This window comes from Pan troglodytes, chromosome 5, assembly GCF_028858775.2.
Source record: "Pan troglodytes isolate AG18354 chromosome 5, NHGRI_mPanTro3-v2.0_pri, whole genome shotgun sequence".
Classification (NCBI taxonomy): domain Eukaryota; kingdom Metazoa; phylum Chordata; class Mammalia; order Primates; family Hominidae; genus Pan; species Pan troglodytes.
The window spans coordinates 38,268,907-38,340,995 of NC_072403.2; the positions used below are offsets into that span (position 1 = coordinate 38,268,907).

Genomic DNA, 72,089 nt, shown 5'->3' on the forward strand with positions numbered 1-72,089 from the left:
GGTGAGAGGAGCTGTCTACTAGGGTCCCTAGCTTCTACTTGTTACATGTCAGAAGAAACTCCTGGTGTGACAGCCAAAAATGGCTCCAGACATTGCCAAATGTTCCCTAGGGAGTTGGGAGAGGGAAGGGAGGGACAGAGGGGTGGTGAACTATCCCTCGGTGAGACCCACTAGTGTAACCATCTGAAAAATCTATGGTTAAAAAGCCGCTATTAAGTATGGAATATTTGAGATTTACACTGAAAACTCTGCCAATATTCTATCTATTTAAAATCTTGGTCCTACATAAAACTTAGGATTTTTAGGAATCTGGTCCCAGTGCAGAGCTATTTTTCTAGCAAAATTAATTCAGTCAGAACCAAGGTTTACTGATTTATTTGCTTTGCCAGTCGCCAAGTCATATTCTTAATTTCTGTGTCACTGGTCCACTACTCACTGCCTCAGCTAATTCATTTTCTAACTTTCAGTTTCCTACTCCCAACAATACAAGGAGGCATCAAATTACCAACCTTGGACAGAGGCAGAACTCTCATTTCTGTAGTTAAGCGTTCTCAGAAGGGGAGTGCTATGGTTTGGCTGCGTAAGCATTTCAATCTTGTCTTGAATTGTAGCTCCCACAATTCCCACGTGTTGTGGGAGGGACCAGGTGGGAGATAGTTGAGTCATGGGGGCAGGTCTTTCCCCATGCTGTTCTCATGACAGTGAATAAGTCTTATGAGATCTGATGGTTTTATAAAGGGAAAAACCCTTTCGCTTGCTGTCATTCTTCTCTTGTCTGCCATCATGTGAGACATGCCTTTCACCTTCCGCTGTGATTGTGAGATCTCCCCAGCCACGTGGAACTGTGAGTCTATTATAGCCCTTTTTCCTTATAAATTATCCAGTCTTGGGTATGTCTTTATCCGCAGCCTGAAAACAGACTAATACAGGGAGAAACTAAGAAGATGGCATTCTCTCATAGATAGTTTCCAAAAAACGAGCAAGTCCCCAGATTTTGAGTAGAGACTTTCACAAGCTCCCTTCACCCTTCAGAAATGATAGCAGAGAGGAGAGCATAAGGTCTATCTTATTATTCCTAAATTCTCTGAGCACCTTCTTCACAGATAAGAATGTTGAAAAATAAAAATATGTGAAGTTGCCGTCACTGTAGCTTGCATGGTTAGCACTGCAGTCTATGCTCATGTGCCAAGCTTAGATTGCCATATTTAGCAAATAAAAATAGAGGGTGCCTAGTTAAATTTGGATTTCAAATACATTATTGTTGTTTATCTGAAGTTCGGATTTAACTGGGTATCCTGTACTTTATTTGGCAACCTGAGCCCAACTTGCTAATAATGCTCAGAAGGAGTGAATTGAATACTTCTTTGTGTTCTTTAACACATGCCTATGACAGCGTGCACATAGGGAAGTTTTCAAATGATAAATGCAAAATGAATGAAAGTTTCTCCTTTACATTGGGACTAGCAGACCTTGCATCTCTCTCCCACCCTGAGACACACCCTGTACATAAGAAATTCTATCAATAATTCAGACTCAGTCTAGTCACTATTCACTAATGCTGATTGTAAGCTCAGGCTCTAGAATCTGGAAATCTGAATTTAAACATGACCCCTTCTACTAGGGTTAATTTTAACAACCATTAACCTTTAAAAAATATATAAAATGGATCCAACAGTAATATATTCCTCACAGGATTATTGTTGAGGGTAAAACTAAGTAGTGGCTCTTCTTAGTGCTGATAATATAATAATCACTCTAATATATTACCATTTTATTTTTACAATCCCTATAAAGGAAAGCTTCATTATTTTTCTATTCCTTAACTTCTAAAGCAAGTAACATCTACATCATGATTTGGCAATTGTCTTTTATTAATTTATCACTAATTACCATTTTAAAAACATGAGGGCAGAAACACTGGTTTATGTATAATAATTCATATGCCTAAACCTCACACAAAAGGAGAGTGCTGATGTCAAAGAGAGGGAATTTGTATATACTCAGATTAAAATTGCAATCTGATTTCTAGCACTAACTTTGTGACAGTGGGTAAGTTACTTACACCCTTTGAATTTTAGATTCCAAAGATGTATATGCTTTTAAATACCAAAGATATGATAGGATAGGTATTAGATTTCCATACCAAAATTTATAAGCCTGGTAATTAGTCACTGCAAAATATTACAATACTCCACGCTAATACAGACCAGATTTGCTTTATTACTCCATTCTCATCACCCAGAGTAATAACTAGTATATTCTAAGTCACTAATAAATATTGGCTGTATGAACTAATAGCCTTTTGCATAACCCGTCACCACTGTACACAGGGGCCTTCTAGTGCTTCATTGCCAATGACTGAGCATCTGTCTGTGGTTCGCAGGTCATCCTGCTTCTCTTCAGCTTCTTTGTTCATTTTCTTTAGGTCCAGCTGGCTCCCTGATCCCAGAGCACAGTCTTTCCCTGAGGCTCGCTATTCAAAAGAGTCAAACTTCATCCAGCCCTCACTTCTTCCACCCGCTCTTCAAATGGTCCAATCTACTTTCCATCCTGGATACTCCACTGACTGCAAATATCAACTCCTCCAAACCCAGCACTTGCTTCTCTGTCACGTTCTCACTTCACTCACCTGTCAGTGGTTCTCACCACAACTGGCCACTCCCTCACCTCAAAAAAATCATTTGTCTTTGATTCGCATGCATCACATTCTCCTGGGTTTTTTTTTTCCTCCAGCATCTCTGGGGAATCTTCTCAGTCCCTTATGCTGTCCTGTGGCCCTCTAATATTTTTTCTACACAAAAATCTATCTCCCTCTGCAACCTCTTCCACTTCCCTGGAATTTAACACAGAACCTGCATCGACTCCAACATAAATACCTCCAGCCCTGGCCTCACCCTGAACTCCTCTCTGATATTCAGCTGACTTCCTGATTGCTTCATGTGAGTTCAAAAATCATCTCAACTTTAATAAACACAATTGTCATTTCTAATCACCCACTTCAAATCATTTCCTCCCACATTCTTCCCTATTTCAATAAGCAGCACCACCATCCACCTATTTATCAAGGCAAAATACTTAGAAATAAGATACATTTAATCCATTAACAAGTCATGCAAAAAGACATCCCAAGTCTATTCACTTTATCTGGATCTGTCTTTGTCACTACTACACTACATGAAGCCAAAAATTTGTCTTCTCTGGAGAATTCTGCTGTTCTCCACTTGTGAACCCCAACAATCCAATCTCCACATAGTAGCTAGAATTGTTTTTAAAATTGAATATTATCGGGGGACCTGCCCCGATAATCACGTAGGTTCTTTTCTATTTTCCTAAGCATCGGCTGGCTTGAGAAATAAAGGGACAGAGTACAAAAGGGAGAAATTTTAAAGCTGGGCGTCTGGGGGAGACATCACACATTGGTAGGATCCGTGATGCCCCACAAGCCACAAAAACCAGCAAGTTTTATTAGGGATTTTCAAAAGGGGAGGGAGTGTGCGAATAGGTGTGGGTGACAGACATCAATTACTTAACAGGGTAATAGAATATCACAAGGCAAATGGAGGCAGGGCGAGACCACAGGACCACAGGACTGAGGCGAAATTAAAATTGCTAATGAAGTTTCAGGCACCATTGTCATTGATAACATCTTATCAGGAGACAGGGTTTTGAGATCAACCGGTCTGACCAAAATTTATTAGGCGGGAATTTCCTCTTCCTAATAAGCCTGGGAGCGCTATGGGAGACTGGAGTCTATCTCACCTCTGCAACCTCGACCATAAGAGACAGGTATGCCCCGGGGGGGCCAGTTCAGAGACCTACCCCTAGGTGCGCATTCTCTTTCTCAGGGACGTTCCATGCTGAGAAAAAGAATTCAGCGATATTTCTCCCATTTGCTTTTGAAAGAAGAGAAATATGGCTCTGTTCTGCCCAGCTCACCTGAGGTCAGAGTTTAAGGTTATCTCTCTTATTCCCTGAACAATTGCTGTTATCCTGTTCTTTTTTCAGGGTGCCCACATTTCATATTGCTCAAACACACATGCTGTACAATTTGTGCAGTTAATGCAATTATCACATAGTCCTGAGGCGACATACATCCTCCTCGGCTGACAGGATTAAGAGATTAAAGTAAAGGCAGGCATAGGAAATCACAAGGGTATCGATTGGGGAAGTGATAAGTGTCCATGAAATCTTTACAGTTTATGTTTAGAGATTGCAGTAAAGACAGGCATAAGAAATTGCAAAAGTATTAATTTGGGGAACTAATAAATGTGCATAAAATCTTCACAATCCACGTTCTTCTGTCATGGCTTCAGCCGGTCCCTCTGTTTGGGGTCCCTGACTTCCTGCAACATAATATTAATGGACTCTCCTTGTAACCTCCCAGGAGCTTCCAATATGTTTAAATAAAACTTAATTCCTTACTATGGCCACCAAGGCCGAATACGATGCAGCTCCTGACTTTCTCTCTTACCTCATCTTCTGCCACTCCACCCCTTTCTTTCCATCTTTCAGCCCCTCTAACCTTCTTTCTGTCTCTTCAACACAGCACACGTCTTCCCATTCGTTGGACTTCCCCTTTTCTGTCTTTCTGGAACACTTGTCCCTTAGATCTTCACATGGCTGTCTTATTGTTCTTGTCTCAGCTAAATGTGAGCTCTCCTCAGGGAGGGCTCCCAAACTACCTGTGAATCCAATGTGAAGTTGGGTGAATCCAATTCTCTCTGTCCTATCACCCTGATGTCTTTTTTTAAAGGCAATATTGCTCCCTGAATTTTTCTTTTTTGTTAAATATTTATTGGGATATTGTCTGTTTCCTCTGGTATTGAGTTCCGTGAGAGTAGGGATCTTTTTTATCTTATTCAAGTAGAAATCTCTGAGCCTAGAACAGAGACCAGAACAAAACTTTTGCTCAGAAACATACCTGTGGTCTAAATGAATAAACCGAAGTTCTGGGAACTGATCACTCTGGGTATTCTAGAAAGCAGAAAAGGGCTCAAGCTCCTGCACCCTTTCATTCTAATGACATGCTATATCCCTTCTCCTCCCTGTGAGAAATTAAGGCAAACTTCCTTTCTCTCCTCTTTCTAGTTGGAAGAAGGATTCACAGATAAGGAAACAGTGATTGTAAGAAAGAAAAAAATTTTCATTAAGAATTACCTCTTTTCTGCCGGGCGCAGTGGCTCACGCCTGTAATCCTAGCACTTTGGGAGGCTGAGGCAGGCGGATCATGAGGTAAGGAGTTTGAGAACAGCCTGGCCAACATGGTGAAACCCCGTCTCTACTAAAAATACAAAAATTACCCGGGAGGTGGAGGTTGCAGTGAGCTGAGACTGCACCATTGCACTCCAGCCTGGGCAACAGAGCGAGACTCCATCTCAAAAAAAAAAAAAAAAGAATTATCTGTTTTTTTTTTAATAGTTTAAGTTTTAGGGTACATGTGCACAACGTGCAGGTTTGTTACATATGTATACATGTGCCACATGGTGTGCTGCACCCATTAACTCTTCATTTACATTAGGTATATCTCCTAATGCTATCCCTCCCCCCTTCCTCCACCCCACAATGGGCCCCAGTGTGTAAAGTTCCCCTTCCTGTGTCCATGTGTTCTCATTGTTCAATTCCCACCTATGAGTGAGAACATGTGGTGTTTGGTTTCTTGTCCTTGCAATAGTTTGCTGAGAATGATGGTTTCCAGCTTTATCCATGTCCCTGCAAAGGACATGAACTCATCCTTTTTTATGGCTGCATAGTATTCCATGGTGTATATGTGCCACATTTTCTTAATCCAGTCTATCATTGTTGGATATTTGGGTTGGTTCCAAGTCTTTGCTATTGTGAATAGTGCCACAATAAACATACATGTGCATGTGTCTTTAAAGCAGCATGATTTATAATCCTTTGGGTATATATCCAGTAATGGGATGGCTGGGTCAAATGGTATTTCTAGTTCTAGATCATTGAGGAATCGCCACACTGACTTCCACAATGGTTGAACTAGTTTACAGCCCCACCAACAGTGTAAAAGTGTTCCTATTTCTCCACATCCTCTCCAGCACATGTTGTTTCCTGACTTTTTAATGATCTCCATTCTAACAGGTGTGAGATGGTATCTCATTGTGGTTTTGATTTGCATTTCTCTGATGGCCAGTGTTGATGAGCATTTTTTCATGTGTCTTTTGGCTGCATAAATGTCTTCTTTTGAGAAGTGTCTGTTCATATCCTTCGCCCACATGTTGATTGGGTTGTTTTTTTCTTGTAAATGTGTTTGAGTTTTTTGTAGTTTCTGGATATTAGCCCTTTGTCAGATGAGTAGGTTGCAAAAATTTTCTCCCATTCTGTAGGTTGCCTGTTCACTCTGATGGTAGTTTCTTTTGCTGTGCAGAAGCACTTTAGTTTAATTAGATCCCATTTGTCCATTTTGGCTTTCGTTGCCATTGCTTTTGGTGTTTTAGACATGAAGTCCTTGCCCATGCCTATGTCCTGAATAGTATTGCCTAGGTTTTCTTCTAGGGTTTTTATGGTTTTAGGTCTAACATTTAAGTCTTTAATCCATCTTGAATTAATTTTTGTATAAGGTGTAAGGAAGGGATCCAGTTTCAGCTTTCTACATATGGCTAGCCAGTTTTCCCAGCACCATTTATTAAATAGGGAATCCTTTCCCCATTTCTTGTTTTTGTAAGGTTTGTCAAAGATCAGATAGTTTTAGATATGTGGCATTATTTCTGAGGGCTCTGTTCTGTTCCCTTGATCTATATCTCTGTTTTGGTACCAGTACCATGCTGTTTTGGTTACTGTAGCCTTGTAGTATAGTTTGAAGTCAGGTAGCATGATGCCTCCAGCTTTGTTCTTTTGGCTTAGGATTGACTTGGCAATGAGGGCTCTTTTTTGGTTCCATATGAATCTTAAAGTAGTTTTTTCCAATTCTGTGAAGAAAGTCATTGGTAGCTTGATGGGGATGGCATTGAATCTATAAATTACCTTGGGCAGTATGGCCATTTTCATGATATTGATTCTTCCTACCCATGAGCATGGAATATTCTTCCATTTGTTTGTGTCCTCTTATTTCATTGAGCAGCAGTTTGTAGTTCTCCTTGAAGAGATCCTTCACATCCCTTGTAAGTTGGATTCCTACGTATTTTATTCTCTTTGAAGCAATTGTGAATGGGAGTTCACTCATGATTTGGCTCTCTGTTTGTCTGTTATTGGTGTATAAGAATGCTTGTGATTTTTGCACATTGATTTTGTATCCTGAGACTTTGCTGAAGTTGCTCATCAGCTTAAGGAGATTTTGGGCTGAGACGATGGGGTTTTCTAGATATACAATCATGTCATCTGCAAACAGGGACAATTTGACTTCCTCTTTTCCTAATTGAATACCCTTTATTTCCTTCTCCTGCCTGATTGCCCTGGCTAGAACTTCCAACACTATGTTGAATAGGAGTGGTGAGAGAGGGCATCCCTGTCTTGTGCCCGTTTTCAAAGGGAATGCTTTCAGTTTTTGCCCATTCAGTATGATATTGGCTGTGGGTTTGTCATAAATAGCTCTTATTATTTTGAGATACATCCCATCAATACCTAATTTATTGAGAGTTTTTAGCATGAAGGGTTGTTGAATTTTGTCAAAGGCCTTTTCTACATCTATTGAGATAATCATGTGGTTTTTGTCGTTGGTTCTGTTTATGTGCTGGATTACCTTTATTGATTTGCATTTGTTGAACCAGGCTTGCATCCCAGGGATGAAGCCCACTTGATCATGGTGGATAAGCTTTTTGATGTGCTGGTGGATTCGGTTTGCCAGTATTTTATTGAGGATCTTTGCATCGATGTTCATCAGGGATATTGGTCTAAAATTCTCTTTTTTTTGTTGTGTCTCTGCCAGGCTTTGGTATCAGGATGATGCTGGCCTCATAAAATGAGTTAGGGAGGATTCCCTCTTTTTCTATTGATTGGAATAGTTTCAGAAGGAATGGTACCAGCTCCTCCTTGTACCTCTGATAGAATTCGGCTGTGAATCCGTCTGGTCCTGGACTTTTTTGGTTGGTAAGCTATTAATTATTGCCTCAATTTCAGAGCCTGTTATTGGTCTATTCAGAGATTCAACTTCTTCCTGGTTTAGTCTTGGGAGAGTGTATGTGTCGAGGAATTTATCCATTTCTTCTAGATTTTCAAGTTTATTTGCGTAGAGGTGTTTATAGTATTCTCTGATGGTAGTTTGTATTTCTGTGGGATCGGTGGTGATACCCCTTTATCATTTTTTATTGAGTCTATTTGATTCTTCTCTCTTTTCTTCTTTATTAGTCTTATTAGCGGTCTATCAATTTTGTTGATCTTTTCAAAAAACCAGCTCCTGGATTCATTGATTTTTTGAAGGGTTTTTTGTGTCTCTATTTCCTTCAGTTCTGCTCTGATCTTAGTTATTTCTTGCCTTCTGCTAGCTTTTGAATGTGATCGCTCTTGCTTCTCTAGTTATTTTAATTTTTATGTTAGGTTGTCAGTTTTAGATCTTTCCTGCTTTCTCTTGTGGACATTTAGTGCTATAAATTTCCCTCTACTTTAAAGCTAGAATTAGTTTCTAAAACTGAACATGAATTGACTCTCCTTGTAACCATCCAGTAGCGTCTCACATCTATTTAAATAAAATTCAGGCTGGGTATGGAGACTAATGACTGTAATCCCAGCAGTTTGGGAAGCCAAGGCAGGCAGATTACCGGAGGTCAGGAGTTCGAGACCAGCCTGGCCAACATGGTAAAACCCTGTCTCTACTAAAAATACTAAAAAATTAGCCTGGCATGGTGGCAGGCGCCTGTAGTCCCAGCTACTCGGGAGGCTGAGGCAGGAAAATCACGTGAGCCCAGGAGGCAGAGGTTGTAGTGAGCCGAGGCCACGCCATTGCATCCAGCCTGGGCAACAAGAACGAAACTCCATCTTAAAAAATAAATAATGAAATAAAAAAATGAAAATAAATAAAATAAAATTCAAATTTCTTACCATGGACATCAGAGCCTAATATAATGAGGCTCCTGACTTCCTCTCTGCTTCCTACCTCATCCTCTGCCTCTGCATTTCCTTGAATGCTATAGTTCAGTCTCTCTAGCCTTCTTTCTGTCCCTGCACATAATTTCCCACACCAGGGCTTCCCACCCCCTCTGCCGCCACATTCTGTCTCCCTGGAACTTTCGTCCCTTAGATCTTCACCTGGCTCTCTACTTATTTTGTTGTCTCAGCTGAATGTCACTTTCTCAGGCAGAGATTTCTAAACACATGAGCTAAAGTTGGGTGAATCCATTTCTCTCTTTTCCACAAATCTGATGTCTTTTCTTCAGTGCACTATTACTCTCTAACGTTATCTTCTTTGTTAATTGCATATTGGGTTAATGTCTGTCTCCTCTATTGTTGTGTAACTTCCATGAGAGTTGGGACCCTCTCTATCTTAATCAAATACAATGATTTGAACTTGGAATGGAGCTGAGTACACAGTAGCTGCTGAGAAAAATAAATGTGGTTTACATGAATAAACCAGGGATCTGGGAACTGATCACTGTTTGGATCCTGGAAAGCAAGAAGGGGCTGAAACTCCAGCACTCTTTCATTTTGATGTCACACTAGACCCCTTCTCCTCCTGGTGTGAAATACAGGCAACGTTCTTCTTTCTCCTCCTTCTAGTTGTAAGAATTCACAGATAAAGATTAACAGTGATTTAAGAAATAATAAATTTTTAAATTAAGATTCATCTATTTTTTGCCTGGGTATGGTGGCTCAAACCTGTAACCCTAGCATGTTGGGAGGTCAAGGCTGGAGGATTGCTTGAGTCCAGCAGTTTAAGACCAGCCTGGGTAACATAGCAAAGTCTCATCTCTAGCAAAATTACAAAAATCAGCTGGGCGTGGTTTCCTGCCTGTAGTCTCCACTACTCTGGAGGCTGAGGAGGGAGGCTCGCTTGAGCCTGGGAGGCAGAGGTTGCAGTAAGCCTAGATCATAACACGGAACTACAGCATGGGTGACAGAGCCAGGCCTTGTCTCAAAAAAAGGAAAAAATCTCTTTCAATGGATCTCATAGTGCTCTGGGTCTGTGCAAGCTTTAGGAATTTCTGGAAATGATGACAACATAGCTGGGGAAAAATAAAAACTGGAGGAAGAGGTAAGCAGACATGGCTAATTAAGGAAAGCTGAGGGCATGATGGGTGAACCTATGAAATTTAAGACAAGACCCCAGTAAGACAATGAGTTCCCAGGACTCGCTCATTGACTTTCAGCCCTATGGGATGTGAACAATGTCCGCATTGTCTCTGTAACCCCACACAGTATATAGTTTGAACATTATTGAATTTCTGATATTTGACTGTTTTTGACTTACAAAAATAGAATTTCATATAATTTATCCTACGTTAGTTGAATATCTTCTTGTTATGTCTAGTTAGAGCATGTAGGACATGTAGGAGAAATTTCTATAGAAAGGTTAGAAGAGATTCATAATAAACACTAAGCCGGGCCAGGTTTTCCGAGGATGCCTTAAGTTCTTTAGGCACCAAAGAACACCCCAGAGATGCTCTTTATCTGTAGGGTGACTCCAAGTACTAAAGATCTTAGCTTCAGTTCCAGGGATTTTTCCCCATAAGAAAGACAGAGCACTAAGCATAACTTCTGTCAGAGAACCTACATACACTACAGGGATATAGGCTTTATAAACATTGGAGTTAGAAAGAAAAAGAAAGGAGATAATGGGGAGGCCATTGGTACATCCTCACATTTGAAGAAGAGGGGCCAACACCAAAGTTCCTGTGGAGGACATAACCCAGGATCCTCTAGAAGAGACCCTTTGAATTCCCTTGACTCCCACAAAATTTTCAGTGAAAACATCATTTTGTCTGACGTAAGTCAACATAATAAAGGGAAGTGCTGTATGGGGAAATTATTTTAGCATCCTTATTTCCAAATCCTCTAAACACCCTGAGGACATGTGATGCAAAGGTTTTATTGGTGGAGATTTGAAAAGAAATGATCTGTACGAAGGCCCCTTACACAGTCTCATGGACTGTGTCATGAGCAAGTAGTCAAGCTCCTTTCGTGGAGGAGATAATTTGGGATCCAATAACACAGATGCACAATCTCTGACCAAAACGTCACAAAGTCTTAAGGGACATGGCCTGGGCACAATGTTAACAAAACTCCCTATTTTCCCCACCCCATAGTAGCTCAGCACCAACAATGTGCACTTATGTCGGGTGTCCCCAGCCAAAGCCAGTGGGAAGTTCAGCACCATCAGTGTCACTGTCAGCGCTGCCATGCAGGAGCCTCCAGGGAGCTTCAGACACACCATGCTGGAGAACAGGAAAGGACCAGGGGCCAGAGGAGGAGGCAAGTCTTACTCAGGAAGAACTATGAACCCCCTCCACCCACATTCCAAATTATGGGGAGGAAGTTACTGACTTCCTTGCTCCTGGGTTGGGTAATCTCGTGTTGGAGAACCAATCAGCATCTGAGTTCAATAGCATCATCAGTTGCTGGTCAGAGATGCTGTATGAAGGTCCTCTTCTGAAACAGAATTTCCTTCTTTAAAGGATTGTTTTTAAATTAGTGCTTGAAAGATTTGATCCAGTTGCATGTAAAACACTTTAATTGGGTCCGATTGTGAGCCAGCTCTGTGCTGGTCAGTGATGTGTTCATAAGTTTGAGCCTTGTAAGAGCATTCATTTCCCACTTGACAGGACAACTGTTTGCAGAAGTGAGTGTGTGAGTGTGTTTAGGAGTAAAGGAGATGGAAGGAACATGGTTGTAAATCTGGAGACATTTAAACTGGTCCTTATTGCACCATATCTTAATGTTGTAGATTTGGGAAAATTATTTCATGTCTCACAGTTGAAATGAAGGCACTGTGATCTTTCAGGTCTTTCAATACTGGAAAATGCTGTGATTCTGTGGATGCCTGAAGGAGCAGCAGCCCCGGGTATCTGATAACATGACAGAATGACAGCTATTGACTAGAGAGCTTAATCCATACCTGTTTACAGGTAGGGATGTCTTTAATAAGTTAAAGGAAATTGAAAGTTTGTTAATAATTTAATCTGAGTAAAATATCTTTTTCAAGTGTGTCTCCTGATGCTGCCCCCAGGTTTAGTGGCCCCTCCAGAACACACACAGGCAAGGGGCTAACAGGGGCCACCTATGTGCAATGGAGGGTCTGAAGGTGCCTTTGTATGGCATTTACCCTAACAATGTGATAAGGTCAACTGTGCAATCCAAGTATTCATGGGTCTGAGAGATCGATCGAAGACTGTGAAAGTCAGCTGTTCATAGAACAACTCTTTTTTTTTTTTGAGATGGAGTCTGTCTCTGTTGCCCAGGCTGGAGTGCAGTGGAGCGATCTCAGCTCACTGCAACATCTGCCTCCTCGGTTCAAAGATTCTCCTGCCTTAACCTCCCAAGTAACTCTGACTACAGGCACTTGCCACCATGCTTGGCTAATTTTTTGTGTTTTTAGTGGAGATGGGTTTCACTGTGTTAGCCAAGATGGTCTCGATCTCCTGACCTCATGTTCTTCCTGCCTCGGCCTCCCAAACTGCTGGGGTTACAGGCGTGAGCCATCGTGCCTGGCCACATTATGTTTTAAAATAATGAATATTTTATGTGAAGAGTGTTCAATCCCTCATTCTTGGTTCCCATTATGATTTCCTCATTTGATTGAGGCTATAGCACTTTATATTATGTTTCTCTTGTTTTATCATAAGGGAAGATACAAGACGACTTTGCTAACTAATACATTTCACAATATTCAGGAAAGAGAACACTAGGGAAAACTATGAATTACATCAGTTGATGTAACTATGTAATATTAAACATATTATTATACATTTAGATAATTGCTATGCTTTTTATTAATATAAATATAACATCTAAGATTCAGAATGGACTTCAGAATACAACTATGCTTATAAAGTTCTGCATTAATTCACATGCTACCACATAGGCACTCATTTGTCTTTTGTTTGTTTGTTTGTTTGTTTTGAGATGGAGACTCGTTCTGTCGCCCAGGCTGGAGTGCAGTGGTGCGATCTCTGCTCACTGCAAGCTCAGCCCCCCAGGTTCATGCCATTCTCCTGCCTCAGCCTCCTGGGTAGCTGGGACTACAGGTGCCTGCCACAACTCCTGGCTAATTTTTTTGTATTTTTAGTAGAAACAGGGTTTCACCGTGTTCGCCAGGATGGTCTCAATCTCCTGACTTTGTGATCTGCCTGCCTCAGCCTCCGAAAGTGCTGGGATTACAGGCGTGAGCCACCGCGGCCGGCCTAAAGTCTGTAACCTGTCTTTATGGAGAACTACTTTTGAGGCCGTACACTTCTTTCAGTAACAATATTGTCTAAGTAATGGTATGGCGAAGTTGTTTGTACCTTTTCTGGAGCTATATTGACATTCCATTTAGTTAAAGCCTGCTTTGTTTCTTGAAATAACTGATGTAAGATTTGATCTGTAGGAGTGGCCAAAAGAATGTCATCCATAAAATGAATGATGTAAGCAGTAGGAAACATATTTCGAGGCTCCTTTAATGCCTGTCCTACAAAATGCTGACATAACGTAGGACTGTTAAGCATGCCTTGGGGTAAAACTCTCCATTGATAGCAAGAAACAGGTTCTTTTTGATTAATAGAAGGCACAGAGAAGGCAAATCAAGGCTTATCCTTCTTGTGTAATGGTATAGTGAAGAAACAATCCTTAAGATGTATTACTACAAGAAGCCGATCTCTAGGAATGACCACTGGAGTTGGCAAACCTTGCTGTAATGGACCCATTGGTTCAATTTGTGCATTAACTCCAAACATGCAGCAGTCACCACCTTCCGGACTTTTTTGGAATAACAAACACTGGTGAATTCTGGGGGCTTACTGACTCCTTTACATGTCCTGTGTCCTGTTGTTCTTATACTAGCTGCTGAAGTTGTGTCAGCTTCTCCTGAGATAGGGGCCATTGATCCACCCATACGGGTTTGTCACTGGCCATTCTAATGGTAAGGCAGAGGGTGGAGGAGAAATATCAATGACCCTCATCAGAAATCCTGACGTCCTAGCCCTCTTCTATCTGTTTTTTCCAGTTATTGATATTGGGTTAGCTTTTCCTCGTAGGAATTTCCCTAAACCTTTCCCACTCTGATATCCCATGCCCTTCAACATTTTAAATTCTGGGTTATCAAAGTTTTCATTTGTAAGTCTCATATTCCATGGTGTAAGTAAGTCTCGATCCCATAAATTGATTGCCATATTTGCAACATAAGGCTGAAAAGTACATGGCTGTCCATCCGGACCAAGACAAGGTAAAATGTCAGCACTCTGTTGAACACTTTTAGCTGCTCCTACTCCCACTAGGGATGTGGAGGTTAGTCTGAGAGACCATACTGGGGGTCAGTCCTTACTGGATATTACTGACACTTCCACTCCTCTATCCATAAGTCCTATGGGCTATGGGATGGGATAGATAGACTTCCCTTGTAGTTGTGCTCCCAAACCCTTTATTTCCTCGTTTCTCCTTTCATGGAGAAGGATTTAATTTGCAGGGAATAAGCAACGACCGAGCAATACATTCTCCCAGTTCAAAAATGCAAAGATTTTCGACATTAAAACTACTTGAATTTCTCCTTCATAAATGGAATCAACTATTCCAGGGACTACAGTCATGCCTTGCAAGTTAAGGGGGCTTTTGCCTAAAATTAGTCCTATGTATCCTGTTGGTAAATATCCCCAAATGCCAGTGGGAACCTTGGTAGGTTTGTCTCCTCCAACTAATGTAGTTCTTTCTCTGGTGGGGATATCTAATCCTGCACTTCCTGGTGTTCCTGAGGTGAGGAACACCAGGAATCAATGTTTTTCCTGAGACCCATCCCTGAAGTGGGACTGTGGGCTGAACTGGAAATGCCCTCATTGTTTGAGGGGCCCAGGTCCAGGCCCCCTTCTAGTTTCCCGACATGGGGATGCTGTTTCGATGAAATTTTGAGCAGCACTGATTAGCCTAGTGATTTCCTTTGTTACAGTGAGGACAAAGTCCTGGTGTTTTTTCCCGCTGGGTGGGGCACTGCATCGTAATGTCCTTTCTGTCCTGAGATCTGGCGGAATTCCTTTTTAAAAAGTCCAGTTTTGGCTGGACACGGTGGCTCATGCCTGTAATCCAAGCACTTTGGGAGGCCGAGGTGGGCGGATTACAAGGTCAGCAGATCAAGACCATCCTGGCTAACATGGTGAAACCCCATCTCTTAAACAAATACAAAAAATTAGCTGGGCGTAGTGGCAGGTGCCTGTAGTCCCAGCTACTTGGGAGGCTGAGGCAGGAGAATGGCGTGAACCTGGGAGGAGGAGCTTGCAGTGAGCCGAGGTTGCACCACTGCACTCCAGCCTGGACGACAGAGCGAGACTCCATCTCAAAAAAAAAAAAAAAAAAAAAGTACAGTTTTTCCACAGTTATAACATTTTCCCATTTTAGGGTTTGACCCTTGGTTCCTTTTAGATTTGTCAACTGCTAAATTAGCCATTGCCTGCACTAATATTGTAGAGCGATGAAGCTCAGTTCCCACATCTTGACAAGCTCTGAGAAAATTTCCCAAGTTTTTTGTACACTTCACAGGTGCCGATGCACGTTTACAATCTGCATTTGCATTCTCAAAAGCTAGAGTTAAGGTTAGCATCTCTGCAGCAGCGGTGTGATAAATCTGATGCTTCATTGCCTTCTATAGTCATGCAAGAAATTGTGCATAAGGTTCTTGCGACCCTTGCATGATATGTAAAAAGGATTGCACTGGGACTCCCTCTTCTGGAATTGTGGCCCAGTCACATTTAGCAGCCTGTGCACACTGCTGGCATTTGGGAGTGCCATTTGATGTTCCAGGTCTGAATAAGGGCCATTTCCTAAGAGCATGTCCTCTGTAATGTCTCTGTGTCCAGCCACACAATTCCGTCTAGCCTGGTCTGCACACATTTCTTGCCAATTTAAATTCCATGTCAGGTATGCACTAGGAGACAAACAAGTGTGAGCCAAATTCTTTACATCGAAGGGTAGAAGGCGCACAGCACCAAATACAGATACTAGCAATCCTAAAGTGAACAGGCTCTGTACACCATTATTTACCACACTCCTTTTAATTCCTTCAACAACTTAAACTCTAGTGGAGTGTGTTCATGAATAAGCTGCTATGGATTATCTGGATCAGGCCTTACAGAAATAGGAAAAGTGCAAGGTCCTAAGGGCTCTCCAGCTATGGCAGCACAGTGTAAAATTCTCTGTATTGGGGTCTCTATTTCTGCTACTGAAGGAGGCAGTACAGATGTTTCTGCTATTGGAGGAGGTGGTATAGGCCAATTTTTATCCTCCTTCTCCTGTTTTTTATTTTCAATTGGAGCTGTGGGTGGGACAACAGATTTTTTCAGATTTTTAGACTCAGAACATCACTCCTGCTGTCCAGCAGAATAAGAAGGAGATAATGGCAGAAGGACAGTATGGACTAAACTCCAAGTGGAGAAAACGGAAGGATCAACTTTGAGACCTTTTTACTGAGCCTGTTTTAATCCTTCTGCTCTGTCCCAATTTTCCATATCAAGAGTGCCTGTCTGTGGGAACCATGGGTTATGCATAATAACCTCCTGCAGCATTATAGTTAATGTCTGAGATCTAACCTGAGCACCAGATTATTTCAACAAAACTTTAAGCAACTGCACATAATGTTTTTCTTCAATAGACAAATTCTGCCTCACGTTACCCTGATTCAGAAAACTTCCCGTTCCCAATACTTCTTTAGAGCACTGACCTTATATTGCTCCCAGTACCTCTTTAGGGCACTGACCTTATATCAGCTGCCAGCAGACTCATCTCGGGGCCCCCATTCGTCTTGTCAAATTCAGTTCCTCTGCTCCACCAGATCTTCTTTGTTCACATTCTCATGTCCCTGTGTTTAGAAACCACTATGGTGTCGCCCTGTCGCTGTTTGAACATCACTATGCCATGGACCCTGTTGGACTGAACATAGGAGGATGAACGTGGAAATAAAGACAAAAGAGTATATTTGGAAGAAGGGGTCAGGGGCACCTTGCTCTTTGTGAACAAAGGCCCTGAGCCTTGAGCTTCCTTCGTATTTACTGAGAAGAGATAGCAAGAAGGGGGTCGTTGTCGGTCTGCTGCTTGCTCCAGAGCAGCCTTGCAAGACTGCATTCCTTGAACAATAGATTCTAGATGTCCCAGTAGATAACCTGAAGGAGCTCAGCACCAGGGAGTGATTGCCCTCAGCAAACCTTCTGGTGGCCAGCACAGAGGAGAGTTTGCCCCTGCTCTGTATTCATGATAAACAGTTTGCTGTTTGATCATATTGCCTCAGTGGAAATTCTGAGTTGGTCATGATTCTCCAGCCTCCGGCTCTCTACACTGAATGGATTCAACAAGAAAGTGGTTGAATTTATGCAACTGTCTAGTTATTTACAATGAAACAAGCAAAAATTAACCATAAAGAAGTGAATTGGGTGATGATTGTATAAAAGATGTGAGTCTAGGCCAGGCATGGTGGCTCTCGCCTGTAATCCCAGCAATTTGGGAGGCTGAGGCGGGCAGATCATGAGGTCAGAAGATCGAGACCATCCTGGCTAACACGGTGAAAACCAGTCTGTATTAAAAAAATACAAAAAAATTAGCCAGGCGCAGTGTCAGGCACCTGTAGTCCCAGCTACTCGGGAGGCTGAGGCAGGAGAATGGCATGAACCCGGAGGCAGAGCTGGCAGTGAGCCGAGATTGTGCCACTGCACTCCAGCCTGGGTGACAGAGTGAGACTCCATCTCAAAAAAACAAAACAAAACAAAACAAAACAAAAAGATGTGAGTCTAGACTTTTCAGAAAGAGCACAGTGTGAACCAGTGCTCTCAACCTCAGCACTATTGACATTTTGGACCAGGTAATTCTTTGTTGGTGATGGAGGCTGTTGTGTACATTGCAGGTTCTCTAGAAGTGTCCCTGGCTTCTACTCATTAAATATCAGAAGAAATCCCTGTTGTGACAACCAAAAATTCCTCCAAACATTGCCACATGTTCCCCAAGGGTGATGAGAGGGAAGGGAGGGGTGGTGAACTATCCCTGGGTAAGAACCATGGGTGTGAACCATCTGAAAAAATCTGTGTTGAACAAGCCACTATTAGTTATGGAGCAGCTGAGAATTACTTTGAAAAGCATCTGTTGAAAATCTTGGTCCTACAGAAAATGAAAATGTTGTAGAATTCTGGTCCCAGTACAGTGCTATGTTTCCAGAAAATGAACTTGTGGAGAACCAAGATTTACTGATTTCCTTGCCTTTATAATCAGTCATCAAATCATATCATTTATCTTCCATAGCATCTTCTTTCTTAATTTCTGTGCCACTGGTCCACTAATTATCTGTAGTAATGAATCACAACCAGAGCCATTTTATTCCCATTTAATGCCCCAACTAACTCATTTCTCTCAGTCTCCCACTCCCAACAATACTAGCAGGCATCAAATTTCCAGCCTTGGCCAGAGGTAGAACTCTCGGTTTTGTAGTCAATTCCCCTCAGAAAGGGAGAAACCAAGAAAATGACATTCTCATACAGACAGTTTGCGAAAATGAGCAGGTCCCCAGACTTTGAGTACGACCTTTGCAAAGCTCCCTTTGCCCTTTAGAAATGATGCCCTGGATCAAAAACATCTGTCTTTTTATTCTTAAATTATCTAAACACTTTCTTTACAGAGAGAAAGTTAAAAAATAAACATGTGTGAAGTCGCTGTCACTGTGGTTTGCATGAGTAGCACTGTAATCCATGCTCATGTGTCCCAGTTAGGGTCAAAAGGTTTGGCAAATAAAACCAGAGGATACCCACTTAAATTTGGATTTCCAATAAATTATGGTGTGTATCTGAAATTCAGATTTAACTAGGAACCTGTATTTTATTTGGCAACCTCAGGCCAACTTGCTAGTCAAACCTCAGAACAAGGAGTGATTTAATACTTCCTTGTGTTCTTCAACACATGCCCAGGAGAGACATATAGAACTTTTAAAATGATAAATGCAAAATGAATGAAAGTTTCTCCTATACATTGGAACTAGCAGCCCTTGCATCTCGGCTCCCACTTCAAGAAACAACCTGATACATATGAATATCAGGAATTCTGTCAATAATTCAGACACAATCTGGTCACTACTCACTAATAATGGGCAGACTCTCAATCTCTAGAATCAGAGAATCTGAATAGAAACATAATCTCTTCTGCTTGGGTCAATTTTTACTAACCAAAGCCTTTTTGTAATCTATCAAATGCATTTAATAATAGCATCATCTTCACATGATTATTTTTAAGTGTAAAATTAAATAATGACTTCTTAGCACTGACCACATAATAAACACTCAAAAATATTTTCATTTTAATTTTTTATGATCCCTTTGACTGCAGCTCACATTATTTTTCCTATTCCTTGATTCTAAAGCAATTAGTATCTTCATCATGATTTTGCAATTGTTTTCTGTTCTTCTATTAGTTTCATAAAGAATTGTCATTCTGAAAACATAGGGCAGAAACACTAGCTTATGTCTAATAATGCAGTATACCTAAACAAACCTCACACAAAAGGCATCTGCTGACATAGGAGAAAGGGACTTTCTACATGCTCAGATTTAAACTGCAATCTGATTTCTAGCACTACATTTGGGATACTGGGTTTTACTTATACCTTCTCAATTTTAGATTCCAGAGATGTATATGTTTTTAAACACCACAGATAAAATAGGATCATTATTGAAATTGTATACTGAAAATCAAAGGCCTGGTACACAGTCACTGCAAAATGTTATATAGCATGTACTGATGGAGACCAGATTCATTTTATTCATCACTCCATTCTCATGACTTAGAGTAGTAGCTGGCATATTCTAAGTCACTAATAAATATGGGTTGTGTGAAATATTGGCTGTGTGATGTTTTGCATGAACATTCACCACTGCACACAGGGACCCTCTCGTATTTCCTTGCCAATAATGACTGAGCATCTCTGGTTCACAGATCCTCCTGCTTCTCTTCAGCCTTTTTAGCCTTTTCCTTTAGATTCAGCTGGCTTCCTGAACCCAGAGCGCAGTCCTTCCCTGAAGCTCTCTACTCAGAACAGTCAACCTTAACCTCATCCTCACTTCTATTTGCTCTTCAAATGGTCCAATCCATTTTCCATCCTGGATACTCCATTGACTGCAAATACCAACTCCAGCAAACCCAGCACTTGCTTCTCTCTCACATTCTCACTTCACCCACTTTGTGATACTCATTGGCTTCTCCCTTCTTCTTGAAAAAAATCTATTTTCCTTGACTTACATGCATTGTGTTCTCTTGGTTTTTCTCCAACATCCCTGGGGCTCCCTCTCATTCCCCTTTGCTGGCCCGTGCCTTCTTCTTTTTTCTACACACAAGCTATTACCCTATGTATCCTCTTCCGCTCCCTGGAATTTAACAGAGTACACGTATTGATACTGTCAACATAAACACCTCCAGCCCTGAACTCACCGTGAGTCTCTTAAATTCCCTTGACCTTCTGATTGTTCCACATAAATGTCAATAAATCATTTCCAACCACCCACTTCAAATAATTTCCTCCCACAATTTTCCCTATCTCAATAAACAACACCACCATCCGCTTATTTGTCAAGGCAAAATCCTTAGGAATAAGCTTGATTGTTCTATCCCCTCTACAGTAATCCATTAACAGGCTAAGCAAATTACATGCCGAGTCTATCCACTTCATCTTTTTCACTGTCTTTATCACTAATGCACACCAGGAAGCCATGAGCCTATTTTCCCTGAGGATTCCCTGCTGTGCTCCTAAATAGTCTTCCTGACCACTTGTGAACCCCAGCAATCCAATCCCCACAAAGTAACTAGAATTAGTTTTAAAAATTGAATATAAATGGACTCTCCTTGTAACCGTGCAGTAGCTTCCCATATCTGTTTAAATAAAATTAAAATTTCTTACTATGAACATCAGGGCCTAATATGATGAGGCTCCTGACTTCCTCTCTGCGTCCTACCTCATCTTCTGCCTCTCCATTTTCTTGCTTCCTATACGTCAGCCCCTCTAGCCTTCTTTCTGTCCCTGCACATAATTTCCCACACCAGGATTTCCCCCACATTTTGTCTCCCTGGAACTTTTGTCCCTTAGATCCTCATGAGTGTCTACTTATTTTGTTGTCTCAGCTGAATGTCACTTTCTCAGGTAGAGCTGCCTAAGCATATGAACCAAAGTTGGGTGGATCCAATTCTCTCTTTCCACAAACCTGATGTCTTTTCTTCCGTGCACGATAACTCTCTGAAATTTTCTTCTTTGTTAAATGATTATTGGGTTATTGTCTATCTCCTCTATGATTGTGTAACTTCCATGAGTAGGGGCCAATCCACTCTATCTTACTCAAATAGAATGATTTGAACCTAGAAGGGAGCCCAGTACACAGTAGCTGCTGATAAAAATAAGCGTGGTTTACATGAATAAACCAGCATTCTCAGAACTCATCATTGTGTGGATCCTGGAAAGCAAGAAGGGGCTCAAGCTCCAGCACTCTTTCATTTTGATGTCACACTAGACCCCTTCTCTTCCCTGTGAGAAATACAGGCAAACTTCTTCTTTCTCCTCCTTCTAGTTGGATGAATTCACAGATAAGGAAACAGTAATTTTTTTTCTTTTTTTTTTCTTTTTGGGATGGAGTCTAGCTCTGTCGCCAGGCTGGAGTGCAGTGGCATGATCTGGGCTCACTGCAACCTCCGCCTCCCGGGTTCAAGTGATTCTCCTGCCTCAGCCTCCCGAGTAGCTGGGATTACAGGCATGTGCTACCATGCCCAGCTAATTTTTTTATTTTTAGTAAAGACGGGTTTCACCATGTTGGCCAGGATGGTCTCGATTTTGTGGCCTCGTGATCTGCGCACTTCGGCATCCCAAAGTGCTGGGATTACAGGCATGAGCCACTGCGCCTGGCCAAGGAAACAGTAATTTTAAGAAAAAAGAATTTTTTTTTTTTTAATTAAGATTCATCTCTTTCCGGCTGGGCATGTTGGCTCTCATCTGTAATCCTAGCATGTTGGGAGGCAGGAGGATCGCTTGAGCCCAGGAGTATAAGACCAGCCTGGGCAATATAGCAAAATGCAGTCTCTACCAAAATTACAAGAATTAGCTGGGTGTGGTTTCCTGCCTGTAGTCCCAGCTACTCTGGAGGCTGAGGAGGGAGGATCACTTGAGCTTTGGCGGCAGAGGTTGCAGTGAGCCTCTATCGCACCACTGCACTACAGCCTGGGTGACACAGCCAGGCCCTGCCTCAAAAAAAGAAGAAATTATCTCTTGTGATGAACCTCATAGTGCTCTAGGTCTGTGCAAGCTTTAAGGATTTTGGGAAATAATGACAACATAGCTGGGGAAAAATAGAGAGAAACTGGAGGAAGAAGTAAGCGGACATGGCTAATTAAGAAAAGCCGAGGGCATGATGGGTGAACCTATAAAATGTAGGACAAGACCCAAGTAGGACAATGAGTTTCCAAGACTTGCTCATTGACTTTCAGCCTTATGAGACGTGAACAATGTCCACATTGTCTCGGTAACTCCACTCAGAGTATATAGTTTGAACCTTAGCAAATTTCTGATATTTCACTATTTTTGACTTACAAAAATATAATTTCATATAATTTATCCTACATTCATGGAGTCTCTTCTTGTGGAGTCTAGTTAGAGCATATAGGAGATGTAGGAAAAGCTAGTATAGAAAGGTTAAAAGAGATTCATAATAAACACTATCCTGGGCCAGGTTTTCAGAGGATGCCTTAAGTTCTTTAGGCACCAAAGAACACCCCATAGATGTTCTTTGTCTGTAGGGTGATACCAAGTACTAAAGATCTCGGCTTCAGCTCCAGGGATTTTTCCCCACAAGAAAGAAAGAGCACTAAGTATAACTTTTGTCAGAGAACCTACATAAGCTACAGGGATACAGGCTTTATAAAGACTGGACTTCAGAAAGAAAAGAAAGTAGATAATGGGGAGGCCACTGGGTACATCTTCACATATGAGGAAGAGGGGCCAACACCACAGCTCCTGTGGAGGACATAACACAGGATCATCTAGGAGAGACCCTTTGAATTCCCTTGACTCCAACAAAATTTTCAGAAAAAAACCTCCTTTTGTCTGACTTAAGTCAACATAATAAATGGAAGTGCTGTATGGGGAATTTATTTTAGCATCCTTATTTCTAAGTCCTCTAAAGACCCTGAGGACATGTGATGCAAAGTTTTATTGGTAGAGATTTGAGAAGAAATGACCTGTATGGAGGCCCCTTACACAAGTCTCATGGAGAGGGCAAGTAGCCAAGCTCCTTTTGTGGAGGAAGTAATTTGGGATCCATGTGATAAAGATGGGCAATCCCTGTGGAAAACGTCACAAATTCTTAAGGGACATGGCCTGGGCACAGTGACAAATTTAGGTCCCTACTTTACCCCCCTTATAGTAGCTCAGCAACCACAGGGTGCACTTAGGTCGGGTGTCCCCAGCCAAAGCCAGTGGGGAGCTCAGCACCATCAGTGTCACTGTCAGCGCGCCATGCAGGAGCCTCCAGGGAGCCTCAGACACACCATGCTGGAGAACAGGACAGGACCAGGTGCCAGGGTAGCAGGCAAGTCTCACATTCAGGGAAAACTATGACCTCCCTTTACTCATATCCCCAACACAGGGAGTAAGGTACTAATTTCTTTGCTCCTGGGTTGGGTAGTCTCGTGTTGGGGAACCAGTCAGCATCTGAATTCAATAGCATCATCAGTTGCTGCTCAGAGATGCAGTATGAAGGTCCTCTTCTGAAACAATTTCCTTCTTTAAATGATTGTTTTAATTTAGTACTTGAAAGGTTTGATCCAGTTGCATGTAAAACACTTTAGTTGGGTCCTTATTGTGAGCCAGCTCTGTGCTGGTCAGTGATGTGTTCACAAGTTTGAGCCTTGTAAGAACATTCATTTCCCACTTGACAAGATAACTGTTTGCAGAAGTGAGTGTGTGAGTGTGTTTAGGAGTAAAGGAGATGGAGGGAACATGGTTGTAAATCCGGAGACCTGTAATCTAGTCCTTATTGCGCCATATCTTAATGTCATAGATTTGGGAAAATTACTTCATCTGTCACAGTTGATATGAAGGCACTGCGATCTTTCAGGTTTTTCAATACTGGAAAATGCTGTGATTCTGTGGACGCCTCAAGTAGCAACAGCCCCTGTGTATCTGATGATAGGACAGAATGACAGCTGTTAACTGGAGAGGGTATTCTGTACCTATTTCCAGGTAGGGATGTCTTTAATAAGTTAAAGGAAATGGAAAGTTTGTTAATAATTTAATCTGAGTAAAAAGGTTTTTTTTCAAGTGTGTCTCCTGATGCTGCCCCCAAGTTTAGTGGCACCTCCAGAACACACACAGGAAGGGGCTTGCAGGGGCCACCTATGTGCAATGGAGGGTCTGAAGGTGCCTTTGTACAGCACTTACCCTAGTAATGTGATAAGGTCAACTGTGCAATCGAAGTATTCAGGGGTCTGAGACATTGATCAAGGACTCAAAGTCAGCTGTTGACAGAACAACACTGCTGTAAAATAATTAAATTTTATGTGAAGAGTGTTCAATCCCTCATTCCTGGTTCCTATTAGGATTTCCTCATTTGATTGAGGTTATGGCCCTTTACTATTATGCTTCTTTTGATTTCTCATAACGGAAGATATAAGAAGACTGTGCTAACTAATACGTTACAGAATGTTCAGGAAAGAGAACCCTAGGGAAAAACTATGAATTACATCAGCTGATGTAATCTTGTAATTTTAAACATATAATTCTACATTTAGATAATTATTATGCTTTATATTAATATAAATGTGACATCTAAGATTCAGAATGGACTTCAAAGTACAACTATACACATAAAGCTCTGCATTAATTCACACTCTACCACAGTTCTGATAGGCACTCCTTCCTTATGTGCCTTAGTGTTTCCAGGAGCAGGATTCTCACCATGCTGCAATAAAAATCAGCATTTGACTTTGTACTCAGAATTGTACTAAAAGCTTTCTATGCTTCATATTTTTATTTAATTCTCACATCACCTCAGTAAAATAAACACCGTTTTCATGCTTACAGGTGGAGAGACTAAAACGATGGAAATAAAACAAATTTTGCCAAGATACACTAGTAAACAGTACACTATAGATTGAGCCAAATTATATACCTCTCAAGCTCAGCCATTAGATCATACTCCTTCAGAAAGAAGGGGAAAAGCAAAAGAAAAAGAAAAAAGAAACAAAATTGTGAAAAAAGAAACTAATTGTGATAGTAGTAATCCAGGAAATCCAGCTAAGGTTCATGTTAGTATTTCAGGATAAAAGGGTGGTGATGCTGGCAGTGGCGAGCTGTCCAGAGTGGCCGGCTGCAGAGGGAAGTTGCAAGCGGTGGCGGCAGGAGCCACTGAGGGAGCAGTGGCCGTGGTGGGACCCTTGTGCCCCATGTCCCCTGTGCCTCGCGTCACTGAGGCAGCTGACTGCACTGACCCCACTCTTGAGCAGCCAGCAGGACTGCCCCCAGGCCCAGAGCCTTCACTCCTGCGTTGCTGCTCTCACCCTGCAGTTGTGGGAAGGGCATGGAGCTGGGGCCACCCTTCAGTGACCCGGGGTGGGACGTGGGAGTGGCCTCACTTAGAGGACCCGGCCAGCGGCAAGTCCGCTGTCCCGCCCTGCCAAGGGCGCCCAGTTCCTGCGCCTCAGGAAGAGGCTCTGCTTGAGGCCGTCCAGGGTTTTGTCCCCGCGGGTGGCCACCGAGCCTGATGCTCCTGACAGCCAGGCCCGGGCTGTGTTCTGTTCCCCAAGGTGCCTCCCCCATCCCATCCAGGCGAGAAGGAGCCCCGGGCACCCTGAGTGCTAGGAGAATAACTTGCAGAGACATCACCCTTGCCCCACGTGCTGGCCTGCGCCCAGCGAGGGGAGCTGCCCACCCCAGGCTGCCAGAAGGTGTGATGGGAGGTACCTGCAGGCTCCATGGAATGGGTTGGAAACCCCACCCTCCCGGCCCTCCCCGCAGGCAACAGGATCCAGGCCTCTCTACACTCCACTCCCTCAAGGCTGAGAACGCCCTCCTGTCCATGCAGGCTTGGGGGTGTCTGTTCCCACTTTCTGGCCTCTCCCTTGGCCTCACTCGGGTCCCAGGTGCCCACTCTGATCTCAGAGTGGAGTTGGGGCAAAGCCCCAGTGCTGTCACAGACTGGCTGGGTGTGTGCACGCTCAGGGCAGTGTTGACACATCAGCCTTTTGCCACCTCAGTCACAGGGAAGCCAAGGGAAGATGGGCATGTAATATTTGAAGTAAGTTTCTTATAGGGAGCATGTCGAAGAGTCATTGCTTTTCACTCTGGCATTTGTCTTTTTACACACTTTACATGTAATGTGGTTATTAATATGTGAGCTCTTATGACTGCCATCTGCTTTTTGTTTTCTTTTTTGTTTCCTTTGGTTTTTTCTTCTCTGGTTTCTTTTCCTATTTTCCAATGTGTTCCTTAAGCAATTTTTAGAATTCCATTTTTAAATAAATCTTTTTTTGGTTTATCTCATTGTATAGTTTTCGTGATCTATCTGTCTGTTAACATAACTTATCATAGTCTACTGGTGCTGACATTTTACCAATTTGACTAAAGTGTGGAAACTTTACCTCCTTTATATCCCTTTCCACTTCTGCATGTGTAATATATATGTTTTATTTTCTCTACTTGCATCAAAACCACATCTGTCAATGTTGTAATTTTTGCCTCAACCATCAAGTTAATTTACAAAACTGAAGAAGTCTGCTGTATCTAACCATGTTTTTACTCATTTGTTGTTTACTTTTTTCCCAATTGTCCAAGATTTCTTCCATTATCATTTCTATTCCAGTTAAAGCACTTCCTTTAGCCCTTGTTTTAACATAAGTCAGCTAGCATGAAATTCTCTTGATTTTCCTTCCTCTAAGTATGTCATGGCCAGGTGCAGTGGCTCACGCCTGTAATCCCAACACTTTGGAAGGCCAAGGCAGGCGGATCCCATGAGCTCAGGAATTCGAGACAAGCCTGGGCAACATGGCAAAACCCTGTCTCTGCCAAAAATACAAAAAATTAGCCAGGCGTGGTGGTGTGTGTCTGTAACCCCAGCTACTCAGGAGGCTGAGGTGTGAGGATCACATGAGCCTGGGAGGCAAAGGCTGCAGTGAGCCGTGGTCGCGCCACTGCACTCTAGCCTGGGTTTTTTTTTTTTTTAAGATGGATCAAAACTCCATCTAAAAAACAAAAAACAAACAAAAAAAGAAAAGTAAAAGAAAAAAAGTCATGATAGAACATTTTATAATAATGTTTTTACTGGATATACATTCTAGGTTAACATTCCTTTCAGCCGTTAAAATATCTTGTGCCACTTCTGTCTGGTCTGCATGATTTCTACTGAGCAATCCACTGTCATTTAATTTATTTTCTCCTGTGCATGAGATGTCCTTTCTCTCTTGCTGCTTTCGAGATTTTTTTTGGCATAAATTTCTTTGGATTTATTTTCATTTGGGTTTGCACAGATTCTTGAATTTTTACATTTAAGCCTTTGTCCAAATTTGGAAAGTAGTCAGTCTTCCTTCAAGCACTCTTTGGGCATCACCCATTTGTCATTTCCAAGACTCCAGTAACACAAATTTCATACCTTTTATTATAATCTTACAGATTTATCAGCATGAAATCATACTAAATATTATGAAAAACTTTACAAAATAAATATGCATGTAATAAATAATTCAAAATGTACAATGTACTGTGCATGTAATGAATAAACTATTCAAAATGTACAATGTACTGAAGCTGACAAATAACATAAAATAGGAAGAGTTCCACATCTCATAGAGAAAGTAAGTCCATTCTATAAAGATTTCCCAAGACAAAACCCCAGGTTCATCTAGCTTCAGTAACTATTTTAAAATATTTCAGGAACAAACAACACTAACTTTACACAAACTTCAAACATATTTGAAAAAAGGAAAAGCACTTGCAGTTACATTTGATGAGATCTGTGTAAACTTTACATCAAGACCTGAAGGGAACTCTACAACAAATAGGAATTAAGAGACCAATAACTCTTATGAGCCAAGTTCTTAAGAAAATTTAGCCAAGTGAATTCAGTGATATAAAAGATGGCTACTATATCATGACCAAGTGGAGGTTATTCCAGAAATGTAAGGTTGTTTGAGCATTTGAGAATCAATCAGTGTGATTCACTACATTAACTGAAGGAAGGAGAATACACATGCAACCAACTGGATAGAGTCATGAAATACGATTTGACAGAATTCAGCACTTGGCCTTAATTTTTAAAAAACCTGTTTTCAAACTTGTATTAAAAAGATATTTTTCCAATCTGAGAAATGATAGCTACCCAATTGCACACATTAGTCTCAGCAGTGAAATATTTAAAACTGTCTCCTTCATATCTAGAGTACTAGAGGAGTTAGGCAATGATAATGGCAAGAAAAATATATCAAAGAGATAATAATTGCATCCAGGTAAAACGGTCATTATTTACTGTTGACATAATCAGATACTTACAAAATAAAAACAATAGAGAAGCTCATAGATTTAATAAGTAAATTTAAATAATGTTGCTGATTACAAAGTCAGTATACATTAAACCAATTATGTTATTGATATAGTTTGGATGCTTGTTCCCTCCAGATCTCATGTTAAAATGTAACCTCCATTGTTGGAGGTAAGGCCTGGTGAGAGGTATTTTGGTCGAGGGGCAAATCAGAACTGTGAGTCAATTAAACCTTTTTCCTTTATAGATTACCCAGTCCCACGTATTTTCTTATGGCAATGTAAGAATGGACTATTACAGGTGGGAAGGAAAAGTAATTCTTTATGAATAACACACTGAAATAGGGTTAACGGGAGCACTTTCAAAACTTGTTCCCATCATTTTATTATCATCACAAAATGCTTCTGGAATATACCGCATAGGATTCTTTCTGTATTGTAGAATTTTCCAAACATTCTATGGGGACATTCTGCATGTACTTATTGCTTCAAGTTTCTTCAAATAACGATTTTTTCTGAATATACTATACCATTTTGATGGTTCTTTGGTGAATTTTCTGGTGTTTGAGCTGGTTATTTGCAGTGAGGGGAGCAGGAGGTTTTATGTGATCGCTTCATCCTGAATTGTCTGAATCAAATGTATCATATAAGGTCTGTTATCGTTAGAGAAGTCAGATGGTCAGAAATGAGCAGGCAAGGGAGTCCCTGGGAAAAGAAGTCTTGGAGTCACTGCCCTTTGATAATCAGCACTGTGCACTAATAGCAAAAAGGGCAATGGCTACACTGGCTACATCTGGCCTTGTGGTTGGTCCCTCCACCCCTGGAGGGAACTTATCAGGCCCTAGCCTAAAACAGCCATGGCAGGGACTTTCTCCACTGATGAAATTGTGCACTCCTCCAAAAACTTCCTGTAGAATAATCTTTTGCTCATTATAATAACAAAAAACACACCTCTGGGTGGAGATTTTTAAATACTGAGACATGCAACATGTGCAGTAACATGTGCAACCACAGAGCATGTGCACCAAAAGAATCCTCCTGAAATATGTTTGCAAGTGACACCCCCTCAAGCCCCTTCATGAATAATCATGTGAGATTCTCATAGAGTCCTTCAGCACTGGCTGCTGCTGGCTCCTTCTTTTGAGCAGCCCACTCTGTCTCCTCTTTCAGAGTGTACTGTCTCTTTAAATAAACACTGCTACTACTATTTTTCCAGCTGGAACAGCCCAGAACTGTTTTCCACTCCTCCCTAGGAATGTACTTTATTTTCCTTCAATAATCTGTGATACTTAACCCTTGCTATGCATCTCTTGGCTGAATTCTTTCTTCCAGGTTAGACAAGAATGGAAGATTCCTATACTTCTTAGTAACAGAATTAAACAGAAATATCCAGGCTCATTGGGTTGGTCTCTTTCTGATCATGTGCAAGCAATTCTGTTGCTGTGTTCTCATCCTCTGGAGGAAAAAGCTAAAGCAGGGTTTTTTGTTTGTTTGTTTGTTTGTTTGTTTTGTTAAGAGATCTCTACTGGGCAATGGGCTCAGAATCAGTTTTTGGTTCTTGAACCTGCAAGTCAATGACACGCCTGTAGCTTCAGTAGACTAAATCTGAAACCCTAGGGTTTGGCCTCTGAGAATGGGTGAAACAGATGGAGAGGAGGAGACACGGGGTAGACTGGGGAGTAGAATGAGAGGAAGACCCACAAATATTACAAGATTTACATATCAGCATTGCTCATTCCAAACTTAATGAGGACTGAGATCAGACACTGAATATTGACATTGCCTGTTCTTTAAGAAAAAGCCTTGGATGCCTGTTTTAGTATCAGGAGAACAGTCTGACTTATTATTGAAACCATCATATATTTGGACATGTGTATTCGGATGGAAAAACTGAGTAACGAGAGCAGGGGCAGGATACGGCATTATGATGAAAAGAAAATATTAGAAACACAGTGAGCTCTTGCTAATTTGTCTGTAAAAGTATGACAGTATTTATTTCTGAAACGGTTATGAGAACCTACCACAAACCGTAAAGATGAATTATCCGTGACAGTGTGATAGACTACAAATAAATATTGAGTTAGATTTGGATTGCATCTGGGCCGTATAATTTACAAGCTATGTTTTCACTGGTATCTTGCCTACATTACCCTTGGATTCCTCATAAAAATACTGATAGTAGTTTTCACCACATTGAATTATTATCAGAATTAAAGGGAAAATGTAAGCAAAGTAATTAGGTACCACGTTTGGTGATAAAATATTGCAAAAACTGTACATTTTTTTCTCAAAATTTCTACACCCTGATTATAAAAGATAAAAAAGCACACCCCAAGCCAGCATGACTTTGTAAGACTTACTAATAAATAACAAATTTCTGTACCTATGGTTTACAGAATCCAAGCAGAATTTCTAGAATATTACAGAGAGAATAGGCATAAGTGTTTTGTAACATATCTACAATTTTAATATAAAATAAGTAGGCGAGTAACAGAGAATGCCGTCAAATGCAGACAAATATGGAATAAAAAAGCAAAAATAAATCCATATCATTTTATGTAAGGAGAACATTTTTTAAAGCAGTTTTAAGTGTACAGAAAAATTGCAGAGAAAGTTCAGGGAGTTGCCACACCCCTTCTTCCCTAAAACAGCCCTCTGTTCAGTTTCTCCTACTACTAACATCCTTCGTCATTGTGGTACACTTGTTACAACTGATGAACCAATACTGATACTTACTGTTACTGAGGTCCATAGTTAAATTAGGGTTCATTCTTATTATACAGCTCTATGGGTTCCAATAAATACATAATGCCATATATCCACCATTAAAGTGAAATGGTGGATAAAGTGAACCCAAGAGTCCCTTAGACAGTTTTTGTTTAAATAAACATACAAATGGACACTTTGGGTCTTAAAGCTTGAAACTTATATTTGTTTTATCTGAGTTTCTTTCCAAATAAAGATCTCCCAGACCTCTCAAAAAGTATCAAAGAACTGGAACTCACCAGATCATCTCATTCAGACAATGAGACTCCCTGTTCCTCATTCATCATGATTGTTCCCTTACCCCTCCCTAGTTCCTGTTTTCCCATACCTAGCTACGTTTCTTCCCTGATATGTAAACTCCTAATTTTAGTCAGTCACAGAGATGGATTTGACACTGGTCTCCCGTATCCTCAGCTGCAGCACCTGATTAAAGATTAAAGCCTTCTTCTTTGGCAATACTCATTGTCATCTCAGTGATTGGCTTTCTGTGTGGTGAGCAGCAAGACCCAGACTGAAGCCCTTGTGTGCAAGACCTAGACTGAACCTGGTGTTTTAGTAACAAAAGTATCCTATGAAGTAGTTTCACTGACCTAAAATTGTCCCAGACTCCACCTTCTTATCCATTCCTCTTCCTGCTGAGCCCCTGGAAACCACTATTTACTGTCTCTGTATTTTTGCCTTTTCCAGAATGTTATATAGTTGTAATCATATGGGATATAGTTTTTTCAGACTGGCTTCTTTCACATAACAGTATGCATATAGGGGCTGGGCGTGGTGGCTCACACCTGCAATCCTAGCACTTTGGGAGGTCGAGGCAGGCAGATCATGAGGTCAGGAGTTCGAGACCAGCCTGGCGAATATGGTGAAACCCCGTCTCTACTAAAAATGCAAAAATTAGCTGGGCGTGGTGGCACGCACCTGTAATCCCAGCTACTTGGGAGGCTGAGGCAAGAGAATTGTTGGAACCTGGGAGGCTGAAGTTGCAGTGAGCTGAGATCACGCCACTGCACTCCAGCCTGGGCCACAGAGCGATCCTCTGTCTCAAAAAAAAAAAAAAAAAAAAAGAGAGAGAGAAGAAACAGTATGCATATAGGTTTTCTCCATGTCTGTTCATAGCTTGATGGCTTGTTTCTCTTTAATGTAGAATAATAACCCATGGTATGGATATACCAGAATTTGTTTATCCACTCACTTATTGGAAGATTCCATGGTTGCTTTGAATTTTTGGCAGTTATGAATAAAGCGCTATAAACATTCGTGTACACTTGTTTGTGTGGACAGACGTTTTCCACTGATTTGGGTAAATACTTCGAATTGCAATTGCTGAATCTTATGGTAGAGTATGATTAGCATTATAAGAAACAGCCAGAGTGTCTTCCAGATGAGGCAGGAGAATAGGATCTGGAGGCAGGGAACCTAAGGCGGTTTCACACTGACTTCTGAATAGAATTAAATTCAAAAGAAAACCCTAACTTTCTATGCCTAAGTAACGAAATAACCAGAGACTTCTCCCTTTGCAAACCCCCACCTTTTCTTCCTGGCATACGGTAAATGAAAATTACCTCTGATTGCTTGTTTTTTGCAACTAATCAGATGTTTGCATAGGAGTATAATTTTGTAACTTTATTTTGGCCTCTGATTGGTTGCAGAATTGTTTTCCTCAAAATATCTGCAGCCTACTAATAAAAATCTAAGAAAAGCAAGATAAAACAAGCACAAACCAAGGTGGCATAACCTTGCAAGACTTATGAATAAATTACAAGTTTCTTTATCTATAGTTTAGAGAAAGCTGACTCTTGAGAATGTTGCAATTAAGTTTTTGTTAACATATCTACAATTTTAATATAAAATAAATAGATGAACAATAGAGAATACACTCAAACTCAGACAAGTATAGAATGAAAAGCAAAACTAAATCCATATCCTCCCATGTAACAAGACCATTTCTAAAGCAGTTTTAAGTGTAGAAAAATATTTCAGAGAAAGTTTACGGAGTTCCCACATACTTCCTTCCCTAAAACAGCTCTCTGTTCAGTTTCTATTATTAACATCCTGCATTAGTGTGGCACACTTGTTACAATTAATGAACCAATACCGATACTTATTGTTAACTGAGGTTCATAGTTACATTAGGGTTCACTCTATTACACAGTTCTATGGGTTTGGATAAATACATAATGTCATGTGTCTACCACCCAAGTGAAACCAACCCAATAGTCCCATAGATAGTTATTTGGATAAACATAAAAATTGACCCTTCTGCTCTTAAAACTTGAAATTTACATTTTTAAAATCTGAGTTCCTTCCTCAAGAAAGGATCCTGAGGTCTCTCAAAAATTGTCAAAGAGCTGGAACTCAGCAGATCATCACTTCCAGACCATGAGATGCCAGTCCCCATCATTGATTATGATTGTTTCCTTGTTGTCTGGAGTTCTTGTTTTCCCATACATAGTAACATTCCTTCTTTGCTACATAAATCCCTAATTTTAGCCAGTCAGGGAGATGGATTTGAGGCTGATCTCCCATCTACTCAGCTGCAGTGCCTGATTAAAAATTAAAGCCTTCTTCCTTGGCAATACTTGTCATCTCAGTGATGGCTTTGTGTGAGGCCAGGGTAGGAGCTAGACAAATCCAGGGTATTTCAGTAACAAAAGCATCATACAAAGTAGTTTCCCTAACTATGCCTGAGGCTCAACCTACTCACCCATCCTTCCTCCTCCTGAATCCCTGGCTACTTAACTGTCTGTATTTTTGCCTTTTCCACAGTATCATATAGTTGTAATTATACAGTATAGAGCTTTTTCAGACTGGATCCTTCCACTTAGCAATATGTCCATAGGTTTCCTCCATGTGTTTTCATAGCTTGATATCTTATTTCTCTTTACTGTTGGAAAATACTCCATGGTATGGATGTATCACAATTTCTTTATCCACTGACCTTGAGGACACCTTGGGGGCTTCCAATTTTTGGCAATTATAAATAAAACTGCTATAAACATCCATGCACAGGTATGTGTGTACATAAGTTTTCCATTCATTTGGGTAAATACTCAGAGGTGCCATTGCTGGACTGTATTAAAAGTATGGTTAGCTTTGTAAGAAATACCCAGAGGGTCTTGCAAAGTGGCTGTACTGTTTTGCATTCCCACCAGCAATGAATCAGAGTCCCCGTTGTTCTACATCCTTGCCAGCATTTGGTTTTCTGAGAGTTTTGGATTCAGCCCGAAAAAAATTGCTTTTTTTTTTTTGAGACAGAGTCTCGCTCTGTCACCCAGGGTGGAGTGCAGTGGTGCGATCTCAGCTCACTGCAAGCTCTGCCTCCTGGGTTCATGCCATTCTCCTGCCTCAGCCTCCCGAGTAGCTGGGACTACAGGCACCCGCCACCACACCCGGCTAATTTTTTTGTATTTTTTTTAGTAAAGACGGGGTTTCACCATATTAGCCAGGATGGTCTCGATCTCCTGACCTCGTGATCCGCCCGCCTCAGCCTCCCAAAGTGCTGGGATTACAGGCATGAGCCACGGCGCCCGGCCGACAAAAAAATGCTTTTTAAAAACTTTTTACTTGGAAATCATTATAGAGTCGCAGGAAATTGCAAAGACAGTACAGAGAACATATGCTTACCCTTTTGAGAGGTGAAGCCAGCTGTACTTCTGGGTGGAGTGGGGACTTGGAGAACTTTTCTGTCTAGCTAAAGGATTGTAAATGTACCAATCAGTACTCTGTAAAAACGCACCAATCTGTGCTCTCAGTCTAGCTAAAGAATTGTAAATGCACCAATCAACACTCTGTAAAAATGCACCAATCAGCACTCTGTGTCTAAAGGATTGTAAGTGCACAAATCAGCACTCTGTAAAAATGCACCAATCAGCACTCTGTGTCTAGCTAAAGGATTGTAAATGCACCAATCAACATTCTGTAAAATGGACCAATCAGCACTCTGTAAAATGGACCAATCAGTGCTCTGTAAAATGGACCAATCAGCAGGATGTGGGGGGGGGGGGCCAAATCATGGAATAAAAGCTGGCTACCCAGGCCAGCAGCGGCAACCTGTGGGTCCCCTTCCACGCTGTGGAGCTTTGTTCTTTCACTCTTCACAATAAATCTTGCTGCGGCTCACTCTTTGGGTCCGCACTACCTTTATGAGCTGCAACACTCACCACGAGGGTCCGTGGCTTCATTTTTGAAGTCTGTCAGACCAAGAACCCACCAGAAGGAATAAATTCCGGACACATTTTGGCAGCCACGAAGGGACTATCACCTATCACCTATCGCCAAGCAGTGAGCACCATCAGACCCCTTTCACTTGCTATTCTATCCTATTTTTCCTTAGAATTCGGGGGCTAAATACCGGGCACCTGTTAGCCAGTTAAAAGCGACTAGCACAGCCACCGGACTAAAGACATGGATGTCAGGCTTTCTGGGAAAGGGCTCTCTAACAACCTACTGTGTCTGGAATTGGTGGGTTCTTGGTCTCACTGACTTCAAGAATGAAGCTGCAGACCTTCACGGTGAGTGTAACGGTTCTTTTTTTTTTTTTTTTATACGGAGTCTCCCTCTGTCACCCAGGCTGGAGTGCAGTGGTGCCATCTTGGCTCACTGCAAGCTCCACCTCCCAGGTTCGAGCCATTCTCCTGCCTCAGCCTCCCAAGTAGCTGGGATTACAGGTGCCTGCCACCACGCCCGGCTAATTTTTTGTATTTTTAGTAGAGACAGGATGGTCTCGATCTCCTGTCCTCGTGATCCGCCCACCCCGGCCTCCCAAAGTGCTGGGATACAGTTCTTAAAGATGGTGTGTCTGGAGTTTCTTCCTTCTGGTGGGTTTGTGGTCTCGCTGACTTCAGGAGTGAAGCTGCAGACCTTCGCAGTGAGTGTTACAGCTCTTAAAGGCAGCACATCCAGAGTTTTTGTTCCTCCTGGTGGGTTCTTGGTCTCGCTGGCTTCAGGAGTGAAGCTGCAGACCTTCATGGTGAGTGTTACAGCTCATAAAGGTGGCGCACACGCAAAGAGTGAGCAGCAGCAAGACTTACTGCGAAGAGCGAAAGAACAAAGCTTCCACAGCATGGAAAGGGACCCAAGTGGGTTGCCGCTGATGGCTCAGGCAGCCTGCTTTTATTCCCTTATCTGACCCCACCACATACTGCTGATTGGTCCATTTTACAGAGAGCTGATTGGTCTGTTTTGACAGAGTGCTGATTGGTGCATTTACAAACCTTTAGCTAGACACAGAGGGCTGATTGGTGCGTTTACAATCCTTCAGATAGACAGAAAAGTTCTCCAAGTCCCCATCTGTCCCAGAAGCCCAGCCAGCTTCACCTGTCACCAGCATTCGCTGCAGGACTCTGCAGCACCCAGCCCTGGCACTCCAGCAGCCCAGAGGGAGCTCATCCCCCAATCATGCCCAGCAGATGCCGGCTGGCCGCTCTGAGTGCAGGGCCCGCCAAGCCTGCGCCCACCCAGAACACACACCAGCCCACAAGTGCCATATGCAGCCCTGGCTCCCACCCATGCCTCTCCCTCCACACCTCCCCACAAGCAGAGGGAGCCAACTCCGGCCTCGGCCAGCCCCAGAGAGGGGCCCTCACATTGCAGCAGCAGGCTAAAGGGCTTCTCAAGTGTGGCCAGAGCAGACGCCAAGGCCGAGGAGGTGCCGAGAGTGAGCAAGGGCTGCTGGCACATTGTCACCTCTCACCCCGACTCTTCGGAGTTGGAAGTATTGGTTTGCCTAGAACCAGCTTCCACTTTTCCTGTACTTCTGGGTTGAGCTGAGGGTCAACAGAGAAGAAGCCGTTCAGCTCTGGAGTCTTGACAACAAGTTGGTTGACCCAGTGGCCATGAGTGGAACTCTCAAAGTCATGTCACCCAAGTGGGACTCACCCATCTATCCTATCTATCCTGACCCTTGCCTCTTGGGTCCTAATGCCTGTCAGACAAACTTCCTCCCGCCTCACTTCTCTGAGGCTAGTCCCACTTTTAAAAACCACTCCCTGTCTCTGGTGCTTTTCTAGTTTCTCCTATAACAATGATTTCTAGTATAAACCTCAGGACTCTGTTCCCTTCTTTAGGCACTCAGGCTCACCAATCAGAAAGAAATAATTTTTGCCCAAAGCCCCATCTGCTGGGCAGGACTTTCTGGAATTTTAGGATCCCTCCTGAGACTAACAGGCCTAACAAAAGCTATTCCTGAAGCTAGGATATGGGGAGCTTCAGAAATGATATCCTTCCTATTCAAGTGAGGACAAAAGGCGTCACTCTTCCAACCCTGGAGATCCCTTCCCACCCTCAGGGTATAGCCCTCAACTTCATTTTTGGGGCATAACATCTTTATAGGACAGGGGTAAAGTCCCAATACTAACAGGAGAATGCTTAGGACTCTAACGGTTTTTTGAGAATGCATTGGTAAGGGCCACTAAATCTGATTTTTCTTGGTCCTCTTTGTGGTCTAGGAGAACAGGCAAGGGCGCAGGTTTTCGAGAATGTGTCACTAAGGGCCACTAAATCCGACCTTCCTTGGTCCTCCTTGTGGTCTAGGAGGAAAACTAGTGTTTCTGCTGCTGCGTTGGTGAGTGCAACTATTCCTATCAGCAGGGTCCAGGGACCATTGTGGGTTCTTGTGCAAGAGGTGTTTCTGCTGCTGTGTCGGTGAGTGCAACTATTCCAGTCAGCAGGGTCCAGGGATTGTTGTGGGTTCTTGGGTGGGGGAGAAACAAACAAACAAACCAAAACTGCAGGCGGTTTTGTCTTTCAGATGGGAAACACTCAGGCAACAACAGGCTCACTTTGAAATGCATCCTAAGCCATTGGGACCAGTTTGACCCACAAACCCTGAAAAAGTGGCGGCTCATTTTTTTCTACACTATGGCTTGGCTCCAATATTCTCTCTCTGATGGGGAAAAATGGCCGCCTGAGGGAAGTATAAATTACAATATTATCCTGCAGCTTGACATTTTCTGAAAGAGGGAAGGCAAATGGAGCAAAATACCTTATGTCCAAGCTTTCTTTTCATTGAAGGAGAATCCACAACTATGCAAAGCTTGCAATTTACATCCCACAAGAGGACCTCTCAGCTTACCCCAATATCCTAGCCTCCCTGTAGCTCCCTTTCCTATTAATGATAAGCCTTCTCTAATCTCCCCACCCCGAAGGAAACAAGCAAAGAAATCTCCAAGGGACCACAACCCCCCTGGGCTATCGGTTATGTCCCCTTCAAGCTGTAGGGGAAGGGGAATTTGGCCCACCTGGGTATATGTCCCCTTCTCCCTCTCTGATTTAAAGAAGATCAAGGCAGACCTGGGGAAGCTTTCAGATAATCCTGATAGGTATATAGATGTCCTACAGGGTCTAGGGCAAACCTTTGATCTCACTTGGAGAGATGTCATGCTATTGTTAGATCAAACCCTGGCCTTTAATGAAAAAAATGTGGCTTTAGCTGTAGCCCAAGAATTTGGAGATACTTGGTATCTTAGTCAAGTAAATGACAGAATGACAGCTGAAGAAAGGGACAAATTCCTTACTGGTCAGCAAGCAGTCCCCAGTATGGATCCCCACTGCAACCTCAACTCAGATCATTGGGACTGGAGTCGTAAACATCTGTTGACCTGTGTTCTAGAAGGACTAAGGAGAATTAGGGAAAAGCCCATGAATTATTTAATGATGTCCACCATAACTCAGGGAAGGGAAGAAAATCATTCTGCCTTCCTTGAGCTGCTATGGGAGGCCTTAAGAAAATATACTCCCCTGTCTCCCAACTCACTCGAGGGTCAATTAATCCTAAAAGATAAGTTTATTACCCAGTGAGCCACAGGAATCAGGAGAAAGCTCCAGAAGTGAGCCCTGGGCCCTGAACAAAATCTGGAGGCATTATTAAACCTGGCAACCTCGGTGTTCTATAATAGGGACCAAGAGGAAAATGCCGAAAAGGAAAAGTGAGATCAGAGAAAGGCCGCAGCCTTAGTCATGGCCCTCAGACAAACAAACCTTGGTGGTTCAGAGAGGACAGAAAATGGAGCAGGCCAATCACCCAGTAAGGCTTGCTATCAGTGTGGTTTACAAGGACACTTTAAAAAAGATTATCTAATGAGAAACAAGCCACCCCCTTGCCCATGTCCACTATGTCAAGGCAATCACTGGAAGGTGCACTGCCCCAGAGTGCAAAGGTTCTCTAGGCCAGAAGCCCCCAACCAGATGATCCAACCACAGGATTGAGGGTGCCCAGGGCAAGCGCCAGCTCCTGTCATCACCCTCACTGAGCCCTGGGTACATTTAACCATCGAGGGCCAGGAAATTGACTTCCTCCTGGACACTGGTGTGGCCTTCTCAGTGTTAATCTCCTGTCCTGGATGACTGTCCTCAAGGTCCATTATCATCTGACGAATCCTGGGGTCACCTGTAATAACCACCTCCTCAGTTATAATTGGGAGACTTTGCTACAGATACTAAGTATCCTTATCTAATCCTACATGCCCATGCTGCAATATGGAAAGAAAGGGAGTTCCTAACCTCTGGGGGAACCCCCATTAAATATCACAAGGAAACCATGGAGTTATTGCACGCAGTGCAAAAACCCAAGGAGGTGGCAGTCTTACACTGCCGAAGCCACCAGAAGGGAAGGAGAGGGGAGAACCACAGCATAAACAGCTGGCAGAGGAAGGGAAAGACCGGCAGAAAGGAAAGAGAGAAAGAGACAGAAAGTGTGAGAGAGAGAGAGAGGAAGTGACAGAAACAAAGAGGGAGTCAGAAAGAAAAGAGAGAAGAGAGAAAGGGGGGAAAGACAGAAAGAGAGAGACAGAGGAAGAGACAGAGAGACAGAAAGTCAAAGAGAGAAGGAAAGAGAGGAAGAGACAAAGAAGGAGTCAGAGAGAAAGAGATAGAAGTAGTAAAGAAAAAACAGTGTGCCCTATTCCTTTAAAAGCCAGGGTAAATTTAAAACCTATGATTGATAATTGAAGGTCTTCTCCATAACCCTAAAACACTCCAATACCACCCTGTTGTCAGTGTAAACAAGGGCATAGCCCGAAAGCACTGAGGCCACTGACAACCTGTAGCCTTTTTATCAAAAATCCTTAACCCGGCCAGGTGCGGTGGCTCCTGCCTGTAATCCCAGCACTTTGGGAGGCTGAGGCGGGCAGATCATGAGGTCACAAGATTGAGGCCATCCTGGCTAACACAGTGAAAACCCGTCTCTACTAAAAATACAAAAAAATTAGCTGGGTGTGGTGGTGGGTGCCTGTAGTCCCAGCTACTTGGGAGGCTGAGGCAGGAGAATGGTGTGAACCTGGGAGGTGGAGCTTGCAGTGAGCTGAGATAGCGCCACTGCACTCCAGCCTGGGCAACAGAGCAAGACTCCGTCTCAAAAAACAAACAAACAAACAAACAAAATCCTTAACCCAGCAGGTTTCCTAACGGGGATCTAAATCTTAACTAATTAACATACAAAGGTCCAACCAGATCTAGGAGGAACTCCCTTCAGGACGGGATGATAGATGGTTCCTCCCAGGTGATTAAGGATAAAGACACAATGGGTATTCAGTAAGTCATAAGGGAACTCTTGTAGAACCAGAGTTAGGAAAATTGCCTAATAATTGGTCTGCTCAAAAGGAGCCATCTATACCAATTCTAAGTTAATATGGACTCAATGAGGTCTTATTAATAGCAAAGAATAATTGAAATCCCAAACTTACAAAGTTTTCCACAAAAGTAAAGTTTGCTAAAAGTTAACAGTGTAACATATATTATCCTAACTTCTGATCTTGTAGAAATCAGACCCTATCTGTGCCCCTCGAAGCTCAAGTCCATCAGCACAGGGCCATACAGCTAATACCCCTACTTATAGGGTTAGGAATGGCTAGTGCTACAGAAACCGGAATAGCAGGTTTATCTACTTCGTTATCCTACTACCACGACTCTCAAAGGATTTCTCAGACAGCTTGGGAGAAATAGCAAAATCTATGCTTACTCTACAATCCCAAATGGACTCTTTGGCAGCAGTGACTCTCCAAAACCGATGAGGCCTAGCCCTCCTCACTGCTGAGAAAGGAGGACTCTGCACCTTCTTAGGGGAAGAGTGTTGCTTTTATACTAACCAGTCCAAGATAGTACGAGATGCCACCTGGCATTTACAGGAAAAGTCTTCTGAAATCAGACAATGCCTTTCAAATTCTTATACCAATCTCTGGAGTTGGGTGATATGGCCTCTTCCCTTTCCATGTCCTGTGACAGTCATCTAACTATTACTCACCTTTGGGTCCTGTATTTTTAACCTCCTTGTCAAATTTGTTTCCTCTAGGATTGAGGCCATCAAGCTACAGATGGTCTTACAAATGGAACCCCAAATGAGCTCAACTAACAACTTCTACTGAGGACCCCTGGACCGACCCACTGGCCCTTTCACTGGCCTAAAGAGGACACTACAACTGCAGGGCCCCTTCTTCACCCCTATCCATCAGGAAGTAGCTAGAATGGTCATCACCCAATTCCCAGCAGCAGTTGGGGTGTCCTGTTCAGAGGGGGGATTGAGAGGTGAATCCAGCTGGACTTCTGGGTCGAGTGGGGACTTAGAGAACTTTTCTGTCTAGCTAAAGGATTGTAAATTCACCAATCAGCAATCTGTAAAAACGCACCAATCAGCACTCTGTGTCTAGCTCAAGGATTGTAAACACACCAATCAGCACTCTGTAAAATAGACCAGTCAGCACTCTGTAAAATGGACCAATCAGCAGGACATGGGCAGGGCCAAATAAGGGAATAAAAGCTGGCCACCCGAGCCAGCAGTGGCAACCCACTTGGGTCCCCTTCCATGCTGTGGAAGCCTTTGTTCTTTCACTCTTCACAATAAATATTGCTGCTGCTCACTCTTTGGGTCTGCACTACCTTTATGGGCTGTAACACTCACTGCAAGGGTCTGCAGCTTCATTCTTGATGTCAGTGAGACCTAGAACCCACCAGAAGGAATAAATTCTGGACACACTTTCACCCAGTTTTTCCAAATGTTTATATCTTAAGTAGCTCTAGCACACTAGCAAAACCAGGAAACTGACTTTGGTATAATATGTGTCCATAGTTCTATGCCTTGTCTTATCATTTTTTCAGATTTATGTAACCACCACACAATCCAGTGGAGAGCTATTCCATCCCACAGAGATCTCCCCTCATGCTGCCCTTTAGAGTCACACCCTACTCCCTACACATCATCACCCTGACAACTGACAACCACTAATCTCTTCTCCACCAATCTCTATAATAGCGTCATTTTGAAAATGTTACATAAATAGAATCACACAGTATGTGACTTTTGTGACTGGCATTTTCCCCTCAGCATGATGTCCTTGAGATCCATCCAAGATGTTGCACGTATCAACAATTTGCTCTTTTTTATTGCTAAGGAATACTCTATCAGATGGAGGCACTGCAGTTTAACTATTTCCCTGTTGAGGGACATTTTGGCTGTTTCTATTTTGGGGCTATTACAAATAAAGCTGTTGTGAACATTTGTGTAAGATTTTTGTGTGAACATGTATTTTTATTTCTCTGATATAAATGTCCCAGAATGTAATTCCTGGCTCATGTGGCAAATATATGTCTAGTTCTTCAAGACACAGCCAAACTATTTTCTAGGACTGTGTCATTTTACATTCTCACCATCAGTGTATGGAAATCCAGTTTTTCTTCATTATTACCAGCGTTTATCATTGTTAGTTTTTAAAAGAATTTTAGCTGTATTAAAAGGTGTGTAGTGCTGTAATATCAAGTTCTTGATTTGCATTTCCCAGATGGCTAGTGATTTGCATGTCATTTATTGTGCTTATTTGCCATGTATATATATCTTCTGTGATAAAATGTCTCTTCATACCTTTTGCCAATTTTGTAATTAAATGTTATAGTCTTCAATCTACTGTAGATTTTATAGTAGAGTTTTATAGTTGATTATATATTCTAGATAATGTATTCTTGATAATATATGTGGTTTTAAATATTTTCTTCATATCTCTAGCTTACTTTTCATTTCTTAGCTGGATACCTTACAGAACAAAAGTTTCTACATTTTGATAAAGCTCCATTTATTGATTTTGTTTGTTTTTGTTTTTGTTTTTTACACATAGCGCTTTTGGAGTCATATCTTAAGAACTCAGAACTCAAGACAACAAGCCCTAGCTCCTGACGACTTTCTCATATGTTTTCTTCTAAACGTTTTACATGTAGACATGATTTAATTGGGGTAAGTGTTTTCACAAGATGAGAGAATTTGTTAAGTTTCTTTCTTGCTTCTTTTTCCTTTTGCTTCTTTTTTGCCTTTGTTTCATTTTGATTTGTCTATGGATTTCCACTTCCTCCTGGATCATTGTTTGAAAAGACTCTAGACTGTATTACCTTCATTGAATTATTTTGCATCTTTGTCAAAATGAGTTGACATAGGTATATTTCTGGATTCTGTATACTGCTCCACTAGTCTCTGTCTATCCCTGCACTAATGTCAATCAATATTGATTACTGCAGCTATAAAAATTCTGAAATTTGGTTACAGTTACTTCTCCATGTTTTTTTTCTATGAAATTTGTTTGACCTATACATTTTAGAATAACTTTCTCTACAACTATTATAAATCTTGCTGGAATTTAGAGAGAAATGGTATTAAATCTGGATATCAAATTGGGGAGAATTGACATCTTTACTATATTTAGGTTTTTAGTTGATTAACACAGTAAATCTCTCCATTTCTTTAAATTTTTTATTTCTTCAGGATTTCAGCATATGGATTGTTCTGTTGGTACACTTATGAGGATTTTTGAGTGAAGAAAATTCATGGTTTTTTTTTTTTTTTTGGTTTTTATTTTGTTGTTGTTGTTTCTTTTTTTTTTTTTTTTTTTTTGAGACGTAGTCTCGCTCTGTTGCCCAGGCTAGAGTGCAGTGGCACGATCTCGGCTCACTGCAAGCTCCGCCTCCCGGGTTCACACAATTCTCCTGCCTCAGCCTCCTGAGTAGCTGGGACTACAGGTGCCCGCCACCACGCCCAGCTAATTTTTTTGTATTTGTAGTAGAGACGGGGTTTCACTGTGTTAGGCAGGATGGTCTTGATCTTCTGACCTCATTATCTGCCTGCCTTGGCCTCCCAAAGTGCTGGGATTACAGGTGTGAGCCACCAAGCCCAGCCTCATGTTGTATTTTTAATATTTGTTTTGATTTATTTGTTACTGTATATTCAAATAAAATTGATTTTTTGGTTGATCTTGAATTGTGACTTTTGTGAATTTCCTCATTAGCTGAAGCAGAGGAGGAAAAGCATTCAGTCTTCCACCATTAAGTGTAATTTAGCCACAACATTTTTGTAGAAGTTATTTATAAAGTTCAGGAGGTAGTCTTTGATTTCTACTATTTTGAGGGTTTTTTTGTTGTTGCTGTTATCTCAAATGAATGTTGAATTATGTCAAAGGCCTTTTCTACATCAATTGATAGAATCAAGCGATGCTTTGGCTGGGTGCAGCGGCTCATGCCTGTAATCCCAGCACTTTGGGAGGCTGAGGCAGGTGGATCACCTGAGGTCAGGAGTTCGAGACCAGCCTGGCCAACATGGCGAAACCTCGTCTCTACTAAAAATACAAAAATTAGCAGGGCATGGTGGCGGGTGCCTGTAATCCCAGCTACTCGGGAGGCTGAGGCAAGAGAATAGCTTGAACCTGGGAGGCGGAGGTTGCAGTGAGCCGAGACTGCACCATTGCACTCCAGCCTGGGTGACAGATGCAATGTTTCTTCTTTAGTTTGTTAATATGATGGATGACATTGATTGATTTCAAACATTAAACCAGACTTGCACCCAAGAATAAACGCTACTTGGAATAATTTACATATTTTTTCAGTTTGACTGATTTTTATTTGCTAACATTTTCTTAGGGAGTTTTGCATCTACTGTCATGCGAGTATATTGCTTTTTAATTTTCTTTTGCTGTACTATTTTTGTGTGCTTTTGATTTTAGGAAATGCTGTCCTCATAAAATAAGTTGGGATGTGTTCTGTTCTCTTCTGTTTTCTGGAGGAAATTTTGCAGACTTGCGTTAATTCTACTGAAATGTTTGGTAGATTTCTCCTGTGAAACTTTTCTGGCCTAGAGATTTCTCCTTCAGCACTCTTTATGTTATAATTTCTATTTCTTTCATAATTATAGAGCTTTTCAATTTATCTATTTCGTATTGAGTTAGTTGTAATAGTGTGTACTTTTTAAGGATTTTTTTCCATTTCAGCTAAGTGTTTTTGGTGTATTCTTTTGGTGGACAATTGATGTCGAAGGACCTCTAGTGATAGAATATGTTTCAATCCCAATATTGGTGTTTTTTTTTTCCTTTTTCCCTTTTATTTTGTCCTAGAAATTTGTCAGTTCTATTAATCTTTTCAAAGAACAAACTTTTTCTTTCACTGATTTTCTCTCTCCCTTTTTTTTTTTGTTTGTTTGTTTGTTTGAGACGGAGTTTTGTTCTTGTTGCCAAGGCTGGAGTGCAATGGCACAATCTTGGCTCACCACAACCTTTGCCTCTCGGGTTAAAGTGATTCTCTTGCCTCAGCCTCCCAAGTAGCTGGGATTACAGAAACGTGCCACCACATCTGGCTAATTTTGTGGTTTTAGTAGAGAGGGTGTTTCTCCATGTTGGTCAGGCTGGTATCAAACTCCTGACCTCAGGTAATCTGTCCCCTCGGCCTCCCAAAATGCTGGGATTACAGGCGTGAGTCACCAAGTTCTGCCCTTATATTCATTTTTTTCTTCTTCTTGCTTTAGGTTATTTTAGACTACTTTTCTAGATTCTTGAGGTGGGAACTGAGATTATTGGTTTCTGACCTTTTCTCTTTTTTAGTGTATACGTTTTGTACTATAAATAGTTTTTCAAAGCACTGCTTTAGCTATGTGCCAAACATTTTCAAATGTTGTATTTTCATTTTCACTTAGTTGAATACATTTTTATTTTCCTTAAGACATCTTTTTTGATCCACGGGTAATTTAAAAGTATGTTATTAAGTTTCTATGTGTTTGGAGTTGTACCAATTTTCTTCATGTTATTGATTTCTGCTTCAACTCCATTGCTTCCACAGAACTCAGTCTGTATTATTTCAATTCTTTCACATTTGTTAAGGTTCCTTTTATGGTCCAGGGTATGGTCTATGTGTCTATGTTGGTAAATATTCCATGGAAAGTTAAAAAAATTATATTCTGTGGTTTGGTGTGGTAGTCTGTAAATGTCTATTAGATCTTATTGGTGGACAATTTTGTTGAGTTTCATTATCTTGCTGAGTTTCTATACAGTTGTTTTATTAATTTTTCAGAGATGTGAAGTCTCAAAGTTTAACTGTGTATTTACTTGTCCTTTTCTCCTTCCAGTTCTGACCATTTTTGCTCTACTTATTTGTAACTTGGTTGTTTGGTGCACACACATTTAGAGTTGCTCTGCCTTCTTTGTGAATTAACACTTTTATCATTATGTATTGTTTCTGTTTGTCTCTCAGAATATTCATTGCTCGGTGTATTTTATGTTATCTGATATTATAGCCATTTCTGCTTTCTTTGACAGATGTTTGCACGGTTTACTTTTTTCCATTTTTCTGTTTCAACCTTCCACTCTTGTAATATTTGCAGTAAGTTTCTTACAGGTAACATATCGATGGGTCATTATTTTTCACTCTGACATTTGTCTTTTTAGACAATTTACATGTAATGCAATTATTAATATATGAGCTCTTATGACTGTCATCTACTTGTTGTTTTGTTTTTTGTTTCCTTTGGTTTTTGCTTATCTGTTTTCTTGTTTTTCGATGTGTTCCTGAAGCAATATTTAGAATTCCATTTTTTAATCAACCCATTTTTTGATGTATCTCATTGTAGAGTTTTTGTGATTTATCTGTCTATTAACTTATCATAGTCTACTGGTGCTGACAGTTTACCAATTTGACTCAGGTGTAGAAACTTTACCTCCTTTATATCTCTTTCCACTCCTTCATTTATAATATATATTTTTTATTTTCTCTACCTGCATCAAAAACCACATCTGACAATGTTGTAATATTTGCCTCAACCATCAAATTAATTTACAAAACTGAAGAAGAGAAATCTGTTGTATCTACCCATATTTTTACTCATTCTATTGTTTATTTTTTTCCTGATTGTCCAAGATTTCTTCCATTATCATTTCTATTCCAGTTCAAGGACTTCCTTTAGCCTTTGTTTTAGGATAAGTCTGCTAGCATCAAATTCTCTTGATTTTCCTTCCTCTAAGAATGTCATGGCTGGGCGCTGTGGCTTACGCCTGTAATCCCAGCCCTTTGGGAGGCCAAGGAAGGCGATCCTCTCAGCTCAGGAGTTTGAGACCAGCCTGGGCAACATGGGAAAACTCTATCTCTACCAAAAATACAAAAAAATAGCCAGGCATGGTGGTGCAGGTCTGTAATCCCAGCTACTCAGGAGGCTGAGGTGTGAGGATCACATGAGCCTGGGAGGCAGAGTCTGCAGTGAGCTTTGGTTGTGCCACTGCCCTTCACCCTCCAGAGTGACAGAGCAAGACTTTATCTAAAAAACAAAAACAACCACCACAGCAGCAACAACAGAATGTTATGATAGAACCTTCATTTTATACCAATATTTTTACTGGATATACATTCTAGATTAACATAATATTATTTTCAGCCATTAAAATATCTTGTGCCACTTCTGTCTGGTCTGTATGATTTCTAATGAGCAGTCCACTGTCATTTAATTTATTTTCTCCTATGCATGAAGTGTCATTTCTATCTTGTTGCTTTCAAGATTTTTGGCATAAATTTCTTCGGATTTATCTTCATTTGGGTTTGCACAGATTCTTGAATTTTCACATTTAAGTCTTTGTCCAAATTTGGAAAATAATCAATCTTCCTTCAAACGCTCTTTGGGCTTCACCCATTTGTCATCTCCCTCTAAGACGCCAGTGACACAAATTTCATATCTTTCATTATAGTCTTACAGATTTATCAGCATGAAATAATATTAAATATTATGAAAAACTATACAAAAATTTGCATGTAATGAATGAGTTAGTCAAAATGTACAATATACTGAAGCTGACAAATAACATAACATATGATGAGTTCTACATCTCATAGAGAAAGTAAGCCCATTCTATAAAGCTTTCCCAAGATAAGACCGCAGGTTGATCTAACTTCAGTAACTATTTTAAAATATTTAAGGAACAATCAACACTAACTTTATGCTAATTTCAAACATATTTGAAAAAAGGAAAAACATTTGCAGTTACATTTGATGAGATCTGTGTAAACTTTAACATCTGAAAAGAACTCTACAGCAAATAGGAATTTATAGACCAATAACTTTTTTTTCTTTTTTCTTTTTATTATAATCTAAGTTCTAGGGTACATAAGCACAACGTGCACATTTGCTACATAGGTATACATGGGCCATGTTGGTTTGCTGCACCCATCAACTCGTCATTTACATTAGGTATGTCTCCTAATGTTATCCCTCCCCCCAGTCTCCCATCCCCCAACAGGCCCCGGTGTGTGATATTCCCCCGCCCTGTGTCCAAGCGTTCTCATTGTTCAATTCCCACCTGTGAGTGAGAACATGCGGTGTTTGGTTTTCTGTCCTTGTGATAGTTTGCTGAGAATTATGGTTTCCAGCTTCATCCATGTCCCTGCAAAGAGGAGCTGGTACCATTCCTTCTGAAACTATTCCAATCAATAGAAAAAGAGGGTATCCTCCCTAACTCATTTTATGAGGCCAGCATCATCCTGATTCCAAAGCCTGGTAGAGATACAACAAAAAAGAGAATTTTAGATCAATATCCCTGATGAACATCGATGCAAAAATCCTCAATAAAATACTGGCAAACCGCATCCAGCAGCACATCAAAAGCTTATCTACCAAAATCAAGTCGGCTTCATCCCTGGGATGCAAGGATGGTTCAACATTCACAAATCAATAAAAGTAATCCATCACATAAACAGAACCAACGACAAAAACCACATGATTATCTCAATAGATGCAGAAAAGTCCTTTGACAAAATTCAACAGTGCTTCATGCTAAGAACTCTCAATAAACTAGGTATTGGTGGAAGGTATCTCAAAATAATAAGAACTATTTATGACAAACCCACAGCGAATATTGTACTGAATGGGCAAAAACTGGAAGCATTCCCTTTGAAAACTGGCACAAGACAGGGATGCCCTCTCTTACCACTACTAGTCAACATAGTGTTGGAGGTTTTGGCCAGGGCAATCAGGCAGAAGAAGGAAATAAAGGGTATTCAATTAGGAAAAGAGGAAGTCAAATTGTCCCTGTTTGCAGATGACATGATTGTATATTTAGAAAACCCCATGATCTCAGCCCAAAATCTCCTTAAGCTGATAAGTAAATTCAGCAAAGTCTCAGGATACAAAATCAATGTGCAAAAATCACAAGCATTCCTATACACCAATAACAGACAGAGAGCCAAATCATGAGTGAATTCCCATTCACAATTGCTACAAAGAGAATAAAATACCTAGGAATCCAACTTACAAGGGATGTGAAGGACCTCTTCAAGGAGAACTACAAACCACTGCTCAAAGAAATAAAAGAGGATACAAACAAATGGAAGAATATTCCATGCTCATGAATAGGAAGAATCAGTATCCTGAAAATGGCCATACTGCCTAATGTAATTTATAGATTCAATGCCATCCCCATCAAGCTACCAATGACTTTCTTCACAGAATTGGCAAAAACTACTTTAAAGTTCATCTGGAACTAAAAAAGAACCTGCATTGCCAAGAATCCTAAGCCAAAAGAACAAAGCTGGAGGCATCACACTACCTGACTTCAAACTATACTACAAGGCTATAATAACCAAAACAGCATGGTACTGGTACCAAAACAGATGTATAGACGAATGGAAAGGAACATAGGGCTCAGAAATAATACCACACATCTACAACCATCTGATCTGTGATAAACCTGATGAAAACAAGAAACAGGGAAAGGATTCCCTATTTAATAAATGGTGCTAGGAAAACTGGCTAGCCATATGTGGAAAGCTGAAACTGGATCCCTTCCTTACACCTTATACAAAAATTAATTCAAGATGGATTAAAGGCTTAAATGTTAGACCTAAAACCTTAAAAACCCTAGAAGAAAATCTAGGCAATACCATTCAGGAAATAGGCATGTGCAAGGACTTCATGACTAAAACACCAAAAGCAATGGCAACGAAAGCCAAAATTGACAAATGGGATCTAATTAAACTAAAGAGCTTCTGCACAGCAAAAGAAACTACCATCAGAATGAACAGGCAACCTACAGAATGGGAGAAAATTTTTGCAATGTACCCATCTGACAAAGGGCTAATATCCAGAATCTACAAAGAACTCAAACAAATTTACAAGAAAAAAACAAACAACCCAATCAACATGTGGATGAAGGATATGAACAGACGCTTCTCAAAAGAAGACATTTATGCAGCCAAAAGACACATGAAAAAATGCTCATCATCACTGGCCATCAAAGAAATCCAAATCAAAACCACAATGAGATACCATCTCACACCTGTTAGAATGGCGATCATTAAAAAGTCAGAAAACAACAGATGCTGGAGAGGATGTGGAGAAATAGGAACACTTTTACACTGTTGGTGGGAGTGTAAATTAGTTCAACCATTGTGGAAGACAGTGTGGCGATTCCTCAGGGATCTAGAACTAGAAATACCATTTGACCCAGCCATCCCATTACTGGGTATATACCCAAAGGATTATAAATCATGCTATTATAAAGGCACATGCACACGTATGTTTATTGCAGCACTATTCACAATAGTAAAGACTTGGAACCAACCCAAATGTCCATCAATGATAGACTGGATTAAGAAAATGTGACATATATACACCATGGAGTACTATGCAGCCATGAAAAAGGATGAGTTTATGTTCTTTGTAGGGACATGGATGAAGCTGGAAACCATCATTCTGAGCAAACTATCACAAGGACAGAAAACCAAACACCGCATGTTCTCACTCATAGGTGGGAATTGAACAATGAGAACACTAGGACACAGCGCAGGGAACATCACACACTGGGGCCTATTGCGGGATGGGGAGCTAGGGGAGGGATAGCATTAGGAGAAATGCCTAATGTAAATGACGAGTTGATGGGTGCAGCAAACCAACATGGCACATGTATACCTATGTATCAAACCAGCACGTTGTGCACATGTACCCTAGAACTTAATGTATAATAATAAAAAATAATTATTAATTAATAAAATAAACACTAAAAATGCTGTCTCCTTCATATCTGGAGTAGTAGAGGAGTTAGGCAATGAAAATGGCAAGAAAAATATATAAAAGAGATAATAGTTGCATCCAGGTAAGATGGTCATTATTTACTCTGGACAAAATCAGGTACTTAGAAAATAAAAATAATACTATAAATGACGAGTTAATGGGTGCAGTACACCAACATGGCACATGTATACGTATGTAACAAACCTGCACGTTGTGCACATGTACCTAAAACTTAAAGTATAATAAAAAAATAAAAATAGTAATTATGAAAAAGAAAAAAAAAAATAGACAAGCTCATAGATTTGATAAGTAAATTTAAATAATGTTGCTGGATACACCGTCAGTATACATTAAACCAATTATGTTATTGATATAGTTTGGATGTTTGTCCCCTCCAAATCTCATGTTGAAATGTAACCTCCGATGTTGGAGGCGAGGCCTGATAAGAGGTTGTTTGGTCAGGGGGCAGATCCTTCATAATTGGCTTGGTGCCATCTTAGCTGAAATGAGTGAGTTCTGACTCAGTTCACAGGAGATCTGGTTGTTTAAAGGAGTGCAACTCTTCCCCACTTTCTCTGTGCTCCTGCTCTCACCATGTGATACTTGGGCTCCCCTTTCCTTCCGCCATGACTGTTAGCTTCCTGAGGCCCTCACCACAAGCAATTGCCAGGACCACACCTCCTGTACAGCCTGCAAAACCCTGAGCCAATGAAACCTCTTTTCTTTATGAATTACCCAGCCTCAGGTGTTTCTTTTTAGCAATGTCAGAATGAACACAATTACACTCTACTATAAACAAATGGAAAACAAAATCAAGAAAATAATTTTATCAATTTCCTCACTTCGTTTTTCTTCTACTTTTTCAAAGTTAAACTTGCTTTCTTTTGATTCTTAAGTTAAAAGTTTAGATCTTTGATTTTGATATATTATCCTTTTATAAAATAAGTATTTAAAACTAAATATTTTTCTTTAAGGACTCCTGTGGTTGCATATCAAAAAATTTAAAAATTTCTTTTAGTATTATTTTATTTTAAATTATTTTCTAATTTCCTTCTGATTTCCTCTTTGACAAGCCATAGATTATTTAGAAATGTATTATTTTACTTCCAAAAATTTGGGCAATTTTGTCCATCTTACTAATTTGTAATTTGATAAGACTGTTCCTAGAATATACTCCGTATGATTTTATTCTTGTGAAAATAATTGGGACTAGTTTTATAGTCATAGTAGTTCTATTTCATTGATAATCTTTGTGCAGTGTAAATAAATAAATATTCTGTAGTTGTCAAATGTTGTCAGTCTATATGTCAATTATAAATGCCAACTAAGTCAAGATGGTTGAAAGTATTGCTTCTATCTTGATTTCCTTCCTGATCTTTGTTTGCTCAAAGCTACAGAGATGTTTGTTGTCTTCTATCTACCTCCCTACTTCCCACACCACCAGCATGAAGTCAGAAAAAGTTCTGGAAGGAGAATGAGCTGGCAAGGTAAAGTAGACATATATTATTCAGGGGGCCTCCATAGATTGTAATGCATCACACAAGCCCACAGGGCTATTTACAACTCAGCTGCTTTGTCCTCACTCCCTCACAATCTCCCTTTCTCAGGCAGGCTTAATCTTCCACCCATGTTAAGATTCAGTAGATGGACCAAAGAATAAGAGTGGACACTTGTCCCTGCTCACCTAAGTGGAATTTGAAATTTTTATATATTTTATCTATGGCTCATTAAAATTTTAAAAATAAGATTATTTTCTAGTTTATCCACTTAGTTTAGTCTATATATTTTTTGTTCTTATAGTAACAGTGACAATTCTTGCAATTTTCTACCTCCTAACTGGCATTATGGTTTATGATTTTTTCCAATCCATGTTGATAGTCCTACATAATTTACTTAAAGCCCCGAATATTATTCCTTTCTATGGCTATCCCACAATTTACCTTTCTTCTATGTAAATGTCGAGATACATTTTTTTCTCTCCTGTTACTTTTTTTATATGTCATCATGGACATACAAGGAAAAATTTACTGAGACTGTAAAAACCTAGAATGGAAATACTGTATTATCCAAACTACTCATAGGTTTACACCAATCTATGCTCACAGTGCCACACACAGCACCAGATGTCATTCTGCAGTGTGCTGTCACTTCACATGTTGCATAGCTTTTATGATGTACACAAGTTTTATAATCAAGACAAATTAATCAGTTTTTCTTTTAGAATTTGGAAATGTTTTTGTTATTCCAAACTGTGGCTCAACAAACGACCCATTTCATGTCTCCTTGGGCTTAGTTAGGATTGGTTCTTTAAGACAGATGTTTAGAATGGGATTTTTGTTGTTTTCATCAAGCATGTAACAATTGTAGTTTGAGTTTTAATAGATACTACCACACTGCCATCCACTCACAATGCTAATAATATGAGAGAATATATTCCCATTGAATCTTCTAAATCCTTGATTTTAAAACAAACTATTGTATTTGCCAATTTTGTGGGGCGGTGTTGGGAAAAGGACTTGTGGGGTGCCTATATAAACTGGCCATAAAAATATGGGACAATAAGTTGTGGAAAGCCACAAAAGGCCTCTGAGGAGAAAAGCCTCCTAATTGCCATCATGTTCCCATGCTCAGAGCAAGACCCGCTCTCTTATCTGTAAACACTGTGTTCAAGGAGAAAGACCCTCCTTTGAAGCATTGGAATGTGGACAGATGTACAGACTCCTAGTTAAGCCTGCTCCCGCTAGCTACTCTCTGATAAGTTAAAGATAAGCTGTTTGAGCACAAAGGAGATTCATTTAAACTGCTATTGCTGTAGATTACGCCTATGACCCACTGCCACCCTTTCACTGTTTCTCCCTGAACATCTGCTTCTTAGATCTAAGTGACTGTACTCAGTAAATAGTGTGGAGACCAGAACTCTGGGCCTTTTGCAGCCTCCAGTTTGCAACTGGCCCCCTGGCTCCCACCTTTATTAACTCTTAACCTGTCTCTTCTCATTCTTCTGTCTTCACCGGACTTCGGGTACTCCACGGGTGGTGTTGAGGCTGGTCCCCAACAGGGGAGAAACAGTTTATTACATTGCTGTTTGAATTTGGATTTTTCAGTTCATTGGTGAGTTTGAGCAAATATTTATATTTACTGACTATTGGAATATTCTCTTCAATAGTCAGTCTATATCCTTTGTCCAATTTTCTGTGGCATTTCCATTAATTTATTTATTGATTAGCTAATAATTTTTCTTGAGAAAGTTAGCCCATTTTCTGCCCTATGTGATCAAAATTTTTCCAGAGCTTCATATATACTTCTTTTAATTTTGTTATTTTCTTCATGCAAAAAATCAGTAATTTTCTTCAAATATTTTTTCATTTGAGTCTTCTGGATGTTGTTTTCCTTAGAAAGTCTTATTTTTTAAAAAAGAATTATTTTAACAGGTTTACTAAAGCATAATTTACATACTACAAAATTCACTCATTGTATATGTAAAATGTAATGATTTTAGTAAATTAATAGATTTGTGCAATTATCACAACAATCCAGTTTTATAACATTTCTGTCATGTCCAAAATTTCTCTATTTATAATTAATTCCCACCAATACCCCAAGCCCTAGGCACCCAATGATCTGCTTTTTGTGTCTATAAATTTACCTTTTCTAGGTATTTCAAGTAAATGAAATCATACAACATGTAATCTTTTGTGTTCAGATACCCTCGCTTAGTTAACATTATTGAAGTTCACAAGTTTTGTAGAAGGTATCATCATTTTCTTTCTTTTCTTTTCATTTATTTTCTCTTTTTTCATTTGTGTAAATTTATAAGGTACAAGTGTATTTTTGTTAATATGCGTAGATTGCATAGTGGTGAAGTCAGTGTTTCTACAGTATCCATCACCCAAATCACATGTATTGTACCCATTAAGTAATCTCTCATCATCCGGAGTGCAAGGGTTGAAACTTGCCCTGGGAAAACTGCCCTCATGTTCATGTTCAGGGGAGCCTGTCAGATAAGTCTATTTTTGTTCCCTTTTACTGTTGAATGATATTGCTTTGCATGGATGTAGTTTATCCATTTACTAGTTGCAGGACATTTGGATTGTTTTCAGTTTGGGCCAACTAAGGCAAAGCCTGTTCTGAACACTTGAACACATATCTTTGTGAGGACATATGTTTTTATGTCTCTTACATAGATTCCAAGGAGTGAAATTGGGGGGTCATATGGCAAACATATGTTAAACTTTTTAAGAAACTGCCAAATTTCCAGGTATTTGTAAAATCATACACTCCCACCAGCAACACATAAGGGTTTAGAAAGTCTGTCTTCAAACATAATTATAATGATGATGATAGTATTAGAAATAACATGTCTTGTTAATTTTATATTTTCTTTTTATGTTTCAATTTTTATTCAACCAGGATCCATTCAGTGAAAAAAATGAGTTTGGAATACAGCTTACCAAAAACTGAAACTAAATATCAACTCTTTCTGTTTCTAATTCTAGACTTTGTTTTACTAGCATATTTAATGAAAAAGAGAATCAGTAACAATGCATTTTTAGGCTCACACCTGTAATCCCAGCCCTTTGAGAGGCCGAGGCGGTTGAATCACGAGGTCAAGAGATTGAGACCATCCTGGCCAGCATGGTGAAACCCCGTCTCTACTATAAATACAAAACTTAGCTGGGCGTGGTGGCATGTGCCTGTAGTCCCAGCTACTTGGGAGGCTGAGGCAGGAGAATTGCTTGAACCTGGGAGGCAGAGGTTGCAGTGAGCCGAGATTGTGCCACTGCACTCTAGCCTGGGGACAGAGTGAGACTCCGTCTCAAAAAAAAAATGCATTTTTAAAAATAAATGTATAGTATGTTTTACCATCTTACAGAGCTAGTCATTCCTTACTCTACTTTTTTTCCAAAAATTTCCCTGGAAAATGAATTTACCTCATAAAATAACATGTCAGCATACTTGAATTCTAAAAACAATCCTTTTTGCTTGCTTTTTGGTTTTATTGTAATTGAGTTAACGGCTGACATTTCATACTCTCTCTCTCTATATATATATTTCTATATATATATATTCCATATATATTCTATATATATTCCATATATAGATATTCCATGTATATTCTATATATATTCCATATATAGATATTCCATGTATATATTCCATATATATAGATATTCTATGTATATATATATTCCATGTATATAGATATTCCATGTATATATATATTCCATATATATATAGATATTCCACATATATATATATATTCTGTGTGTGTGTGTGTATGTGTGTGTATATATATATATAAAACGACCCAAAACCCTGAATCGAGGATGCCTATCAGGAATCTATAGGCCTTAATGTGGAATTTAACTACAAATACTAACAACCCAATGGTACCACAGTCTATCATTTCCCTACCCTGAAATCAATCTCTCCTACTCTAGCCACCATTTCTTTACTTTTAAAAATGTATGATTTTGCTCCTTTTCTTCCCATGTGTGTCAGGCCCACTCTACAAAGGTTGAATCCTGGCTTGTCTGAGCCTGTGTGATCCCACGGTCATTCCAATGTGTGAGAAAGTGGGTACTGGGAACACCCTGGAAACAGTTTAGTTGCTCCTTATAAAGGCACACAGGAAAAAGTGGTATCCTTTTCCTACCTCTGGGAGTTGCTGTGAAAGAATAAGAAACCTAAAGCTGCTGCAGGGGTCCCCCGACCATCGCAGGAAAGCTGACGTGCTGTGTATTAAGAGAGATGAGCGATGAAGTTCAGGATCGCTGGAGGTGCCACTGGCCAGCTGAGTTGAGCAATCCTGGAGACAACCAGCATTGGATCTAATGGCTATGTGAGATCATGGGTTAAAAAAAAATAAAGCCTGCTAGATGGGATTTCCTGCTATTAGCAGCAGAAGGCATTTTCATTGGAATACTCATCTTGGCCGGGCACGGTGGCTCAAGCCTGTAATCCCAGCATTTTGGGAGGCCAAGGCGGGTGGATCACCTGAGGTCAGGAATTCAAGACCAGCCTGGCCAAAATGGTGAAACCCCATCTCTACTAAAAATACAAAAATTAGCCAGGCTTGTTGGCAGGCGCCTGTAATCCTAGCTACTTGGGAGGCTGAGGCAGGAGAATCGCTTGAACCCGGGAGGCGGAGGTTGCAGTGAGCCGAGATGGCGCCACTGCACTCCAGCCTGGGGGACAAGAGTAAGACTTTGTCTCAAAAAAAAAAAAAAAAAACAAAAGAAATATTCATCCCACACATTTTCATTCTTCTTTATAATTCCACACCACAAGTCTCATATAAAATGAGACAAATCATTTCCTCAACTTAGGGAAGAAAGCCTATTTTATTGCAACTCTGGAATCAAACAGATCAGACATAATTATCAGCTTATTATATTCCTATAGACTTTATATTCTTACAGGATTTCTATGTACTTGTACATACCTGCTATATATGTACAAGTAACATGCAATATAGCTAAAAATAAAATATGCATAAACATTGAATTTGATTGAAAGTAAAATAATTGTCTCTGACAGTAGAGAAATTATGTTCAAATGATTATTACTTTGAAATAGGCTTCTGCATTGATTATGTACCGTTTAGATTTGACATATTTGATACTGACTCTCAAAAGACAATGGAGAACCCTCCATTTTCTAAATTTGTCATTCTCTGAAATCTGTACAAGTCCTTGGATAATATTGTATTATTGAAGTTTCTGGAATGAAAAATTATATGCAATTTACAGTTATGGATACGCAGTATTTAGAATAGGTTAAGGAAGAGTTCTGATTGACTTGCTAGCTGGTTTCTCATCTCATGTTGGCCAAGTTGTTTCAGTTGTTATAATCTGTTCTCAATTTTTATGCATTGCCTTTTTAAATGTTAGGTTTACTTTGATTGGCAAGTAAAAATTGTATAGTATATTTATGTTGTACAGCATGAAGTTCTGATATATGCCTATAGTGTGGAATGACTAAATCAAGCTATTTAATATGTGCATTACCTCACATACTTATGAAATACATATAAAAACCATTATGCTATTAGGAAATAATCTTCCCTTTTTCTTTTCTTTTTATTTTTTGTCTTTGGAGCCAGGTGGAACAGATGATTTTTAGCTCTGGGCTTCAGAAAAATTTAATAACGTAGTGCATTTGTGGCACACAGGGGGAGTACAGATGCATGGGAGGCCGTAGGGTTAGGTAAAGGGGAGCACTAAAGTTGAAGATGAGGCACTGCCATCAATGCTGGGACTTCAGGCCAAGGGCAGGAGCTGAGGAAGCCACAAGGATGGACATTTTCTGCAGAGTTGCTGAACCGGTAGCAACCAGGGCCTGAGAAAGTCCTCTCTTGTGGAAGAATAAGAGCCAAGCAGGAAAGCTTTTCATCATGCAAAGCTGGGGCAGAAGGTTCCCCCTTGAATGTGGTCATCTGCACTTCAGCTCACGAGTCCTGCAGAGAGAGAGGAAAGTGTTGTTTTCAGACCTGGTTCCACTAACAGCTTCTTTTCCTCTCTTTCAAGGACTCAGATGAGAGCACTGCAGGAAGAAGAAAAACAAGTTCCTAAGTCTCCCTGAACCAATACTCCTGCAGAGCACAGGCCTAAGTGGAGAGGAGGAGTTTTGGTATAAATTGCCTGATCAGGAATTTGGATCCAAAGTCTTTCCTGCTATTTCTGTCTCATGCCTTATCACCTCTGCCATCATTCTAGGAAAACTGAATCTGTTTCTAAAAGAGGATTAAAAGGTATTACCTGTTGGGTGAAGTCCAGAGTGCCCTGGGAAAAAGAGGAAAAGATATACACTTAAAAGATATGGAAGCAAATCTATTCTTCCAACACAATGTCCTAGTCCCAGATCTCCCACCTGAGATTTCTCTAGCACCACAACCCACACCAACCAGGGTAGAGAGGAGCAGAAACAGACCATGTGACCCATGAAGCATGACCTGTCTGTCACAGGATCCAGTGTAATTGCATTAGCCTTAGTGGCTCTTCCTTAATTTGCTCCAGGATTTCAAACCAAAGGACCCTTAACTAGTTAACCTTTCTCTTATCTCTGCAGGCCACAAGCTATTATGCTTTTGACATAGTAACCATGCATTAATGGTTTCTGGATTAGCAGGACATTGGAGGTCATTTGTGGAAAGAAAGGCTTTATCCAGGGCCACTCATATACTGAGAACTAACCTCAGCAAAGCCCTATTTCCTCCTCTGGAAAAGTCTATGGAGAGAGCCACTACCAAAGGCTCCTCACCTTTCTGATTCTTGAAGTAGATGAACAGCCCGGCCCCAAGGAAGAGCAGGCCCAGCACAAAGCCCCCGACTCCACTCAGCATCTTGCTCTGTGCAGATTCAGACCGTGCTCCTGGGAGAGGAAGCCAGGTTTAGTGATTTTTATCCCAAATTGAACCTTTTTAATTGAGACCCTGCAATATTCATAGCTTTGAAAATGGGGAAGAAGGCTGCTCTGTAAGAACTAAAATAACTAGCCATTTCTGGAGAAAAAAAAGGTTTTCAAATCACACTGAACAGTTACAAGTTTCAGGGATCAAATTCATTCTAATATTACAGCCCTGATGTAAGGCACGACTTTAACATCTGATAAACAGAGAGCCTGAGACTCAATGAGGTTAAATAGTTTGTCTAGAGTGACAGAGCTAATAAAAGGCAGAGCTGAGATTGGACTCCCCTCATGTCAGTCGCAGACCCAGAGGCAGGGTCTGGAGCCCTGGGAGAGGGGGTGACCCTGACCTGTGACATCATGGGGAGGTTCAAAACAGGGACAGCCTCTCCTTCCTGCCAGGAATGACTGCTTCCCCAGAGGATACAGGTGTTTCTAGAAACTATACAGGGCTACCCCCAGTGACCTGTGCTGATGGAGATGAGAACATGGAGCAAATGAAAATAGGATGTGGGAGATGAGAAACCTGACACTCAGGGATTAGTAAAGTTTACTTCTTGGTGGTTGAGAAGTTTATGAAGTCAGAAAGCTGCTCACTCCATTCCACTGTGAGAGGGCTCATCACGCTTGGGTGCTCCACTTGGCAGGTGTAAACCTCTCCACTCCGAGGAACTGTTTCCAGCATCACCAGAATCTGGAAGGTCCAGTCTCCATTCTGGATCAGGCCTGTGGACACCACCCCAGCCTTCTCTTCCTGGCCATTCCGGAACCACCTGACTTCAATGCTGCCTGGATAGAAACCATTCACAGAGCAGACCAGGAGGTTGTGGTGCTGCAGGGGCTGGGTCTTTGCAGGATACACAGTCACCTTAGGGTGGACTAGGAGAAAAAAAATGTAGAGGGAATGACTCAGGAAGACAGAGTGAATCTCCCTTTTTGGCTGTTTGTCTGCTTCTCTGTAAACCCAGGCTCTGGCCTTGACCAGGCCTCCAGCACAGCTGGCCATGAGGCCTCACAGTGTCATCAGCCTGGAATTTAATCTTTATAGTGGGGGCTCATCAGATTTGAGAGATGTGAAAAATTGTGTTTGTTTCTTCATCACTTGAAATTGGGATGCATTGTCAAAGTGTTTACAAATCTTTGAAAGTACAGAGTGTAGTAATTAAAACTGATACCTGAGCCAGGTTGCCTGGCTCAAATCCAAGGTCTGCCTTTTACTGGTTGATGCTGGAAGAGTTTTTCGATTCTTCTGTGTCTCAACTTTCTCACCCATAATAGAGGATAATTATAGTAATTTACCTCTTGGGGTTATATGAGGATTAATGCACGTAAAATATATAAAACAGTGACTGAAGATAGCCTTTAATTTATGAGGTCATAAAGCTTCTCACTCCATTCCACTGTGAGAGAGCTCATCACATTTGGGTGCTCCACTTGCCACCTATTTATCATCCTTGTACAGCTTGAGAGAAAAATATGATTTAAAGTAATGTGGATAGATAAAGGGACTGAGTAGGGTACAAAAGGAGACCGAGTGTGAATGTTTAGGAATACTACTGCCATGCACTCACACCTTAGAACACCACAGAAATGGTTGTGCCCCTGGGAAGGTAGGACAGACAGAAATGGTTCTCCAAATCTTTAAGTTCCCAGGAAAGCATGAGTCATAAAGCAGAGAGAAGGATTAAGGAAAGTTATTTTAGTTTTGAAAGTGCTTACATTTACATTTAGCTGATCAATGCATCTCCCATGCAAACAAGCATAACTATTATTATACTATCATTGTAAAATAATTTTTCTTTCCAGAATGACATTTGGATCAAGGCAGGCAGGGTCTGGGACTCATTACTTGGGGTGCTTATGCCTAGGAAAATCCCTAACACTAGCAGACTCTCAATAAATACATTTTTTTAAGAAGGAAGGAGAAACCTGGAGACAAAAATACCACAAAATGATAGATTTAAGATGGATTGTAAACCATTAATAAAAGTTTTGGAATATATTTTATTAAACAGAAATGTTCAAATTCTTAACATAGAAAAGAATTTTCAAAATCAACATACAAATCAAAAACTGGAGAAAATGTGGAATCAAATATCAATAAAGTGTTAATAATCTTACAGTACAAAGAACCCACAAAATCACTGAGAAAAACACTAAGCCCTGGAGAGAATAGAAAATAGATCATTGTCCATTACTTACCAAATACAATAGGGAATTCTTAGAGCAGTAATTATAATTGGGCAATAAATAGGTCAACATAATTCAAAAGAATTCCAAATAAAAAAATCAATTAAAAATTAACCAGAAACATATATTTTCAACTTTTGGTGAATGTCATAATAAAGGTCAACAAAGGGGAAAGGGAGATAAGTTGTGTCACAACTATTATATATAAAAGAATAATAGGTAAGTAGTAGAAAACTATTAGCATTATAATAAAATAGTAACAGTGTGTTAAAATTTTAATCAAAAAGTTAGTTTCACAGTCATTTCAACTATGTAAAAATATACACACTAGGAAAACAAACAGAAAAAATAGCAAGAAATTTAGACCTAAAGAAGCTTCAGAGGTGCCTCAGAGGTCTCCTCAATTCCCCTAGAAATTAATCTAATGCTTTTGCAAACAAACACCACACACTTTTATTTCAGAGACTGCATGAAGGGTGGGTGCCAGGGACAGTCTGGAACTGGCCTCCTCATATTATCACAAATCTTCCACACCCCTCAGCTCTCCTCCCCTAAACCTTCACCCCAACCACACACACCTTACACTTCCCTTCCCTGCATCTCTAAGGACACGAGACAACCAAGGTATCCTCTCCCTCCAGCCCCCTGCACCCACCTCCCATGTCACCTCCCCACAGAGGCCTCCAAGGATAAGAAGAAGCCCCCTCCTGCTTCCCCTCCCACAAAGGCCACAAAGACAAATCCACACTCTACACACACACCTGTGTCCTCAGAAGTCCTTGCTCAAGATTGAGAGGATTCTAAATGCTCACAGATGGCGCGCTCCCTCTCTCTGTCTCTCTCTTGCTCTCTCTCTCTCTCACACACACACACACTCACACACACTCAGATTCCCAGCTCACAAGGACCCAGGCCCCGCCCCCCACCATGCTCACCTCGCCGCTGCACTGTGAAGCTCTCAGCAACCCCGTAGTTGTGTCTGCAGTAGGTGTCCACCGCGGCCCGCCTCCGCTCCAGGATGTCCTTCTGGCTGTTCCAGTACTCCGCGTCAGGCCGCCCCAGCTCCGTCACCGCCCGGTACTCCCCCACGTCGCTGTCGAAGCGCACGTTCTCCTCTTGGTTATAGATGCCTCTGTGCAGATACCGCACCCGCTCCGTCCCGTTGAAGAAATGACACTCATACTTATCCTGCTTCAAGAAACGTGCTGTGGGGACACGAAGGATCCGGTCACAGGGGCGGCCTCCGGGGAAGATACTGACAGAGACGCCGCCATCCGGGGCTCCCTGGGCGGGGTGCGGGCACTGGGAACCTTAACTGATCCCAACCGTAACCCCGACCACGCGCAGCCCAGAGGCTCATCCTCCGTCTTCCTGAGGCGAACGGGGTGTCTGGGGGACCAGGCGGGAAAACCCCTTCTGATCCCAAGGCTTTTGGGACCCCCTCCCCGCCTCCAGCCTATTCTGGAGACCTCCAAGCAGGAGCTGGAGGAGGATCCGCCCAGCACCGGAGCCCGCGCCGCCTCCTCCTGGGAGCCTCCACCCCAAAGACAATCTCTGCTCCTTCTCTCATCCCACAGGCTTTACCCGTTCCCTAACTCCCACCGCGGTCATCCTGTGAACACTCCCTTAGTGATGACCTTGTGCCAGGCTTGCACTGCCTCTGGGAATCCAAACACGGGAAAACAGACCTCTCCACTCCGCTGGGGGAGCTTAAAGAGCAGTAAAAGTGATGGCCAAAAACCAAACACACAAGAGCTTAGACAGGAATGAGAAATGTCTGAAGTGTGGAGTTCCAGAACACAGAGTAATAGGATGATCTCAATTACATTAGGGTGCCAGAGGAGGACCTCTGAAGGGTGACAGTTCAGATGTGACTTGGCAGGTTAAGCAGGTGTGAACCAGGGGGCGGAGTGGAGACTGTGTGTCTGTTTGGGCAAAACGGGGGAAGCACATTTCAGGTTTAGGAAATACCATGCACAAAAGCTTGAATTGATGAACTTCTTCAAGAAACTAGAACAAAGTTCACTAAAGCAGAGAGGCTGAGGGGAAGGAGGGTAAAAGATTAGACTGGAGACATCACAAGAAGCCAGATATTGAAAAGCCTCGTGGGTGGTGTTAGGATCTGAGATTTATGCTAAAGACAGTGGGAAAGTATCAAAGAGATTTAAGGAGAATAAAACCATAATCCCATGAATGTCCACAAACCTTCCTTTGCATTTCTAAATCCACAAAGCTCAGATATTCAGTTAAAAGAAATTTGTTCATAAAACTTATTTGGCAAATTTCATCTGATAAGAGTAAGGGGTCAAAAGTGTCTCAGTCTTATTGGTGACATGAGCTTCTGTAGTTTCAATACATGTAAACATACATACACATATGTGTGTAAATATACACATATGTAAAATACTATATATTTTAGATGTTTTTGTCTTTATGTTTGATTGAAGTGTAAAAATGACAAAAATAACTGAAAAATAATCCTCTGGTTAAAAGTGAAATGAATAAATAAAAGCATTTTACATTATGAATCATACCAAATGTAGAATCACTACAGAAATCTCAGGCATGTTAGTGAAAAATAATTGCAGAGCATCACTATTTGTGACTTATAAGGGCAAGTTGTTGAAAGTTAATAGAGGTAGTGCTGACCAACAACTCATGAAAATGTTGAAAAATATTGCATAAGGCAAAAACTAACTATGAAGCTATTAAACTTGCATTGACTAAATGGATTCAACAAGAAAGTGGTTGAATTTATGCAACTGTCTACTTTTGCATAATGAAGCAAGCAAAAATAAACCATAAAGAACTGAATTGGGCGCTGAGTGTATAAAAGATGTGAGTCTAGAATTTTCAGAAAGAGCACAGTGTGAACCAGTGCTCTCAGCCTCAGCACTATTGACATTTTGGTCCAGATAATTCTTTGTTGGTAAAGGAGGCTGTTCTGAATATTGTAGGTTCTCTAGCAGTGTCCCTGGCTTCTACTCATTAAATATCAGAAGAAACCCCTGTTGTGACAACCAAAAATTGCTCAAACATTGCCACAAGTTCCCCAAGGGTGATGGGAGGGAAAGGAGCGGTGGTGAACGATCCCTGGGTAAGAACCACAGGTGTGAACCATCTGAAAAAACCTGTGTTGAACAAGCCACTAGTGGTTATGGAGCAGCTGAGAATTGTATTGAAAAATATCTGTGAATATCTTGGTCCTACATAAAACGAATGTTTTATAGAATTCTGGTCCCAATACAGTGCTATCTTTCCAGAAAATGAACTTGTTGAGAACTAAGATTTACTGATTTCCTTGCATTACCAACCAGTCACCAAATCATATCATTTGTCTTTCATATCATCTTCTTTCTTAATTTCTCTGCCACTTGTCCACTAATTATCTGTAGTAGTGAATCACAACCACAGCTATTTTATTCCCATTTAATGCCCCAACTAACTCACGTCTTTCAGTCTCCCACTCCCAACAATACTAGCAGGCATCAAATTACCAGCCTTGGCCAGAGATAGAACTCTTGGTTTTGTAGTCAAGTCCCCTCAGAAAGGCAGAAACCAAGAAAATGACGTTCTCATACAGACAGTTTACAAAACATGAGCAGGTCCCCAGACTTTGTGTAGAGACCTTCACAAAGCTCCCTTTGCCCTTTAGAAATGATGGCAGAGAGGTGTGCACCCTGGATCAAACAATGTCTATCTTTCTATTCCTAAATTATGTAAGCACTTTCTTTACAGACAGAATGTTAAAAAATAAACATTTATAAAGTCACTGTCACTGTGGCTTGCATGGCTAGCACTGTAATCCATGCTCATGTGTCCCACTTAGGGTTGACAGATTTGACAAATAAAACCAGAAGATGCCCAGGTAAATCCGGATTTCCAATAAATTGTGGTCGTGTGTCTGAAATTCAGATTTAACTAGGAACCTGTTTGTTATCTGACAACCCTAGCCCAACTTGCTAGTCAAAGCTCAGAAGAAGGAATGATTTAATACTTCTTTATGTTCTTCAACACATGCCTATGATAGACTTATAGAACTTTTAAAATGATAAATGCAAAATGAATGAAAGTTTCTTTTATACATTGGAACTAGAAGCCCTTGCATCTCTGCCCCCACTCTAAGAAACAACCTGGTACATATGAATATTAGAAATTTTGTCAATAATTCAGACACAATCAAGTCACTACTCACTAATGACAGAAAAACTCTCATATTCTAGAATCAGAAAATATGAATTGAAATATGACCTCTTTTAAATGGGTCAATTTTTGCCAACCATAAGCCTATTTGTAATCTATCAAATGCATTTTATAATAATCCTCACAGGATTATTTGTAAGTGTGAAATTTAATAAAGAGTCTTCTTAGCAGTGATCACATAATAAACACTCAAATGTATTCCCATTTTAATTTTTTGATCCCTATAACTGGAGCTCACATTATTTTTTCTATTACATGATTCTAAAGCAATTAGTATCTTCATCATGATTTTGCAATTGTCTTCTGTTCTTCTATTAGTTTCATAAAGAATTGTCATTCTGAAAACAGAGGGCAGAAACACTGGTTTATGTCTAATAATGCAGTATACCTAAACCTCACACAAAAGGCACCTGCTGACATAGAAGAAATGGACTTTCTACATGCTCAGATTTAAACTGCAATCTGATTTCTAGCACCAAATTTGTGATACTGGGTTTTACTTATAACCTTTCAATTTTAGATTCCAGAGATGTACATGTTTTTATATACCACAGATACAGCAGGATCATTATTGAAATTGCATACTGAAATTCATAGGCCTGGTACACAGTCACTGCAAAATGTTACATGACATATACTGATGGAGACCAGATTCATTTTACTCATCACTCCATTCTCATGACCTAGAGTAGTAACTGGTATATTCTAAGTCACTAATAAATATGGGCTGTGTGAAATATTGGCTGTATGACCTCTTCATGAGCAGTCACCACTGCACACAGGGGCCCTCTAATATTTCCTTGGTAATAATGACCGAGCATCTCTGGTTCACAGGTCCTCCTGCTTCTCTTCAGCCTCTTTAGCCTTTTCCTTTTGATCCAGCTGGCTCCCTGAACCCAGAGCACAGTCCTTCCCTGAAGCTCGCTACTCGAAACAGTCAACCGTAACCTTGTCCTCTCTTCTACTCGCTCTTCAAATGGTCCAATCCAGTTTCCTCCCTGGATACTCTACTGACTGCAAATATCAGCTCCACCAATCCCAGCCGTTGCTTCTCTGTCACATTCTCACTTCACCCTCCTCTTAGTGGTACTCACCACAATTGGCCTCTCCCTTCTCCTTGAAAAAAAAAATCTATTTTTCTTGACTTACACATATGATGTAATCTTGGTTTTTTTCCCAACATCCCTGGGCTCTTTCTCAGTCCCCTTTGCTGGCCTGTTCCCTCTTCTTTTTTCTCCAGACAATCTCCCTATGTAACCTCTTCCACTCCCTGGAATTTAACACAGTACACCTATTGATGCCACCAACATAAATACCTCCAGCCCTGGCCTCACCATGAGTCTCTCTTTTTTTTTTTTTTTTGAGATGGAGTCTTGCTCTGTCACCCAGCCTGGAGTGAAGTGGTGCGATCTCGGCTCACTGCAAGCTCTACCTCCCTGGTTCACGCCATTCTCCTGCTTCAGCCTCCCCAGTAGCTGGGACTACAGGCACCCGCCACCATGCCCAGCTAATTTTTTGTATTTTTAGTAGAGACGGGGTTTCACAGTGTTAGCCAGGAAGGTCGTGATCTCCTGACCTCGTGATCCGCCTGTCTAGGCCTCCCAAAGTGCTGGGATTACAGGCATGAGCCACTGCGCCCGGCCCACCATGAGTCTTTTAAATGCTATTGACCTTCTGATTGCTCCACACAAATGTCAATAAATCATCTCAAACTTAAACAAAACTTTTATTTCCAACCACCCACTTCAAATCATTTCCTCCCACAGTTTTCCCTATCTCAATAAACACCACCATCTTTCACTAATTTGTCAAAACAAAATCCTTAGGAATAAGCTTGATATTTCTACCCCCTTTACAGTAATCCATTAACAAGGTAAGCAAAATCCACTTTATCTTTTTCACTGTCTTTATCACTAGTGAACTCAAGCCTGTTTTCCCTGAGGATTCCCTGCTGTGCTCCTAAATAGTCTTCCTAACCACTTGTCAACCCCAACAATCCAATCCCCACAGAGTAGCTAGAATTAGTTTTAAAAACTCAATATAGGCCAGGCACGGTGGCTCACACCTGTAATCCCAGCACACTGGGAGGCTGAGGCAGGTGGATCACGAGGTCAAGAGATCAAGGCCATCCTGGCCAACATGGTGAAACCCTGTCTTTACTAAAAATACCAAAATTAGCTGGGCGTGGTGGTGCACTCCTGTAATCCCAGCTACTTGGGAGGCTGAGGCAGGAGCATCTCTTGAACCCAGAAGGCAGAGGTTGCAGTGAGCCGAGATAGTGCCACTGCACTCCAGCCTGGTGACAGAGCAAGACTATACCTCAAAAAAAAAAAAATTAAAAAATTTAAAAAAAAGACTATAAATTGACTTTCCTTGTAACCATCCAGTAGCTTCCCATATCTATTTAAATAAAATTCAGGCCATGCGCAGTGGCTCACGCCTGTAATCCCAGCACTTTGGGAGTCTCAAGCGGGCAGATTACTTGAGGTCAGGAGTTGAAGACCAGCCTGGCCAACATGGTGAAAGTCTGTCTCTAGTAAAAACACAGAAAAAATAGCTGAGCATGGTGGCAGGTACCTGTAATCCCAGCTACTTGGGAGACTGAGGCAAGAGAATCACTTGAACCCGGGAGGCAGAGGTTGCAGTGAGCTGAGACCATGCCATTGCACTCCAGCCTGGGCAACAAGAATGAAACTCCCTCTCAAAAATAAATAATGTAAATAAATAAATTAATTAAATAAAATAAAATTCAAATTTCTTACCATGGACATCAGAGCCTGATATGATGAGGCTCCTGACTTCCTCTCTGCATCCTACCTCATCTTCTGCCACTGCATTTCCTTGCTTGCTCACTTCAGTCCCTCTAGCCTTCTTTCTGTCCCTGCACATAATTTCCCACACCAGAGCTTCCCCAATTCGGTCTCCCTGGAACTTTCGTCCCTTAGATCTTCACGACTGTCTACTTATTTTGTTGTCTCAGCTGGATGTCACTTTCTCAAGTAGGGCTCTCTAGACATATGAACTAAAGTAGGTGAATCCATTTCTCTCTTTTCCACAAACCTGATGTCTTTTCTTCAGTGCACTATGACTCTCTGAAATTTTCTTCTTTGTTAAATGCTTATTGGGTTAGTGTCTGTCTCCTCTACTCTTGTGTAACCTCCTTGAGAGTCGGGACCCTCTCTATCTTACTCAAATAGAATGATTTGAACCTAGAAGGGAGCCCAGTACAGAGTAGCTGCTGATAAAAATAACTGTGGTTTATATTAATAAACCATGGTTCTGGGAACTGATCACTGCAAGGATCCTGGAAAGCAAGAAGGGGCTCGAGCTCCAGCACTCTTTCAATTTGATGTCACACTAGAACCCTTCTCCTCCCGGTGAGAAATATAGGCAAACTTCTTCTTTCTCCTCCTTCTAATTGGAAGAAGAATTCACAGATAAAGAAACAGTGATTTAAGAAAAAAGAAATTTTTCATTGAGATTCATTGCCCGGGCAATGAATTCACCGTGCCTGGGCGCGGTGGCTTACACCTACAATCCTAGCATGTTGGGAGGCCAAGGCAGGAGGATTGTTTGAGTCCAGGAGTTTAAGACCACCCTGGGCAACATGGCAGAAATCTCATCTCCAACAAAATTAGTTGGGCTTGTAGTCTCCGCTGCTCTGGAGGCTGAGGAGGAAGGATAGCTTGAGTCTTGGAGGCAGAGGTTGCAGTGAGCCTATATCGGACCACTGCATTACAGCCTGGGTGACAGAGCCAGGCCCTATCTCAAAAAGAAAAAAATTATCTCTTTCAATGGATCTCATAGTGCTAAGGGTCCATGCAAGCTTTAGGGATTTCTGGATATGATGACAACATAGCTGGGGAAAAATAGAGAGAAACTGGAGGAAGAGGTAAGCAGACATGGCTAATTAAGGAAAGCTGAGGGCATGATGGGTGAACCTATGAAATTTAGGACAAGACCCCAGTAAGACAATGAGTTCCCAAGACTTGATCATTAACTTTCAGTCCTATGAGATGTGAACAATGTCCACATTCTCTCTGTAACCCCACACAGAGTATATAGTTTTAACCTTATCAAATTTCTGATATTTGACTATTTTTGACTTACAAAAATAGAATTTCATATAATTTGTCCTATGTTAGTTGAATCTCTTGCTGTCATGTCTAATTAGAGCATGTAGGAGATATAGGAGCAAATAGTATAGAAAGGTTAAAAACGATTTGTAATAAACTCTAACCTGGGCCAGGTTTTTAGAGGATGCCTTAAGTCCTTTAGGCACCAAAGAATACCTCATAGATGCCCTTTAACTGTAGGGTGACTCCACGTACTAAAGATCTCAGCTTCAGCTCCAAGGATTTTTCCCCATAAGAAAAAGCACTAAGCATAACTTCTGTCAGAGACCTTGCATACATTACAGGGTAAACATTGGAGTTCAGAAAGAAAAGAAAGGAGGTAATGGGGAGGCCACTGGGTCCATTCTCACATATGAGGAAGAGGGGCCAATATCACAGGTTCTGTCAAGGGCATAACACAGGATTGTCTAGGAGAGACCCTTTGAATTCCCTTGACTCCCACAAAATTTTCAGAAAAAAACTCGTTTTGTCTGACATAGGTCAACATAATAAAGGGAAGTGCTGTATGGGGAATTTATTTTAGCATCCTTATTTCTAAATCCTCTAAAGACCCTGAGGACATGTGATGAAAAGGTTTCATTGGTGGAGATTTGAGAAGAAATGACCTGTATGGAGGCCCCTTACGCAGTCTCATGGAGAGGGCAAGTAGTCAAGCTCCTTTTGTGGAGGAAATAATTTGGGATCCCATGATAAAGATGGGCAATCTCTGAAGAAAATGTCACAATTTCTTAAGGCACCTGGCCTGGGCACAATGTTAACAAAACTCCCTATTTTCCCCACCCCATAGTAGCTCAGCACCCACAATGTGCACTTACGTCGGGTGTCCCCAGCCAAAGCCAGTGGGGAGCTCAGCACCATCAGTGTCACTGTCAGCACTGCCATGTAGGAACCTCCAGGGAGCTTCAGACACACCATGCTGGAGAACAGGACAGGACCAGGGGCCAGAGGAGCAGGCAAGTCTCACTCAGGGAGAACTATGATCCCCCTCCACCCACATTCCAAATTATGGGGAGGAAGTTACTGATTTCCTTCCTCCTGGTTTGGGTACTCTCGTGTTGGAGAACCAATCAGCATCTGAGTTCAATAGCATCATCAGTTGCTGGTCAGAGATGCTGTATGAAGGTCCTCTTCTGAAACAGAATTTCCTTATTTAAAGGATTGTTTTAAATTAGTACTTGAAAGATTTGATCCAGTTGCATGTAAAACACTTTAACTGGGTCCCTATTGTGAGCCAGCTCTGTGCTGGTCAGTGATGTGTTCACAAATTTGAGCCTTGTAAGAGCATTCATTTCCCACTTGACAACTGTTTGCAGAAGTGAGTGTGTGAGTGTGTTTAGGAGTAAAGGAGATGGAAGGAACATGGTTGTAAATCCGGAGACATTTAAACTGGTCCTTATTGCACCATATCTTAATGTTGTAGATTTGGGAAAATTATTTCATGTCTCACAGTTGAAATGAAGGCACTGCAATCTTTCAGGTCTTTCAATACTGGAAAATGCTGTGATTCTGT

General features: G+C 41.0%; 1 protein-coding gene and 1 long non-coding RNA gene across 4 annotated transcripts; one reads left to right on the forward strand and one right to left on the reverse strand.

Annotated features, from left to right (window-relative positions):
* Window positions 1-759: 759 nt before the first annotated feature.
* On the forward strand, window positions 760-43,246 carry LOC134810287 (uncharacterized). 3 transcript variants are annotated; one of them, XR_010157966.1, is made up of 4 exons: window positions 760-844; window positions 5,089-5,232; window positions 37,807-38,002; window positions 38,109-42,855. It is a non-coding gene; the product is annotated as an uncharacterized LOC134810287 (long non-coding RNA). The 3 variants fall into 3 exon arrangements; XR_010157967.1 differs by lacking the exon at window positions 5,089-5,232; XR_010157965.1 differs by lacking the exons at window positions 5,089-5,232; window positions 37,807-38,002 and having other exon boundaries at window positions 41,646-43,246.
* Window positions 43,247-59,086: 15,840 nt separating this feature from the next.
* Window positions 59,087-71,494, reverse strand: PATR-DRB5 (major histocompatibility complex, class II, DR beta 5). The gene is given in 6 exon segments (NM_001279775.1): window positions 59,087-59,100; window positions 59,402-59,425; window positions 59,904-60,014; window positions 60,648-60,929; window positions 63,176-63,445; window positions 71,395-71,494. Coding segments are annotated over 6 exon segments (801 nt in total).
* Between the last annotated feature and the right edge of the window lie 595 nt (window positions 71,495-72,089).